Genomic DNA, 72,089 nt, shown 5'->3' on the forward strand with positions numbered 1-72,089 from the left:
CATTCTCAAAGAGAATGTTACACCCCTGCACCACGGTGAGGTTACAGCACGCGCAGGGGACACTAATAGAGCATATTGCTTAATTAATCGGTTATGGATGTCAGACATTAGGTAATTCCAAGGAAACCAGCTACAGTTGTCTAATAGTAACAAGACATTTTTCACATGTTCTTTTCAACAGACAGAACAGCACATACCGTCGACTTTGAAATACCGGTCTTGGGGTTAGGTATCTCAATTTGTAAGGAAGGAAGGAAATATTTTATTTACCGAACACACTTTATTTATGGATATATGGCGTCGGACATATGGTTAAGGACCACACAGATATTGAGAGAGGAAATCCGCTGTCACCACTTCATGGGTTACTCTTTTCGATTAGCAGCAAGGGATCTTTTATGTGCACCTCAATTTGTAATGTCTACCCAGCGTTTAGTCACTGTGTCCAAAACTACTACAGCTGAGTTTGTCCAGTAAATTGTCATTCCCGGAATAACCAATACCCCACAACTGGCATATTAAAGGTCACTGTACGCGCAGTCCTGTCTGTGGGGGAAGCGAATATTAAATATTTCATTGTTCAAATTGGTAAAACTAGACTATTTGGTGTAACAGGTTTATTATTTTATATTTTAGACCGAATGCAAACAAGATCAACACTTTACTATAAAGAGGTATTCCTGCTTTTGTAGCCATTTTAACATGTCTATGTCTAACTGAGCTTTTTAACGTTAAAAAACAAAAACAAACAAATTAAGTACTTTCTTACATAAAATATTAATGTGTTTCTGTTCATCCTAATATGTGTTGTAGCTGAACCTAGAGTTTACCTTCAAATACATACTGATGTCGAGTTGTGTAATACTGGTATGGATATTTAGTATGGCTGACAAGGTAAATAATACGTATTACGATACACCTGGCAAGTATCTATATACGACACACACACACATACATACATGCGCGCGCGCGAGCGAGCGCAAACACACACGCACATCACACACACACAAACACACTCACACACACACACACACAGATATATATATATATATATATATATATATATATATATATATAGAGAGAGAGAGAGAGAGAGAGAGAGAGAGAGAGAGAGAGAGAGAGAGAGAGACCGCTGTCGACACTTCATAGACTACTCTTTTCGATTAGCAGCAAGGGATCTTTTATATGCACCATCCCACAGACAGGATAGTACATACCACGGCCTTTGTTACACCAGTTGTGGAGCACTAGCTGGAACGAGAAATAGCCCAATGGGGCCACCTTCGGGGATCGATCCTAAACCGACCGCGCATCAAGCGAGCGCTTTACCACTGGACTACGTCCCGCCCCATATATTGAAGATTGCAGCGTTAAACATTAGAATGTTTAAGAAAACGTTTGCTTTGTTTGTTTTGTTTAACGACACCACTAGAGCTCATTGACTTATTAATCATCGGCTACTGGATGTCAAACATTTGGTAATTTTGACATGCAGTCTAAGAGAGGAAACCCGCTACATTTTTCCATTTGTAGCAAGGGATCTTTTATATGCACCATCCCACAGACAGAATAGCACATATTATGGCCTTTGATATACCAGTCGTGGTGCACTGCCGTAAGGTTCGAGGAATCCAAAATACAGCATGAATGTACGCATGTGCGTGTGCGTGTGCACATTGGTACGGTCGATTCTCATTTGGATTACAGTACTCTCAGTCGAAAAACGAAAATATATAATATAATAATCAGGTGGAAATGTTCAACTAACCCAAAATATAACTTGTGTGCATTTGTACGTATGTGTGTATTCGTGCGTGCGTCGTGCAACTGGTTTTATTTGGGTCGTATTGACGGTATATTGTGTACGTACACAGTCCGCGTTACATGAACTGCCTAAACTTTACTGTGTTGATCTGGCCTATTGATCCAAAGGCAAATACAAACAGGTGCATTGCTGCCAAATTTAGAATAACCTGTTCCACAGAAATGGAAACAGGCCAGAAAATATGTTGTCATTTCTTTGGTGCTTTGACCTTATCAGTGAATTAACTAATGTTGTTCTCTGTGGGTGCGAATGGATTATCGCAAAAATAACACATTGCAGAATTGCTGGGAGAAACAATTAATTTACCTCGATTCATTTACATCTAATTTGCAAAGCTATCAAATTCTTTACAAAAACACGTTGTATTAAGCTTAAGATTATACCATAAACAGATTATTACCCACGAGTGTATTTCTGTATCGTCAATATCATATATTTGGAATAAAAATAATGTATTATGCTCGCCAGAGACTCGCATAATACAATTTTGTTTTTCAATATCGTCAATATCATATATTAGGAATAAAAATTATATATATATATATATGTATTATATATGTATGTATGTATGTATGTATGTATGTATGTATGTATGTATGTATGTATGTATATACATATTAACTTTGATATTTCACGCCCTTTAATATTTGCCATCTTTAGTGAACATTTTACGCACATGGATCAAATATTATTAAAATAGCAACAGATTCAAATAACAAAATTTTAAAAACATAAAACAAGGGAAATAAGTGTAATGCGCGTTGCATTGTTTTTACTTACAAACATAATTGGACCATTTCATAACACGCTTTCCATTTTGTTCCGTTCGGATAGATAGATAGATAGATAGAGTAGAATAGATGTTTAACGACACCCCGAAACGAATAATACAGCGGCTATTGGGTGTCAAACGATGATAAATGCACACATTAAATGATGAACCACATCAATATCAAAATTCAAAAGTTAAGTTACAATAAATACAAATATCACAGAGAATTAAAATTAAGAATAAAAGTCAGTATCACGAAGAAATACTGCTTATTTCTCTGTTTAAAACTAAAACAAAGAATCGAACTGGTATCACTTAGTAATCATTTCGCGGCTCAGTACTGTGTATATACATACAATTTTTAGTCTTTATAAGATTCAGCATTTTAAAGGGACATTCCTGAATTTGCTGCATTGTAAGCTGTTTCCGACTAATAAAATATTTCTACGATTAAACTTACATATTAAATATATTTTCTTATTTAGAATATCAGTGTCTGTATATTCAATGTGTTTCTGGTCGTCTTAATATTTGTAAGAAGCCCAAACTGGATTTTTAGGAAATATAATTAAAAAAATAACATAGTACAAATATTAGAACGATCAGAAACACGTTTAATATACAGCCACTAATATTCTAAACAAGAAAATATATTTAATATGTAAGTTTTATCGTAGAAATATTTTATTAGTCGATAACATCTTAAAACATTGCAGCAAACTCAGGAATGTCCCTTTGAAACTATTTGCAATAATCAAAGTGTTATAGTATGCAGCACCCCATCCCCCAAAACACACACAAAAAACCCCACCAAACAACAACAGCAACAACAACAACAACAACAACAACGAACGAGCAAACAAACAAACAAAAACCCACACCAAAAACCCAAACAAACAAAACAAAACGAAAACAAAAAACCCCACAAAAAACCCAAACAAAACAAAACCTAACAACAAACAAACAAAACAAACAGAACAAAAAATAAAATAAAATAAAATAAAACAAAACAAAACAAAACAAAAACAAACAATTCCCTACTTTATACGACACCGATGTCGACTTGTAGTTCCATATATGAACAATACACAGGATAGCATTTTAACTTACTATTATCACCGTTTAGTTCATTTAACTATAATGATTTTAATGGACTGAAAAGGTGATTATAAAACACGAAGACTTATCTTTTACTGATAAATGTCTCAACAGTTTTGGAAATAATTCAAACCATTGTTATTTGAGACGCAAAAGAACTGACAAAACATAAAACCTATCTTTATAGATTACAATAATAATCTGTCTGGATTAAGATAATGTTTTTCACGGATTAGGATAATCTGTCTATTCCCGTGATTTTCTCACATCTCGGAAGACAAAACAGGGCGTGTCGGCAATAAACAAACAACATGCACCATCTTTCAACACGTGCTCGGACAACCTTTCTGTCGCTACTCATTATCCCGGAAACACTGGAACAATTAACCATTGTTTGGGGGGAAAACGACAAATATACATGTGAAAAGAAAAAAATGACCACAAAGGTATTGTAACAAGTCACCATTTGTTTTGCAAATTGCGAAAAGAAAAATTACTGTCAACAGAAAAAAAATAGTTTTTTGTGTGACGAATCTGCTAATCTATCGATCCTGATAGTGTCGCGATAATGTTTGAGGCTTCGCACAAATAAAACAGTTCTTCCAAACAAACGTCTTGATGTTGGCCAAGAGCTTTGCCTGTTGCTTGCTCTCAAACAAGGGTGTTATTAGCGGTGTGTGATCGGACCACATGCACGATACATGTGAACAAAGACCTTCCGCCGAGTCGCCCCTGTTTGCCAGTTCGATGAGACGGCGATCGGCCAAGGATCTCTCAACAATTCTGAACATTCATTATTTAAGAGTGCGTCCTCGGGGAGACGGTCCACAAATTGCAAGAAAGTCGCAGAGGAACTTTTGAAAGCTGCGTGGTGCACCAGTTGGGCGACATACTGAACTGGTGGTACTGACGACTCCTACCATGTCGTCGTTAACGTTGTTGTTTCTTTTGGTTGCCTGTTTGGTTCTGGTTGGTGGGCAGAAAGGAAAGACTCGAAACTTTCCCAAGAGTCCTTTTCACAGAAGTGGTAAAGTAAGGGGGGTAATCGCGTCGGACAAAACATCTGCGGCTCAAAAGAGCCAGCCATCACAGCAACAGCATCGAGTTCAACGCCAACATCGAGCGAAACATAACAACAACTACAACGCCAACAACATCATTAATGGGCCTCACGGGCATCATAGAAAAATGCCGAAAAACAAAGGGAAAGCTGTTGGAGGTAAGAAACAAATTGTAATCTACACCGGCCTCGGTCGTGTCTTGGTTAAGCCATCGGACATAATGCTAGTAGTTACAGGGTTCGCAGCCCGGTACCGGCTCCCACCCAGAGCGAATTGTAATGACTAAATGGATAGGTGTAAGACCACTACACCCTCTTCTCTCTCACAAAACACTAACAACTAACCCACTGTCCCAGACAGCCAGCCAAGATAGCTGAGGTGTGTGCCCATGACAACGTGCTTGAACTGTAATTGGATATAAGCACGGAAATAAGTAAAAGAAAGAAAGAAAGACATTGTAATCTATAGTCTATAGTTTTTTAAATTGCACACATATTTTTATTTTTTATTATTATTATTTTTTAAAACACTTTTACTTTTCTTCTTATGTCAAACCAAACTGAAATTATTTACCAAAAAAAACAACAAAACAAAAACCCCAACGTTTTCGTAGGAGGATGAGACGGACTATAATGAGAAATGTAATAATATTCTTATGTAGTATACACTGATTTACAAAACCAATTTAAATATACGTTGTTTTCTGACCGATAGTTTCGGAACTTACATTGTATTATCCCTTATAAAACATCTTTGCTATCTTCATTTGTTTTTAAATAAATCATTATTTATAGGTGGGGGTTTTTTTCTTGCTAACTCAATTTTCTGAGAAACATTCTACTCTTTCGAATCCTTTACTTATGTATGTGTTCTGTACGTTTAACTTATGTGTAAATAAATTCTTACTGAAAATAATTGCATGTTAATGTTAATATTTTGCCTGTCCTGAGTCAGACCCCCGATCCTATCAGAAGCCGGCCTCGGGACAGGCGTGTTCGAAACCATAGAGGTATATGGGCACGTTAAATACTTAGCGAGTCAATAATATTAATAAAAATTTCTGCTTCAGTCAAATGCACTATATTTACTGAAACGTCGCTTCTACTGGCTTTATATATGGGAGAAGTTTGTTTTTCATCTATCAGTAATATGGCACAAACGATATACAGAGGCGGATCTAAGGAGGGGGGGGGGGGGGTTGCTACATTTTGTGAGTTTTATTATATATTAATTTAAATTTATTTTTACGATCCCTCTCCAAACCTCCCCTAAAGTTCCCTTGGCATTCCGCCTCATGTCATTGCCCCCCCCCCCCCCCCCCCCCAAAAAAAAGAGAGTATTTTCTAGATCCGCCACTGATATATAATACTGGAAATGTTAACACGCTGACAGTATTGTCGGCAACAGTATGTTATATAACTATAATGAATAATGAATAATTTAAAAGTGAATATTATAACTGAACGGTAAAGTCAGTACTTTATGATTTAGTATTTAAACTCATGAATATTAACTTCACATTTTATTTTAAATACAAAAATATGTTTTTAAAAGAGAGTGATTTTATTTTATTTTAATTTAATTTACTACAAAAACCTTTTTTTCAAAAATAATAAATTAGCATTTAAAATTTTAAAAGCTGACATACATAGGTATACTTAGTTAATTGTTTTACTTTTCACTCTTGGCAAATGAGTCATATATCACTCAATGAAATAACAGATCTTTGTGAGGTAAAAATTAAAAATTAACATTTATGGTTCGTTTCCTCTACTAGTATCTTGTACAAATTGATCGAACAATTCTGAAATTGGACAGCCCTTTTCACTATGACACTGCAGTTTAGTGTACGATTTGCGATGACGTGTTCATCTGGGATGTATGTTTTATGTATGACCCAATGTAACGTATGTTTAAAAAACCCCAAAACAATACGTTTTGATTACGTCTCAACTTATGTACACCACGTAAACATAAATTAAACAAACTTAAAAGTATACAAGGAATTGAAACGGACACATGGCTAAACTAATACAAGTATATACACAAGAAAATGTCACTACGGTGTGTACGTGTAGTATCTTCATTGTAAAACGACGAAACACGCGCACACACACACACACACACACACAGAGAGAAAGAGAGAGAGAGAGAGAGAGAGAGAGAGAGAGAGAGAGAGAGAGAGAGAGAGAGAGAGAGAGAGAGAGAGAGTGGAAGAGCGAGTTAAAGTTGTTGTTTTTCTTAACGACACCACTAGGGTACATTGCATTATTAATCATCGGCTACTGGATGTCAAATATTTGGTAATTCTGACATATAGTCTTAGAAAGGAAACCCGCTACAGTTTTCCATTAGTACCAAGGGATCGTTTAAATGCGCCATCCCACAGACAGGACAGTAGATGCCACAGCCATTGACGTACCAGTCGTGGTGCACTGGCTGGAACGAGAAATAGCCCAAATGGGCCTACATACGGGGATCGATCCTAAAGCGACCGCGCATCCGACGAGCGCTTTACCTCTGGGCTACATCCCGCCCCTGAAAGACACACACACACACCACACACACACACACACACACACACACACACACACACACATATCCATATAACCAAAACAACATCGATATTTCACCTGTGTAATATATATTCTATGAGTAGATGTCACTCGAACTATTAAATTGATATTAAATTCAATCAGGATTTTTAATTATAAACGTGTCATGTGTTATAATGAATGTGCTAGTATATAAAATTCGTAACTGTTATTACAATGCAGGTGTTGTCACAAACATATTTTTACATTGTACGTGTTACAGTGTAAACGTATACTGTAGATGTTATGACAAAACATATTTTACATTGTAGGTGTTACAATGTAAACATATACTGCAGATGTTATGACAAAACATAGTTTACATTGTAGGTGTTACAATGTAAACATATACTGCAGATGTTATGACAAAACATATTTTACATTGTAGGTGTTACAATGTAAACTTGTACTGTAGATGTTATGAGAAAACACATTTTATTACACGTGTTACAAAGTAAACACAAATTTTTTTCTGGTAGAAAATGTATTACAATTTAAAATAGTTGTTATACCGCATGTCTTAAGTCGTATTTATTTTGCAACTACACGTCAAGGAATGTGTTAAAATGTAAAATGTTTCATGCTGAAGGCATTATTACTTATTTAATTTTCATGATGTAAACATGCCACATGATATTATTTTATCTTGCAGGTACTTGTCAGGGAAAACAATACCAGCCCAGAACACACATCTGTTGCTCAGGTGTTCTGCAACGTCGTCAAGGAATGCGGCCTGCGTGTTGTAACACTGACGTCTACGACTACGTCTTCGACCTCTGCTGCAACGGAAAGGTCACCAAGCGAACGCTGGCACAACCTGTATGCTAACGCAATCTACACCGGACTTTGGCTAACACAATACCAGAATTCTGAGCACGGTTTCTTGACTGTAGACACTCAAAGAATGTCAAAATGGTGATTGTTACGCCAGTATGTCAACATATGACATCGTTGTTGTTTGTTGGATCGTCTCGTATTAAATCTTTGGATCATACATTTCTGTTCAAATGTTTGCTCTTTATGTTTTGTGATGATTACCTAAGTACATACTATTCAGAACTAAAAATCGAAGAAATTATTCAAATACATCGATATTTCAATTTTGTTAAATTTTGAAAGAAAGAAAGAAACAGTGAAACCAATCTTCGATATTGTTCACGAAACACTGCATTATTTTCTCAAAGTTCAATTTTGTTAAAACGTGTTACAAATTGTTTCCACTAAAACCACATTAAAGTTAAACTTGTATAAAAAAAAATTGAAATATTCAACGTTTCGTTAGTGTTAACTAGCAACAAACATCAGGATAATAACTTTAGTTTTGATCGAAAACTTTGCTAAACAAACATCAAAACATATAACACACACACACACACACACACACACACACACACACACACACAGACATATTATATATTATATATATACTGAACAAAATAAGAAACTTCCGCTAACTTTGCTTGAACATAACTTGATGAAAACAAACCGGGGGAATAATTGTTATATATGCGTTTAAAGAGTGTTCCATGGTGCATCGTTTGGTGCAAAAATCATGGCCATAGGTTAACAGAAACTGGGAGAAATTTTGACCAAGTGTGGTAGGGGTTAAAAAAAAACCCCACCCACTTAATAACGGGTATGACCACCTCTTGAATTGACCACTGCAGTGCATCGCAGGCGCATAGAATTGACTAAAGTGTTCATTTCTGCCTGTGGAATATTGTTCCATTCCTGAATGAGCGCTTGACCAAGTTCGTTGACGTTAGCGGGTGGGTTGGGACGACGCCTCAATCGTCTGTCCAGACTATTCCAGACATGTTCGATGGGGTTGAGATCAGGACTTTTAGCGGACCAGTCATCAATGAAATCAATGTTATTTGTCCTAGCTGTATGAGAGGTGGCATTATCATGGTGAAAAATCGAGATGTTGGCGTTGTTATGGAACAAAGGAATGACGTGATGAGCGAGAATATCATCGCGGAAACGTTGAGCATTTAAATTGCCATCATTGACGACTAGTGGTGAACGATAACCATGGGCAATGGCTGCCCAGACCATGACAGAACCCCCACCCCCGAAACGATCTCGTTCAAGAACACAACAGTCAGCATAGCGTTCATTTCTTCTACGGTAGACGCGCACCCTGCCATCACCACGTTGTAAAGAAAATCTGGATTCATCCGAAAAAAGAACGGTATTCCAGCGTCGCCGTATCCAACGAGTGTGTACACGTGCCCAATTAAGACGATTTAGACGATGACGTTGCGTTAAAACGCATCCGACGTAAGGACGTCGTGCATGTAATCCGTTCTCCCGCAGACGATTACGAACAGTTTGCCCACTGATTCGGTTATTATGAAGCCCAGGTGTGTTAGCAGCAGTAGCAGTGGCAGTTTGGAATCGATTGCGCAAATGCGTGTTCATGATATAGCGGTCTTGACCACGCGTTGTAACACGCGGACGTCCACGACGTGGCAAGTCGTTGGTGCTTCCTGTCGTTCGAAATCTTACGCGAAGATTTCGTATCGCTCGACTAGAACTCCCAACATGCCTTGCAACGTCTTCTGTCGACATGCCAGCATCAAGCATGCCAATCGCCCGTTCGCGTAAATTATTGGGTATTCTTGGCATACTAAAAATGCTACAATGTGAAAAACGTTAATTGTTTTACAAATTTTGAAGCGTTTTCGTTCACTGGACAACAATGTCAGTAAGACAAGTAAAACAAATTGACCGAATACTACACGGGACATGTCGAACCATGCATGCACGTGCAAATTGAATTTCACGTTGTCGACGATTAACAGAGCTAAAATAATCCATAAAATTCATGAATCCTGATAATACAGCTCAAGGCTAATACTACCTATATAATTTCATTACACAATGAATTCTTTAACACAACAAATACTATATGTAAAAATCGGAAGTTTCTTTTTTTGTTCAGTATATATATATATATATATATATATATATATATATATATCTTTACAAAAACATGTATTAAGTTAATGTTCATTTATAACAACCTTTTCCTACTATTTGTTTTACACAATTACTTGAAACTCAGGAAGTGTTGGTCGTGCAATGCTAACTCTATATAAAGTAGGAGGATGTTTAGGTTTATTTTGTTATCGACCTGAGCTTAAGGGCTGTGCATTGTCCTCTCCGCGGTCTCCATGTGTACATTGCGTTATTGTTAGACGGACATTTCAGTCCACGTTACACAAACCAGAAACACAAGTGTGGTGGTGATGACCGGGCCCCTCCCTGTGTCAACACAACCATCCAGGAAATAAACGAGATGTTTTTCTTCAACAACACCTCCACAGCTGACAAAAAAGATAAAGTTTGTTTTGCTAACGTCACAACGCACTCAACACATTTTATTTACGGTTATATGGCGTCAGACATATGGTTAAGGACCATACATATATTAAGAGAGGAAACCCACTGTCGCCACTTCATGGGCTACTCTTTTCGATTAACAGCAAGGGATCTTTTATATGCACCATCCTACAGACAGGGTAGTATATATCACGGTCTTTGATATACCAGTCGTGGTGCACTGGCTGGAACGAGAAATAGCCCATTGAGCCCACCAACGGGGATCGATCCCAGACCGGGTTGTTTAAATAATGACAGGTTCATTATTTTAGGTAGTACTAAACCAAATAACTTCCGGCTGGGTCAAAGTTCGAGGTGCAGCGAACTTTTGATAGAGAAGTTAACACCACAAGTCCTGTGATTGGTGATAAACATGAGCGTTGGGGGGAAAAAAGTTTCATCTGGGCGCAAAATGTATGCAATTTTATTTCATCTAGTACCACTGTGTAAAGTAGCCTTGTGCTTGGAACATGTATAGGGTACCTGCAATAAAAAAACAACTCACATTTTATGCGGGACTAGGGTAATTATAGACGCTACCTGTTATCTCCTAAATGAGCAGCTGACCCCCGTTTGTTTCTGATTCACTTTAAGGGTGAGGGGTGGTAATATTTATATTCGTGGTGTTTATGTCGATTGATACGCTAAAGGTAGGAGTTTTAGCCACATATGTTACTATTGTCGTCTATGTGATTTGATTTGGTAGTATACACCCTTTAGCAAAAGATATATATACATGTGTATATCTATGATCAATTTATTTTTAAAATACAAATTGTCTTCAAAACAATCCTTAAAGGGACAGACCCTAGTTTTTAAACACTATAGGCATATTTTTCACTATTAGAGCCGTTTATGATCACTGAAATCAAACATTACTTATATTTTATTCTTTAGATTATCCATTTCTGTAGAACTGAAGTCTTTCTGGTCAACCTTATGTTTCTAATACAAAAAAGTGCATTTTTCATATTTTTAAAAACGCACGTGCGTATGAAAAGTAGCGGTTTATTGATTAGAGTTCTAGTCTATTTTTAAGGATATTTCTCATTTTAACGTCATAGACTCTTCTGTCACGTTGTTGTAACTTTATCCAAATGAGTTACGGCTTTGTAAATTAACTAAACTTAGTGTCCGTTTTTAACAGGTTAAAACTAGGGTCTGCGTCTTTAAAATACAAACCATCAACTGGAAGTAAAAGACTAGGTAACTTAGAGCAATACAACATTTATAGATATATATATATATATATATATATGATAGATAGATAGATAGATAGATAGATTACAGGATAAGTACATGTATGGCCCCTGTCAGTGTCATCAGTTTAGCATTCCTTCCATCGGTCGTACACACACCGACCCACGAACATTGACACATACACTCACGAGGATGACTCAAACCGCCCTTTGCCATTGTTCTAATGTTGTTTCAATAAACTTTGTCACTGGGTTTGAATGAAATGCAAACTCCATTCTCGTGATCGCCCGAGTACAGCGTGACATCGTACGATCATGTGATGCAGATGATAATGAGTTCATACCTCGGCCGTTCTCAATTACAAACAAGTACAATACCAATACGTTGTTGACAAAAGTAATTTAAATGAATTCATATCGACATGCTATTTTGTTATTTAAAAAAAGAGAGAAGTTTACTTTCTTTAACGACATCACTACAGCCCATTGATTTAGTAATATTCGGCTATTGGATGTCAGAGTTCAGACATATCTAAAGAACATGCACGACGGAAGCAGCTGAACACTGGGGGCGGAGTTGGGGGTGGGAAGGTGCTGACTAACAGATCGAGTTGCTAAAGGGGTACGTTACACACCCTGACGATGTAGAGATCTAGGTAAATAAACTGCTTTTTAAAAGTGGTTCAACAGACACCTAAATTATAGCGATTGCTGAATGGCTGAATCAGGGCTTCTCGAATTTTTATAAAATTCACTAGCCATGGGATCAGTAATTTAAAATTTTTTACTAGCCACGATTAAAAATTCTCTAGGCCTACTTTACTTTAGTAATAATCAGATATTTCACCTGAAGAGGAAGATAGAGCTTTAAAAACACTGACATTTGGGGTTTGGGGTGGGGGCAGAATATTCATATTTACAAAATATATTTAACTGCAACATTTGACCCCAAAAACAATTCACTAGCCATCGGGCATGGCAATGGTAGTTATTTACAAGCCCAACATTGAATACCACTAGCCATGGGAGTGGGGCTACCATAATCTAGAAGCCCTGGGCTGAATAAAGTTAGCATACAGGTAACATATAGTTCAGCCGGACGTAAATTAGAACATTGTTTTAAAAAGTAACACTTTCACAAACATTAGTAATACAAAGTTAAATATAAATCTGTAAAAATAAAATAATTATTTTCTTTTACAAAAAAAAACCCCAAACAAACTACAATATTATTAAATAGTTTCGCTTAATTTTTTTTCATTACATTACTCATCTGAAGCAACATTTAAAAAGGGCACCTCCAGTATTGAGGGAGTTAGCATAGTTAAAATGGACACTTACAACAAGGGCTGCAGAACGGGTCGCAGTGGTCAAGGCACACCACCCATTTTCCCCTGTTACTCTGTTCAGAAAGCTTGAAGTATCATAGTTTAACATCTGAAATTCAAAATGTTCTCGGGGAAGCATGACACCCCTCCCCCTCGAACTGACAAATATTTGTTTTCATCCATAGACATTCGCCCCACCCACGCTCCCATTTTAAAATACACTCCTCGTACCCTATGCAAGTCTTGAAAAGTACACGCCCTCCCCACCATCCCAACTACCTGATATATGTCTGGGATAGTCTGGACAGACAATTGAGGCGTCGTCCCAACCCACCCGCTAACGTCAACGAACTTCGTCAAGCGCTCATTCAGGAATGGAACAATATTCCACAGGCAGAAATGAACACTTTAGTCAATTCTATGCGCCTGCGATGCACTACAGTGGTCAATTCAAGAGGTGGTCATACCCGTTATTAAGTGGGGTTTTTTGGGGTTTTTTAACCCCTACCACACTTGGTCAAAATTTCTCCCAGTTTCTGTTAACCTATGGCCATAATTTTTGCACCAAACGATGCATCATGGAACACTCTTTAAACACATATATAACAATTATTCCCCCGATTTGTTTTCATCAAGTTATGTTCAAGTAAAGTTAGCGGAAGTTTCTTATTTTGTTCAGTATATATATATATATATATATATATATATATATATATATATATATATATATATATATATATATATTCGTCTGTCGCTTTATAACGCGACTCAAAGCAGTGTGGGTGCCCTCCCCACGTATGGGTACCCCTCAATATCAAATCATGGCCAAGCGAGTGCAAAAGTTCACCAACATATTGTGACAAAATCCCCACGTCGTTGTTACGCAACTGTGGTGATATACGTGGTGTTGTGCGATTCGTGTCGAGCGGTGGCCACTGTAACTTATAAACTCTTTCCCCAATATTTGTACTCTCTTTATTCTGTATTGTTTGTCTCTTTCCTGTACTATATATCTTTAATCAGTATCTCTTTCCTGTACGTTACTCTTCTCTAATCTGTATTTCTTTCCTGTACTATATCTCTTTAATCTGTAATCTATATCTCTTTCCTGCACATTATCTCTCTACACTAATCTATATTTCTTTCCTGTACTATATCTCTTTAATCCGTACTATGTATTTCTTTCCTGTACATTACTTTTCTACTCTTAATATTTATATTTATTTCATGTACTATATCTCTTTAATCTGTTTACAGTGGCCTCAATTCACAACACAAGTTGTCAACAGAAAATAATTTACTAAATTTGAGAAATGTACTCTCAAGTTGGTAGACGGGAGGCACACTAAGTGCAAGATAAATAAAGAGTAATTATTACAGTAACTGTTCTGCAACATGAAGAAATTAAATGAAAGAACTAAGTCAGGTAGAGTTAAACTCAAGAAATGTATTCTTGTAAATAATTAATAATATTAACAACAGAAGTATAATAGTCACAATATATTAACTACACTAAATGCATCAATTTAGTATTTAGAATTAAATTATGATTTCATTAATGAACTTTCTAATACCGTATATAGTTCATTTATTTATACTTATTTACACAATTCTAACTTTTATCCTACCCCATCACTCAGTTCGTCAACCGTCACTACGTCAAGGAGAGGGACGTAACTTTAACGTAAACCTAACGCTGTGAAAATCGGTAATCTATGTCTGTAATCTTTAAATACGTTTTCTTTCTTTTGTTCTGTGTATATGTGCTGTATCTGTGTGATAATATATTTCTGTATTTCTTTATTTTCTGTTACCTTTGGAGCTCTAGTTTTTATTTCTTTATAATCTGTATGGACCCGAGAAACTGAACGCCAAATGTCATGACGTCGCGCTTTTTATACCCCGTACCAACCCCTTATTTAGGCAAAAAGGTCGGATAAAAATAGGAATATTCCATATACGGTAAAGAAGGTCATGTTATAAATAGCGCATACTATATAACGTAAATAATGTCAAATTAAAAATAGCACCAAGTCGTAAATGCCGGAAATTAGAAAATTAATAAATTCAATAAACAATTATTTAAGGAATCCACTATTTTTCTAATAACTACTATACACTAGCATATTTAAATAATATTCTAAATTATCTAAACAATAGTTCGTTTACAACCTAATTAATATAGCAACAGGCTGAAAATCGTTCATATGTAAAGTTCAAACATGGCGGCTTCCATGCAAATAAAATTGTGCTATTTTCACAGCTTCAACTGGCTAGAAATGGTAAACACGGTAACGACAGGTAGTGACTGATACATCATTCAATTACAGAACAATTTTATACCATTTCTTAAATAGTAAGAGTAATAATGAAAAAGAATATTTCAATATTTTCCCTGAAAAACAATTTCTGAACCGTTAGTCTGCGGTCCGTCAAATAACCGTGAAGGCCCGTAATGGAGACTTCGTCATCAAACAACAACATTAATAACTATTAAACGTCCACATTTTGTTACAATATATATTATCTATATGGTAATTATCAATCAGTGCAAAATATTACGTGGGGGCGGGACATAACCCCGTGGTAAAGCGCTCGCCTGATGCGCGGTTGGTCTGAGATCAATCCCTGTCGATGAGCCCATTGGGCTCCTTCTCTCTCTTTCATTCCAGCCAGTGCACCACGACTGGTATATTAAAGGCTGTGGTATGTGCTATCCAATCTGCAGGATGGTGCGTATAAAAGATCCCTTGCTACTAATCAAAACATGTAGCGGGTTTCCTCTCTAAGACTTTATGTCAAATTACCAAATGTTTGACATCCAATAACCGATGATTAATAAATCAATGTGCTCCAGTGGTGTCGTTAAACAAAACAACCGTTAAATTTGTTCAACTATCTTGGAGCACAAGTAACAAACCGGACATTGGAAGTCTAATGTATGGTAATGGGTTTCTAACAACAATGAAAATACATTAACATATCTGAACAGAAATAATGAAAACATATTAACATGTCCAGACCAAAAAAAAACCTCACCCTAAATCCTGTTAATACCTTTTTTAACAGCCCTGTTCGCACGTTTTATTGTGAAAATAGCGACACCTAAAATGCATCATCTAGAGACCCGCCCAGTCAATTGTTGCAAACACTCATGTTACGGGTATAATATATAAGAAAAATACCAGTCACAGATCAGTCATCTTAATTCAAACATAACTACAAAAATAGTGAAAATCAACTATTCACTGAACAATACTAGTAAGTCATATAATTTAGTTTTAGGGAAATGCAAATTTATACATGTAACAGGGATGTCATTAATGGTTGATTTTTCGCCGGCTATCGAACTTCCAGTAAATAATGCTTGTCGACATTTTGTTGATTAATGGCCGCCTATAATTTGATTTTCACCTGCTATTTTTATTTTTAATCATTTTAATGACTGTGTAATGCTGTTTAATGCATCAACTAAATAATCTTTTTTATCATTAATTTCTTGTTAGTAAATATTTGAAAATTCACACTAATAATAAACAAACAAATGTAAATTAACTGCAAAACATTTTATTCTATAACAACTTAAAATATTAACAAGTTTAACAACAACAACAACAAAAAAGTTAACAATTTATTATGACCACCTCAAAACTACAACAGCTGGATTGGCTTGATTAATTTTTAAAAGTTATGTTTGTGATTTTATCCAGTTAAGATTCAAGCATGCTGCCATGGACATTCACATCAGTCACCTACGTAAACTCTCTGCCCAGGCCAAAGGTTAATGATTCTTAGTGTAATGGACAACTGCATATTGAACATTGCACTGTGACTTTAGGCCGACAATGATACTAAATCATGATCTTCCGGCCGTACAACACGATGGTCTAACCACCATGGACAACACGGTCCACGACCCTATGACATACCAGCTGTGGAGTACTGGTTGGAACGAAAAAAAGGTCTAACGGTCCACCGAGGGGAGTCGATCCTCCGATCCATCGCACCTCAGTCGAGTACTCTAGCCACTGAGCAAGATCCAGTTCCAAATCATCTGACTGACCGACTCCGTGTCACTTCCGCTCCCTTCACAGGATTCTGAATAGACTTCCTATCAGCTCATTCTGGACACATACCTTGAAGCTGCGGCATCTGCCCATCGACAGATGTGCTAAAAGCCGACTCCTGCTAGCCATGACCAATTTGATGGTTGTGTTACATACAATTCCCTGGGTCTAGTTGTTCAAAGAATAGTTAAATTAACCCTGGGTTTGTGCAATGTTTTCATTTTCAGATTTATTTATTTTTGGCATAAATACAAACTAAATGTTAGATTGGATTGTGTATGGATACATCATTACTTGTATTCAGTCGTTGGTTTTGAAAACTTCCTGTTTAAAACCACTGGTTAAGATAACAACCAATTGAACAACTGGGCCCTGGTGATCAGTAATATGTTTTAACCATTCCCGATATACTAGTCCTACAAATCGGACACTGTTCCATAACCAGTCCGCACTGTCCACAACAAACAAGATGGCCACACGGGACGAATGTCACCTGGATTTGGTTCTCCATGCACACTTTACACAGATACCTCTCTTGCAGTTCGGACATTTCAGAATGTTCCATCTTTGACACACTAGTTCTCACTTGGTTTGTCTCACTACCTCCTGCCTCGGAATTACTAGCAGTCCTCGCACTGGCTGTGGCAGTCTGATTTTCTCGTTCTAAAAGAACTGATGCTAAGTCGATAGACGATGTGAATCCAGTCCCAGTCTCTCTAATCTTGGATTCCACGACACACCGGACCAAATCTCTTGAATATCCCATTTCTAGCACCGCTTGTACCTGGTGACTTTTCATGGCTTCTTCGACTTCATTCCTTACCGTTTCGTTAATGGAAGTTTGTTGTTCAGTAATACTCTGGGTTACCACATTCCTCGATTCTGTGGATGGCTCGTTGCTTCTAGCGAGAACCTCTGGACTGCTGTAATACAAATATCAATACAATAGATTGGCATTTATGATAAACAGCTTACTTTCGTTATGGATGAGTTACCATATGAATATTATACAACAGTATGAAATGACCTCAGATGATTTACCAATTCGTCCAGCATATGTCATATGAATATATCAATGAGGAAATATATATTATATATGTATGTGTATATGTGTATATATACATGTATGTATATGTATATATATGTATATCATATGTATGTATATGTATGTATATGTATATATATGTATTATTATAATTATTATTATTACACTATACAATATACAGATAATCTAAGTTGCCATTTCCAGAAAAAACCCATCTGCTGATCAACGGTCAGTTATTATATCTACATCCCGTAGGCAGCTATATAAAACATTATGAAAAAAAAAAAAAAAAAAAGGTAGAAAATGGAACTTAGTAAGTTACTTACGTTTGTTTTGATTTGCTTGCTACTACTTGTTCTTGCACTTGGATATCATGAACAAAGTTTTGACCCAGACATAATTTTATGTACGGACATCTTGGAAAACATCGCGCATGCTCCACCCATGGGTCATCCCTAGGCTGCCAGTCGTATAACCGACCCTGGCAATACGCACACTTCACCCTGTCCGGTTTTTGGCTGTCTCCCACGTGATAGAAACCGGCACGCGCAAGACTGTCCGGCGTTTGTGACAGACCCGAGGGCCACGCAAAGAACGAGTTCAATCGATTATTCTCTACAGTCATATCCCCGGGTTTCTTTGTCACTTGTTGAGTTGGTTCAAGGGGGTATTCTGAAGGAAGGGGGCGTTCTTTAGGAATATTACCTACATCTTCACCCAGGACGAACAGACACCGCGGAAAATGGACCTTATGAGCTAACATCGGTTCGTCGTAAGACTCCCAGTTCTTTAACACGCCCCTACAAAATGCACACTGTACTCTGTCGGACTCCCCAGTGTAGAATAACCCCGCTCTGGCGAGCGCCTGTGGTCGCTGACACGACGCAGAAGGCCAGTTCCAGTAGGTTTCCAGTCTCCTCTTTTCGGATTTCATTAGCCGAAGATTTTCTATTTCACTAAATACTTTGTCATTTCCGCAGTCCATGACAAATGTATCAGTATTTTGTAGTGTCGGATTGTGGACGATATTTCGTTGAACACAAGTCATTATGTTAAAGTATATAAGCAAACTATGACAATTTGTTTGTTGAATTCAGCTAAGCCATCTCTCTCTCTCGCTCTCTTTATATATGTATCCGACCGGTTGGTTCACTGATCGCCAGAAAAATTCGGTCAAGTCAACAACTAATAATAGCATACCGTACATTCTGCAATAAAGCACGTCAAATTAAAATACGGAGGTCTCAAGTTGGTAGCCCTGTTTAGAAGATTCCCTGCTCACATCTTACAGGACATTGGCTCGAAGGGACCTGAATTAATGAGTGATGTCTAAATATAAATGTTTCATAACAAATGGGAAAGTAGCTTTTGATTTTTTTAAAATTATTGTTATTTAAGAAGTAGTCTGAAAAGGCACAGCTTCTAGCTTAGGATGTTTGGTATTTGTCGGGATTTTTCGGGATTTTCTCGAACATTCCCGAATCACTGCTAACGGATTACATTGCAGTCAACAACATAGTTATGCAAGGGTCATATTTGGGAGTGTCTTTCGGTGATTAATGGGCTTGTGAGTTAGTTGTGTCATTTCGTAAGGTAATTAACCTAATTAGGCCTAACATTGTCAAAACCGTTTTGGAAGAAAGGTAAATGTAACTATGCTGTACAGAAACTAATGTTTCAAGTAATTTGGTAATTCCAATATATTGCATGAAAAACCAAAACAAAAGTAAAAAAAAAAAAAAAAAAAAAAAAAAAAAAAAAATCCAGCCTGATGTAATCTACTAAACATCCAAGTCTGATAATGGTACTGATATTATGCAGACTAGGCCTTATCCATTTATAAACGATGCTATAACATAATTTGTAACAAAATAGTCCTGAAAATAAACAATAAAGTAGGCTACCATAAACGAAACTTGAGGGAATTTCAACATATACTGTTGACCCCCCACCAAAAATAAAAAATAATAGTAGTAATAGTAATAATAATAATTATTATTATAATAAATAATAATAATAATAAAGATATAAATTAAATTAAATAAATACTATAGACAGGTTCATCGAAAATGTTTTGAACTGGCGTGGACGAATTTAGAACTGGGAATGGTGAGGTATGTTATAGAAGTTAAAGTTTGTTTTGGTTAACGACACCACTAAAGCACATTGATTTATTAATCATCAGCCTTTGGATGTCAAACATTTGGTAATTTTTACATACAGTCTTAGAAAGGAAACCCGCTACATTTTTCCATTAGTAGCAAGGAATATTTTATATGCACCATCCCACAGACAGAATAGCACATACCACGGCCTTTGATATATAAGTCATGGTGCACTGGCTGGAGCAAGAAATAGCCAAGTGGGCCCACCGACGGGGATCGATCCTAGACCGACCGCGAATCGGGCGAGCGCTTTACCTCGGGGCTACGTACTGCCCCCAACGTCAGATTAAGAATCAACCATAATTACGTCTGTCGTAGGTAACCATTAAACCAGTGGCGCTAATTAATCTTTTTAAAGATAACTGCAAACAAATTTCGAGGCAGGAGGCGGTGAAACAAATAAAAGTTAATGAAATAATTTCTACATGCGGACAGTACAATAGAAAATGGAAATGCAATGTTCTCCAAAAATGAGAGTTGCTAAAAAATTTGTTTTAAACCCTAAAACATCCTTTAAATTTCTTAAAATCCATTTTTATACAGATGGATTAAATGTGATGCGACACACGTATATATCAATTTTATTGGCAAATGTTAACATTATCGGCAATGGGAATGTATTTGGCTCAGCAGGACCTGGAACATGTATGGACAAGGGCACCTTATCACAGTACTTGTCCATTGTGTAAACGCAGTCAAGGTTAGTCAATAACCTTTTTATCGACTATTATTTCACGTACATAATTACGCTTCATGCACTGACTCACCTCAACCGATACCCGGTCAACTGGTACCCACTTGTACAAGTATGTAGAATCTACTTACGCAATAAACCACTCCTATGTTGAAGTTGGAAAATGTTGCGGGTTTCCTCTCTTTGACTATATGAAAATTACCAAATGTTTGACATCCAATAGCCGATGATTAATAAATTAATGTGCTCTAGTGGTGTCGTTAAACAAAACAAACTATAACTTTAACTTTAATGTCTTTAAATATCTGACAACACACGGCCGTAGCTAGGAATATATATATATATATATATATATATGTTTTTATTATTATTATTATTATTTTTTTTTTTTGGGGGGGGGGGGGGGGGGGACGGAGGGGAGGCAACTGAGTAGTTAATAGTCTAAAACTCCTTAAACAGTTAAGAAGAGAATTTTCTTTAAGTTTCTATAATTTTTTCCGGATGCAACAAAACACCTTCTGATATATATATATATATATACAGTCAAACCTATCCTAGCGGCCACCTGTACTCAGCGGTCACCTGCCTTAAGCGGCCACTTTTTTCCTCCCAAACGATTTATAATGTAATGCACCTGTAATAAGCGGTCACCTGTCTAACGCGGCCAGCGGCCATCTAAATCTGATCCCAAATCGCTAAAATACCTGCATTAAGCGGCCACAGTAAAGTTTTACTCTTATATAAAAGGGATATTTTAACAACAGCGATAGGTGCAGCAAATAACCGATCTTCACACCTTCAGGAATAATAGTACCCATTCAGTCCCGACATCTCCACTGTGTATCAATTAAGGAAGTATGAATCTGACATGCATCTAATTGCCTCTGGGCAGGCTACGCTTGACATTTGTAGATTCACTTACTATAACAATACATCGCATGAAGTAGGAATTAAATAATTAAATGGAAAAAGAAAACAAACTTGTGGAGAACGGAAAATATAATATATTCTATTTGCATTATTTTTGAAGGAAACAACATGTCAAAAGTTGATTTATAGTCAACTATGAAGCACACATCCGTTAATTAGCAGTACAGACGGTAAAACAAGAAACAACAACAAATGTTTTAAAGACTATATATGTGGCAACCTGCACTCAGCGGCCACCTGTCTTTAGCGGCCACGTTTATCTACTCCCTTGTGTGGCCGCTTAAGACAGGTTTGACTGTATATATATATATATATATATATGTGTGTGTGTGTGTGTATGTGTATATATATACTCTCTCTATCTCTCTATCTCTCCCTCTCTCTCTCTCTCTCAATCAAATATATATATCGATCGATGCCATAACCTGTCGTTGCCATAACCTATGGAATCTGTCAAATGTTTTGTTTATACTTTTTACGAGATAGTCTTTTAATCTGGCATTATCAAAACCCTCGGATACAAGTCGCAGAGACTTTGTCCAAGTTGTTGCACTGCTTTTTAATTTGAACCATTCCGCTGTAAATTTCAGCGGACCGTTTTCTACGGCCATTATACCATCTAATTCGAAATATGTACATGTTAGTTGCCAAAGTTTAAAAGTCTCCTACGAAGCTACTCAAGTCGCCCATAACAACCTGTCTGTCACGCCCCCCAATTTGTAAATAGACTAGTTTCACTTTATTTTGTCAAGGGACGTTACTCTTCGCGCGCATGCGCAATAGGAATGTGAAATACCTCTATTGCCCCTGAGCCCATCCCCATTGTAATTATTTCTAAAATGTCTTTCGTTATAACAGTATGTATGTATGTATGTATGTATGAATATCTATATATTGTATGTATGTCGAGGTTGACTATTACATATATAGATATTAACGCACTGGCGCAGGGGATAATTAAATCCTTTCTGGCCTCACAAAATGTTCCATGCCGTTGCTGGGACTCGAACCTGTGGCACCGATGGGCCCGCAAATTGCAAGACTAACCACGATACGCTCTGAGCTATCGAAGCTTCCATAAAAAGGAAGTTCTTTTACTCAACCATATGCATGGGGCCTACAATCTACGCGGTCAATCCCGCTTATGTGCATGAAACAGTGGGCAGACCTGGCACTGGCTAGTATGTATTGATGTATGAATATCTATATATTGTATGTATGTCAAGGTTGACTATTACATACATAGATATTAATGCACTGGCGCAGGGGATAATTAAATCCTTTCTGGCCTCACAAATTGTTCCATGCCGTTGCTGGGACTCGAACCTGTGGCACCGATGGGCCCGCAAATTGCAAGACTAACCACGATACGCTCTGAACTATCGAAGCTTCCATAAAAAGGAAGTTCTTTAACTCAACCATATGCATGGGGCCTACAATCTACGCGGTCGATCCCGCTTACGTGTATGTATGTATGTATGTCTTTCACTCTCTCTCTCTGTCTCTCTCTCTCTCTCTCTCTCTGTCTCTGTCTCTGTCTGTGTCTGTGTGTGTGTGTGTGTATTTCATTCTTCTCTACACTGTAAGCCTACATTATGAGAATAAAGTTCATTGTCATTGTCTTTATGATAGTCTCAAAGAATTACCACTTGGGTGTGCAAAATTTGACACATAGTTGTTATCTATGGATTCTGGCACTGTTGGGTGTTCACATCGATCCAAGATGGCGGCCAAGATGGTGACCAAATCAGAGAACGAAGAACAACAATTTTTATATCTACCCCATGGTTTTAGGAGCCAGAAAAGACACTGGTGCCATCATAGTTCAGGAGGGCGGGACATAGCCCAGTGGTAAATTCGTTTGCTTGATGCGCAGTAAGTCTAGGATCAATCCCCGTCAGTGGACCCATTAGGCTGTTTCTCGTTCTAGCCAGTGCTCCACAACTGGTGTAACAAAGGCCATGGTATGTACTATCCTGTCTGTGGGATGGTGCACATAAAAGATTCCTTTCTGCCAATCGAAAAGAGTAGCCCATGAAGTGGCGACAGCGGGTTTCCTCTCTCAGTATCTGTGTGGTCCTTAACCATATGTCTGATGCAATATAACCATAAATAAAATGTGTTGAGTGTGTCATTAAGTAAAACATTTCCTTCCTTCCTAATTCAGATTTCATAAATGGATCACATGAATACAAGATGGTTGCCAATATGGTGGTTCAAATGGAGAAAATGGCAATAAATTGCTTATTGTTTGATACAGAAAAGTAATTCTTGCATTTAACCCATTGTTTTAGGCATCAATGAACACAATGAAAGTAGTTCAGTTCTTCTATACCTGTTAATTTTAATTTATTCAAGATAGCCACCAATATAAGTAATGAACCTAGGAAGATGGAACTGTTAAAAGTAACAGTCACACAAAAGACTTGTTGGTTTAAAGAGGATTACCTACATGTAATAATGAAATACTATATTAAAGTGACCCTTTATTGGTTCTTTTTTTTTCTCTCGGGTACTGTTTGTGTTGTTTAGTGAGCATGATAGAGCTTTGCCAGTTTGCAATGGAATTCAGTTTTAGCTGGTCTATTTTTTTTTTTTTTTTTCACAATAATGGTATTTAACACTGGGAATGAAAAGCAAGTACTAGGCCACCTAAAATAATATTACACTGCAAATTAACAAAATTACATCATGGATACCACACCACGCACAACACTATCAGAGATCTTACATTCTATTGGCCAAGAAAAGATCACTGTAAAATAATGTTACAATGCATTTCAACTGATTGGGTTCTTTCTCGTTTCAACCAGTGCACCACAACTGGTCAAAGTCCATGGTATGTGCTTTCCTGTCTGTGGGAAAGTGCATGTAAAAGATCCCTTGCTGCATTAAGAAAAATGTAGCGGGTTTCCTTTGATGACTATAGGAGTGAGAATTACCAAATGTTTGACATCCAGTAGCCTATGATTCATTAATCAATGTGCTCTAGTGGTGTCGTTAAACAAAACAAACTTCTTTACATTTGTCAAATTATTTTATTATTAATTGATTATCTTAAACCCACAAGTTTTTTTTAATGACTGTGTTAATCATTTTACAAATATACAGTGGCACTTTATTTTTAACAGTTCCATCTCCTTAGGTACATTGCCTGTATTGATTAGCATCTTGAATTAATTAAAATTAACTTGTATAGAAGAACTGAACTACTTTCATCGTATTCCATGACCCCTAAAACCATGGGTTAGATGCAAGAATTACATTATGGTACCCAATAATAAGGAAGTTATTGTCATTTTCTCAATTTGAATCACCACCATATTACATGGCCCATTTATTTAAATCTGAATTTTTATAGTACCAGTGCTCTACTTGGCTCCTAAAACCATAGGGTAGATGCAATAATTGTTGTTTATCTGTCAATTTATAAGCAAGCTATAGGCATTTTCCTGATTTGGCCATCATTTTGTCCGCCATGTTGGATTTTTCTTCAAGGGTGCCTGGGTGGCACCTGGTAGATTATTGATGTGCACCAAATTGTGCAAACTTTGAACCCAAATTGGCTATTCACATTTAAAAAAAATAAAATAATAACAACAATTTCTTATAATATGGAAATCTACCCTGATCATTTAGATAATGGATTAATCCATCATATACTTATTTAATTGTTAGTGTCTATATAAGAAGGTGTTTACTTAGCTGAAATATATATATTAGCTAACAAATAAGTAAATTAATATACCATATTTTGGGAAAAGTACCCTCGGTGGATCTTGTACCCCCGGTAGTTAGGTACTATAAAATCCACCCTATTGAAATCTTAAGTGTCTCATTTTCCTAGAACTATCCCTAACACTGATAGTAAACATACAATAAGGTTATTTACATATATTTAAAAAAAAAATATATATATATATATAATTTGGAAATATACCCTTATCATTTGGATATTGGATTAATCCACTATATACATATTTAATTATTAGTGTCTACATAAGAAGGTGTTTACTTAGATAAAATATACAATAGCTAACAAAGAAAGGAAATGTTTTATTTAATGATGCACTCAACACATTTTATTTACGGTTATATGGCATCAGACATGGTTAAGGACCACACAGATATATAGAGAGAGGAAATCCACTGTCGCCACTTCATGGGTTACTCTTTTCGATTAGCAGCAAGGGATCTTTTATATGCACCATCCCACAGACAGGGTAGTACATACCACAGCCTTTGATATGCCAGTCGTGCTGGAACGAGAAATCAATAGCTAACAAATACATAAATTAATATACCATATTAAGGAAAAAGTACACTCTGTGGATGATATTGTACCATCGGTACCGGTAGTTAGGTATTGTAAAATCCACCCTATTGAAATCTTAAGTGTCTCAATTTCCTAAAACTATCCCTAGCACTGATAGTAAACATACAGTAAGGTTATTTACATATATTTAAAAAAAATAATAATAATAAAAAATTAATTATAATTTCTTATAATTTTGAAATCTACCCTGATCATTTAGATAATGGATCAATCCATCATATACATATTTAATTGTTAGTGTTTATATAAGAAGGTGTTTACTTAGCTGAAATATATATTAGCTAACAAACAAGTAAATTAATATACCATATTTTGGGAAAAGTACCCTCGGTAGATGATACTGTACCCTCAGTAGTTCGGTACCATAAAATCCACCCTATTGAAATCTTAAGTGTCTCATTTTCCTAGAACTATCTCTAGTACTGCTAGTAAACATATTATAGTACAGTTATTCACAAATATTAAAAAATAAGAATAAAAATAGAGAACAAAATTTCTTATAATTTCTTAAAATCTACCCTTATTAGTTAGATAATGGAGATACATATTTAATTATTAGTGTCTACATAAGAAGGTGTTTACGTAGCTGAAATATACAATAGCTAACAAATAAAAAAATTAATATACCATATTAAGGAAAAAGTACCCTCAGTGGATGATCTTGTACCGTCGGTGGTTAAGATACTTTAAAATCCAGCCTATTAAATTCTTAAGTGTCTCATTTTCCTACAACTATTCCTAGCATGGATAGGAAACATATAGTAAGGTTATTCACATACCCGGTATATTTTTACAAAAATAAAGGAAGGAAGGAAATGTTTTATTTAACATTGCACTCAACACATTTTATTTACGGTTATATGGCATCAGACATATGGTTAAGGACCACACAGATATATAGAGAGACGAAACCTGTTGTCGCCACTTCATGGGCTACTCTTTTCGATTAGCAGCAAGGGATCTTTTATATGTACCATCCCACAGACAGGGTAGTACATACCACAGCCTTTGATATGCCAGTCGTGGTGCACTGGCTGGAACGATAAATCAATAGCTAACAAATATGTAAATTAATACACCATATTAAGGAAAAAGTTTTTGATTTTCCTACATACAGTAAGGTTATTCACATACCTGGTATATTTTTACAAAAATAAAGGATGGAAGGAAATGTTTTATTTAATGATGCACTCAACACGTTTTTGTTTCTGGCTATATGGCGTCAGACATATGGTTAAGGACCACACAGATATAGAGAAAGGAAACCCGATGGGCTACTCTTTTCGATTAGCAGGAAGGGATCTTTTATATGCACCATCCCACAGGCAGAATAGTACATACCACAGCCTTTGTGGAGCACTGGCTGGAACGAGAAATAGCCCAATGGGTCCACCGACGGAGATTGACCCCAGACCGACCTCACATCAAGCGAATGCTTAATCCACTGGGCTATGTCCCGCCCCACTTTTACAAAAATAGAAAAATTACAAATAACAAATTATAAATAAACCCTAATCATTTATATAATGGATTAATCCATCATATTCATATTTAATTTTCAGTGTCTGCATAAGAAGGCATTTATTTAGCTGAAATTAACATTACATATAAAATGTGAAAATCTACCCTGATAAAATTTAAATCTGAAGTTTATCATTTTTGCAAAAACTACCCCCAGCATATATAGTATATGTGCAACTTTGGTGCAATCTAAAGCCCTGACATTAGCCAAATATCATGTACCACATTGTTAGGTCAGTTAGGTCATTTAACCCCATTCCCTCACCTTAACTGTAGTTGGTAGATAATGAAGTAACCCACGATTTATATATATATATATATATATTTAAAAAAAAAAAATAATTTGATATTATATACCATAAAAACAAAAACAACATAAAGTTCAAATTATTTAATATGACCAGATGTTAGACAACTGGGTCGTTTAATTAACAATATCAATTGCAAGACCATTATATTGTACAATCTACTAAAAGCACTCTTAAATGTTATGTGATGAGCAATAACGTAAAATAATAATACAACTACCGTATCATGTACTTAAAGACATAAGGTCGCGATTTTAAATGTTCCCATTGTTTTAACTCAATTTACACATAAAAAAGGTTTGTAAGATGGTGTTTTATTTTATGTATTTGGGAATGATTTTTTACTACAAAAGAAAATAAGTGAGCAGAGGAGATTTTTATTAATAGGTCAAATTTACTGAAGAAACAATATTTTTAAAACGCCTCATTCTTCTACATGTTTTTGTTTTTTCTACATATTAATTACCTAAAGGTTTGATTTTGTCTGTTTGCAGAATATCCATTATAGAAATGTTTGATTAAATATGTCAAAATGTTAGTGTCTAGAATAAAAAAAGGAGTAAATATTAAATTCTTAATCGAAATTATTCTCAACCTTTTTTGTTTTAACCATTACTCTTTTGAGGAAAATCGCTGAAATGAAAACTTAAAAACTGATTTTGTATTATTATTACCGATTATTACTATATAAACAACCTATTATATAATAAACAATAAGAATTTCATTTTTATAGATGAAACAAATTATATTTATAAAAACAAAACGTTGAAACATACTGTAACCCTTATCATTATATCTCCCCTGCGTGTGCTGTAACCTCACCGTGGTGCAGGGGTGTAACATTCTCTTTGAGAATGGCCAATACAGCAAAAATTGAAGTTTTGAGTAAAATTCAGTATCCGTAAAATTCTGTGATATTTGTGTTTTTGCACAGTTCTTTACACTGTTTTTGTTTAAGTCTTGAATTTTTATATTGATGTTGATCATCACTTTATTTATTTGCATTACCATAGTTTGACACCCAATAGCCGATGTATTTTTCGTGCTGGGGTGTCGTTAAACATTCATTCATTCATTCATTATATCTGGATGGATGTAATAACAATAGTCAAGTGTATATACTAATTACATTCTTGTTGTAGTCTCTTTCAAATTTTTTGTGTTTCCTTGGTAGTTTCATCTTAAGAGGCAACCTTTTAACGTTTATTATCATTATGTCTGTTGGGCTTTTTTTCGGTATGCAGTAATACGTTGTAATAATGTTAATTCAATGTTCACGCTTTCATTCCAGAAAGTTGCATGAATCTAATTTAATCAGCAATAAAAATGGGTAAATATAGTTTTGATTAGCAATTTATTACTTTGTTTCATTGTATATAGGTAGGCAAACTGGAAAAAAATGGGGTGCCCGGCTTGTCAAGTGGTGTCCGAAATATGACAAAAATCTACTTTGTTTCATAAAGTTACCCTCCACAATGAAAGTCTAGGCCGTGTCACAGAAATAGTACGAGGGAGGTGATAACAAAGAGTACACATATTTCGGCGAACTTCTTCTTGATTCTATCAGCTTTGTTATTGCCCAGTCCGTAATTCTTCCCGGCTTTTGTTTCGTCTGAACCACAGTTTGTCACGCAGTTCGCCTTTTCAGGCAAAACTGAAAACAAAAATATACACAACGAATGATTTCCAATGATGGTCGGTAACTAAAAAAATATTTTGAGTATATTTTTCTGTTAATAAATGGAATTGTTTGGCTGTAATATTTCATGAGCATCTAATTCAAAGCATAATTTATACAGTTCCAAACAAAACAATATATACTTAACATGCAACTTTGATATATCTCCTTTAACGTTTCTATCTTACCCTTGGCATCGACATCACAACGGCTGCCATAACTCTCCAATGCGCAAGTCCCTGGACATGATCCTGTCACGTGATCACATGGTACATCATCACCGCAACGACCGCATTTAGATAAGCAGTTTCGTCCGTATGTTCCGCCCCTGCATTCTAAAGAGAAACCTTCATGAAGAAAACATGTTCGCATAGCTACAATCAAGCTGATACATCTAAATACAACTGTTTCCATATCTACGTGATTCTCTTCTCATATTATTGCTTTTTATTATAACATCAATCCTAGATTTTCACCCGAGCTCGTCACGAGAAGATAGACCCGCCTTCCTTTTTTGTTGGCAAATTTGTTTTTTGCACGATGCGCGCTATTTCCAACGATTTGAAAATAATTTGATATAAAATGAAAAATAAAACTCCACCCTTAAAGGTTCTTTTTTTGTATTAGAATACTTTATGGTATTTCTGTCTAAAACTTTCATACAGTTGTAATTTGATCACATCTAGATTTATATTTTGAGTGTATAATCGTCTGCAAATTTATCAAGCATTTATCAACTTAAAATGTTTATTTTCTTTAACGACACCATTAGAGCACATTGATTTATTAATCATCGGCTATTGTATGTCAAACATTTGATAATTATAAGACATAATCTTAGAAAAACCCGTTGCATTTTTTTTTTCATTAACAGCAAATAATTTTTATATGGACTTTAATATACCAGTCATGGGGCACCGGTTGGAACAACAAAAAAAACTAAATCGGAGAAAGCGTCCACTGAGGTGGTTCGATCCTACGACCCAGGCACTTCAGCCGATCGCTCTACCTACTGACCTACAACCTCATCATGTTACCGATATCTTAGGGGAATGGCTGTCCTCCTTCTAAGGACGTGCACCTGATCATGGAAGCAATGACTACTTTGCCTAACGTCCTTTCGACTGTACCTTGTACAGAGATACGATTTTGACAATGGAGTACGGTTTTGTCGTTCTAATTTTGACAAGAGCAACTGCTCATCTTCGTGATCAACTGAGATTTTCCTTCGCAGATTTTCACGATTCAATAGAATCTATTTATAAAAGTTATTTATAAAAAAAACTCATGTTCATCAAACTGTCACATCAAGAAAATGCTTTCAGGTATTATAAAATGGTATACGGTCAAAACGGCCTCATGATGAAACGGTCCTGAACATGTAAGTCAAAACGGCCAAAGAAAAAGTCAAAACGGCCAAAGAAAAAAGTCAAAAAGGCCAAAAGAAATGGTCAGAACGGCCAATACTATCACGTTAAATTAATTCCCATTAGTAATAATTAGTAATCAATATAGCCTATATCACAGGCAGTTCAAAAATATGTATAAAAACAACCAAAACAAAGGAATCACTGGTAACAATTTATTAGCCTACACAACGCAATTTACTATTGTAATTAAGACCACCAATTAACAGTTTATTTAACAACACTGATAGACCGACCCGGCCGTGCCCCCCGGCCGAGTTCCATGTGGCGCTACTCGTCGGGGTGTCGTGCGTGCCCGCCCTGTAATTCATTATTTTAATAATTCAATCACAGAAAGGGAAGGGGTGTGTGTGTGTGTGGGGGGGGGGGGGGGGGTTTGTAGTGGACCATCTAGGCTTTTCGGGTGAGTGCGTATCGTCTGAACGAGTTCCTAGTGGCGCTGCTCACCCGGGGGCCACAACAGGCCTGTTCCCCAATTTACTAATATAATTAAGACCACCAATTGACCTTGTATTTGAAAAGACCGATAGACCGATCTTTGATACCGTCATGATCAACACACATCCTTATTTTGAAGGACGCATCAAGACTCTCCTGCATTTCTCGACACTTGTGTAGATGAAATACATTTTTAAAGTATTATATCTAAGGCCGTCTTGACTTTTTTCAAGGGCCGTTATGACTTTTTAACTTTGGCCGTTTTGACTTTTGTTAAGGGCCGTTTTGACTTTTTCACTTTGGCCGTTTTGACTTTTTTAGGGCCGTCATGACAAATTATTGTTAAGGCCGTTTAGTACTGGGGCCGTTATGACTACGATCCTTATAAAATTCGTCACAACACAAACACCACAACAAATGTACAGAAACGAATATTCTAAGCAAGTAGGGTGTAGGTTACATAGATGATTTCAAGCATTCCGGTACATTGGTTTTTAAACAATAGAACCAAATATGATTTCTTAAAAAACGTCAAGATAATTTCAAGATAGACTTCACGATTGCTAGCTAGATCATCAGTTTTATCAATAACTGAACCAGACGCAATAACTTAAACACACGTAAATATGAATGTCAAGCTATTTTCATGATAGATTTCTCAGTAAAATACACGTAAGCCAAGCATGTTAAAATGTTACCCATTTTACAGTCCGGTCCCGTGAATCCTGGCTGACATCCTGAGTGACATATTCCAGATATCTTGTCACAGGGTTGTCCTCTGTCACATCTTCCACAAGTCTGTCTACAGTTCTCGCCGAACCAGCCGCCCACACAAGCTGGAGCAGAAAGAATATTATATGATTGTAGTGAAATGTATTTTAATTCCCTTACCTAGAGTGTATTTTCTATAAGTAAGTATTCAGAATAAACTGTTTTGCTTTTCTTCTTCCTCAAATCATTCATTCGCTGTAATCAGGACATTGTGAACATTTGTTTTCACCATATGGACGCTCTGAACGAGGGATAATGCTGCTTTATTAAATTTTAGTGGCATATACCGATATAGAATTTATGTTGCACGAAGTTGACGAAATATGGGATTATTAGTTGTGTTTGTCTTTTTGCATTAGTAAAACATTATAAATTAAATGATAGTATTGCAAGATCAGAGATATAGTTTAATTTTTAAATCTAAACATGACTCTTTTTTTGTGTCATCATAACATTATAGATTAGGTCATGAAGAGGAGGATCATGGGATAAAAAAACAGAACGTTATGGTTATAGCGTTATGTATCCTAATGATTGTTACGATTTACCAAATGTTTTCAAAATAATGTCTTATTTATATTTCTAAACAAAACAGTTAGCTCTGGCAAATTTCTCACTCGTTCCATCCAGGGATGTGACGTAGGATAGCGGTAAATCGATCGCTTGAATACGCAGTCGGTCTGGGATCGATCCCCGTCGGTGGGGGTTCATTAGGCTATTTCTCGATCCAGCCAATACAACCAGACTGGTATATCAAATGCCGTGGTAGCCCAGTGCTATCGTGTCTTTGAGATAGTATCTCTTTCCAGCCAGTACACCATGACTGGTATATCAAAGTCCTTGAGATAGGATAGTGCATATAAAAGATCCCTTGCTACTAATGGAAAAATGTAGCGGGTTTCCTCTCTAAGACTATGTCAAAGTTACCAAATGTTCGACATCCAATAGCTGATGATTAATAAATCAATATGATCTAGTGGTGTCGTTAAACAATACAAACTGACGTTCCATCCAATGCTAATATTAAACTAACTTTAATTCTCGAACACTCGGAAACTCCAACCAAGTTCTAAATTCCCGTGACTGACCGGTTCCTTTGTTTTTACCTCGATCACAGTTTTGCCCAACCCAACCAGCCTGACAGCGTCCAGGACACGCCCCGCTGACCACTTCACAGGAAACTCCTTGTTTACAGTGACCGCACACAGACGAGCAGTCTTTGCCGAATGTTCCGTTCTCACACCCTGAAACATCAATAACGTGGAATTGTGGACATGTAGAAGAAAACAAAAGTGTAGTCGGGTACTTACGTAAAAACAACATCAACAATCATCCAATAACAACAAAACATCAAATAATAAGAACAAACACACAAATAAAAAACAAACTCAAGAAGCTAAACGCTAAACTCCCAAGTAAGGAAATGTAAGCTTCATACAAAGTGGCGGGTGGGGGGGGGGGTAGGGGGAGCCCAGTAGTAAAGTGCTCGTTCGATATGCAGTCGGTCTGGATCGATCTCTGTCGGTGGGCCCATTGGACTCTTTCGTTCCAGTCAGTGCACCACGACTGGTATATTAAAGGCCGTGGTATGTGCTATCCAATCTGTAGGATGGTGCATATAAAAGATCCCTTGGTACTAATTAAAAAAATATAGCGGGCTTCCTCTCTAAGACTATATGTAAAAAAAAAAGGGCTATTTCTCGTTCCAGCCACTGCACCAGGACTGGTATATCAAAGCCGGGGTATGTACCGCCCTGTCTGTGGAATGGTGCATATAAAATATCGCTTGCTGCTACTCGAAAAGAGTAGCCCAAGAAGTGGCGACAGAGGGTTACCTCTCAATATCTATGTGGTCCTTAACTATATATCTGACGCCATATAAGCGTATATAAAATGTGTTGAGTGCTTCGTTAAATAAAACATTTCTTTTTCTTTTTTTTCATACAAAGATACTGTGGAATGCTTTTAGAGGATTTGTATTATTAAGACAATCGTTAACAGAAGAAACAAAAACCCGCACCCAAACACACAACATGTACAGAGTTCAAAGCAAAACATTTATAGTCCGTCCCACAGGGAACGCCTTTTTTCATACTATACTATGGAAATTACTACACGTTATTTATTTATGAGCAGATTGATTTTTAAATTTCACACAAAAATAGTTGGGTTTTGTTTTTTGTTTTGTGGGGTTTTTTTTAGGTGTTTTGTTTCTTTTTTTGCTATTTCCAAAACACGTTTACTTTTTCTTTATACGTCAAACCAAACCAAAAACATATTTATAGAATGATGGGACGGACTATAAGCAAGAAACTGTAAGCTTTATACAAAGATATCGTGCAATGCTTTTAGAGAACTTTGTGTCTTTAAGTGAAGAGTTAACAAAGAGAAATTATGCACGAATAATTCATATAAGGGGGATGGGGAAAGATGAGGACATATATGCTGGGCTACCAAAAAAAACCCAAAACTGGCGCACTGCCGTTTAGCAAAACATTTCATTTCATTCCAGCTTAGTTTCGTGCTTATATCCAATTACAGTTGAAGCACGCTGTCCTGGGCACACACACCTGTCTGTATGTCTGGGCTGTCTGTCCAGGACGGTGGGTTAGTTGTTAGTTGTTAGTAGTTAGTGAGAAAGAAGAAGGTGTAGTGGCCTTACACCTATCTATTGAGTCGTTAAAATTCGCTCTGGGTGGGAGCCAGTACCGGGCTGCGAACCCAGAACTTACCAGCCTTATGTCCGATGGCTTATCCGCGACAACACCGAGGGCGGTTAGCAAAACAAAACCCCCCAAAACCAATGGCTTTGTCAGCATCAGGCAGACGAGTCGCTTGCCTCGTCTGGAATTTCCCCAAATTTATTTTATTTTTAACCATGTGGTCAGGTCAGGTCATAGGGTTATACGTGCACATCCAGAGTAAGCTGTTGTAGCGCATGCCTGTCCAGGACAGGATAAAACATTTAACCATGGCACTGATATTTATTTTATAGGTCTGGGTTTGCTTCGGCATGTTTTCCTCTCTGGCTACGCCCCAGAAAACAACTAATTAAATTTTGTTTAAGTAGGAAGCATCTGAGCTAATTAGTTCATTACTTTTATCAGTAATTGAACCAGACGCAATAACTTAAACACACGTAAATATGAATGTCAAGCTATTTTCATGATAGATTTCTCAGTAAAATACACGTAAGCCAAGCATGTTAAAATGTTACCCATTTTACAGTCCGGTCCCGTGAATCCTGGCTGACATCCTGAGTGACATATTCCAGATATCTTGTCACAGGGTTGTCCTCTGTCACATCTTCCACAACTCTGTCTACAGTTCTCGCCGAACCAGCCGCCCACACAAGCTGGAGCAGAAAGAATGTCATATGACTGTAGTGAAATGTATTTTAAATCCCTTACCTAGAGTGTATTTTCTATAAGTAAGTATTCAGAATAAACTGTTTTGCTTTCTTCCTCAAATCCTTCATTCGCTGTAATCATGACATTGTGAACATTTCATGTCTATGTGTAATTATGACAATGTGAAATACGGCTTTGTTCTTACCTTCATCACAGTTTTGCCCCACCCAGCCAGCCTGACAAACTCCAGGACACGCCCCGCTGACCACATCACAGTAATCTCCTCCTTCTTTACAGTGACCGCACAGAGACGAGCAGTCTTCACCAAATGTACCATTCTCACACCCTGAAACGTTAACAATGGAATTCTGGATTTGGAGAAGAAGAAAAAACTGTTGTAGTATATTTTCTTTCTCACACCTCTACCCATAGGCGTAGGGGACGGTTGTGTGTGTGTGTGTGTGTGTGTGAGGGGGGGGGGGGTGAAACCCCTCAGTGCTTGGGTGAATCGTAATACAAACCCGGGGAAAAGTGGTCTGAAACCTTTTCAACATGTATTTCCATCATTCTAACAAAACCCTATTGATCTGTTTGCCAGTATTGTTAATATGAATAAACGTTGTTATCTAGATTAGAGCATTTTCGTTTAATTCTGCCAAAAATAAATCTGCTCCCCTAGAAAAGAAAAAAAAAAGTAGCCCATATGCCTATGCCCAAACCCAAATCAAATGGCTTCCGGCATCCTGTATTCAGCATTAATCATTATTTATATTTACAGCAATCCCCAGTCCACATTTCTCTCCGACTAGATGGTCCGATCTTTTGGAATTCTTGAAAATACAAAATTAATAAATTAAACTTTTTTTTCTCAGTGCATGTCATTATGTTATAAAGAAATGTATATAACATAAACAATTCTTCAAGTACAAAGTAATCATTGTATATCTACGTGTAATTTAGCTGAAGGAATGTTCTTTACAAAGCAGTGATTGCATGCTACAACCTATAAAACCGACTATAACCACGCCAGATTTCTCTTTGTGCACATATGAATTTTGTAATATGACGACCAGTTTGTCGTTGAGATTCAGTGCAACTAGTCAATAAAATCCACAACTTTCACTTCAGGGTTTGACCAGCTCCAATTATATAAATAATACTTCACGGGTGGCCATAGGCGTACGGACTCCCATTTTTGTAGTGGGGATGCGGTGGGGTGGGGTGGGGCAGGTTCATATTTTCTCGAATTAAACGAAAATGCCCGAATCTGGACAACATTACTTATTCATATTAGAATGACTGCCTAACAGATATATAGGGTTGCAAATTAATAACTACTTATTATTACATGGTTTACATCTAATATCGTGTAAAGAATGGCGGAAATACAGGGTGAACAGATTTTTGGCCAGCTAATTTTGCCCGAATATCTTTCGTTTTTGCCCGAATTTGAGGATTTCCTTCTGCCCCTGTCTCATACGCTTATGCGAGTGGCCGTTAAATACCATTTATCTTACAGCTGGTAGTTTCAAAACGTAATGAACGACTGAAAGCTAAACGGTATCTAACGGACGCGAGTTTAGTTATATTGTTCCTCAAAAACCAGGACTTCGGTGTAGCTGCTACCTCATCTGATAAAGATTATTTTATAACATCGCATACGACGAACTTGCAAATCTTGTTTCTAAGAATCCAATTATCAACAATATGCATCCATGTGCCTTTGATGTATGGAGTCCGTAAATTTAACATGGTATTTGATGCATGTAAATATAACTTCAAGACGCATGTAACGAGCGAAAACTAGTTGTACACGTTTTTAAAGAACGACTTGTAAGATAAATAGTATCTAACGGACACGAATATAGAACTCTCTTCGTTACATATCCTTAAAAAAACAGGTTTAAAATAAATTTAAACGTTTTGTTTTAAGGATTGTTTGGGTAGGTATTTTTTTTACGTTCACCGGGGTATGAAAAAAAAAAAATCTGCTAACTGTGAATCCGATCTCACATAATTTTTATGATTTTTTTTTCATACCCAGATTAACGTATAAGAAATAACAGTATCTAATTATCAACAATATGCATCCATGTGCCTTTGATGAATGGAGTCCGTAAATTTCACATAGTATTTGATGCATGTAAATAGAGAATACTATATGAATGGCCGTTAGATACCATATAACTTCAAGACGTATCTAACGAGTGAAACCTAGTTGTACATGTTTTTAAAGAACGAGTTGTAAGATAAATGGTATCTAACAGACACGAATATAGTACTCTATTCGTTACATATCCTTAAAAAAACAGGTTTAAACTAAATTTAAACGTTTTGTTTTAAGGATTGTCGGGGGGGGGGGGGGGGGGGGGGTTACGTTCATCGGGGTATGAAAAAAAATCATCTGCAAACTGTGAATCCGATCTCACATAAGTCTGATGATGATTTTTTTTTTCATACCCAAATTAACGTAAAAGAAATAACAGACAGTACTTATAATTAAATTTGAAACATACTTACTAATAATAACACTAAAAGTTCATATTTTATTTTGAATTATTTTTTTGCTTTAAAAACAATAACGCTCAATAAGACAACATACCAATATAAAATGACGTCATCCGATATGACTTCCCCTGACGTCGTAATTTTTACATTAATCGAGAAATGAACAAAGTCCCGTTGCTACGGCTGGACCAATTGGATGACGTAATATTGTAATGAATGTAACGGAAATTTTATTATTTCGAACATAAAACGTAATTACGTCGTTTCAAGTAAACCTACACGTCACAGAGTAATCAATTTGGATCGTGCTTATTTCATTGGATGATATCATATGGCTGTTGTGACCGAGTCATCACCTAGGAGCAGCCAATTGTATCGTTTTAATTTGATGAGACATATGTGTGTTACCGGTGGGTGATAACATAAATAACACATGATGTTCTCACCAATACGAGCGTAAGAAAAACCGTCTCTGATAATTTAATTGATTTGATGGTATGAATCTTATGAACAACCTAAATATAGCACAGCTGCTTACTTTCTGTACAGTTCAATCCTCCCCATCCCGGTGCGCACCCCATCGTACAAGAGCCATTCCGCTGATCACACGTGGTACCACACTTGCAATGTCCGCATTTTAGGTAACAGTCTAGGCCGTATGTTCCTGGTCTGCAATCTAGCAAAATATTTAAGTATGCATGAATGAATGAATGAATGAATGAATGTTTCACGACATCCCAGCACAAAAATACACATCAGCTACAAAAATACACATCACCAGTGTAAGAGACCGCTCATGTCATAACAATCAGTCAATATCTAACTAGTGTAATATTGGCGTGACGTGAGCGTAACGTAGATCACTGGCCGACCCAATTCGTAGAAAAATAGCATGTAGTAGGTCTCAACATCTGCTTACTTCTGCGTTGCGACTTGTTTGTAGTTGGTTTGTAATAAATAAAATACTAAACGAGCTTGTCTATCATACCATTTTTATAAAACTCGTGTACATTGTTGGTATCTGACTCGCTTTCGCTCGTCACATACCAAAACTGTTCACTCGTTTCATAAAAATGGTATGACAGACAAGTTCGTTTAGTATTCTATATGTATTGTATTGTATTGTATTGTATTGTATTGTATTTACAAAATAAGATAAGGAAAGTAAAAAAACTAAAAAAAACCACGCACAAAATAAATTACTTTCAGCTAGGCTTTGTGCTCTTATTGTTTTGGTTTTTTTCATAAAAGAAAATTCAGGTAGTTGATGGTGAATTTCTCTGTTCAGACTTCACCGTGACAAAATTGAGAAGATTAATTCCTCCCATATTGAGAATTGATATTTAATCATTTTGTAGTACTGTTTTATTATTATTCCCATGATAAGTGGAGCTAAAAATTACTTTCCTTCAACTAAAGTTTGTTTGTTTGTTTAAAATTTGTTTTGTTTAACGACACTACTAGAGCACATTGATTTATTAATCATCAGCTATTGGATGTCAAACATTTGGTAATTTTGACGTAGGGATATAGTCTTTTCCATTAGTAGCAAGAGATTCTTTGATATGCACCATCCCGCAGACAAGATAACATATACCACATATGCCAGTCGTGGTGCACTTGCTGGAACGAGATATAGCCTGATGGGCCCACCGATGGCTATCGATCCCAGACCGAACGCGCATCAAGCGAACGCTTTAGCCCCTGTCTTGAACTAGTCTCAGGGGAGTGGTAGGAGAGCCAGAGTGAAAACTCCCTTTAAACGGCCAGGTTCGTATTTTTCAGGAACTTACATACAAGACTAAATCAAATATGACCATACTAACCTGATATGACTTTCCACTGTACTTTATACTTGGACGACAGCAGGTTCAGGTAGTTGATGTAAAACGAGGTATTCCCCGTGTACTCTAACAACGGCCTGTCGGTGATATCCGTTCCACGGCCAACTTTGATGTTTCCTTTGTCGTTCCACGTCACCCAGAACTTGACGAATCTCTTACAGTCCAACAGTTTCTCGTATTTCGTAGCCTTAAGCTGTTTACACGAAAAACAGCTCTCTTTAATTCCGTTTATTTTACCGTTGTTGCCACTTCCCAGCAAAACGACAAAATATGTGCCACCTTTGTCGCTGAACTTGGCGCTCTTAGTCAAGATGAAGAAAGCATTTCCACAGCCTTTAATTTGCAGGTAGACTTTGCCTTCGCCAGTTATTGGTATACCCTTGTCATTCACAAGCTGAACCGACATTTTACCATCAGTTTCAAAGTCGGCTTCACGCCCTGTGTTTATCCATAAATAAATAAATAAATAAATATATATATATATATATAAATTAAAAATGTATCCATAGCTAACATTCGTGCGTATATATATTTATATTTTACGGTTTTGGGCTGAACAACTTTGCCTGTGGAATATGTTACAGACAATCTGTTAAGCTAAAGTCGTCCACAAACAAATCTGATTGCCACAGATCACAATTAATTACGCTACATGTGTTATATTATCGCTATATATTTTTATTATTATCAGCAGGGCCATGAATTTTTGTAATCTTTGCCTGTTGGAATATATTACAGACAATCTGTTACAGCTAAAGTCGTTTAACAAACACAAATCTGATTGCCACAGAACACAATTTTAATTACTTCTACTTGTTTCTATATAAGCGTTTCAGTCAACAAAAAAAAGAAATTTTTTTTATTTATCGACGCAGGTCAATGGATTTTTGTATGTATATGGCCTGCCTGGGGGACACACAGATTTTAAAAAGAAACCCGCTGTCGTACAGCTACTTTTCTCCCAGGATATTGGTTTTTGCTTCCCTCAAACACACAAACCATGGCCTAAACCTGGCCGGAGTACACCCATTTTACACAAAAACACTTCTGTACTTTTTCCATTTGCACTGGGCCGGAATTAACAGTAAAAAGTCTTCAATGTCAACAAGTTACACGTTTGCAAACTACATGCTCTCCCCTGTCAACTTCAGTCTAATAGTTGCCACTTTATTTCATTTCATTTCAACTTATTTTCGTGCTTATATCCAATTAAGGTTCAAGCATGCTGTCCTGGGCACACACCTCAGCTATCTGGGCTGTCTGTCCAGGACAGTGGGTTAGTTGTTAGTTGGTTAGTGGTTAGTGAGAGAGAAGAGGGTGTAGTGGCCTTACACCTACCCACTGAACCCTTAAGAACTCGCTCTAGGTTGGAGCCAGTACCGGGCTGCGAACACTGAACCTACCAGCCTGTAGTCCGATGGTTGAACCACTGCGCCACCGAGGCCACTTTAGAGCTGTCTGCTATGAAATAATCACAGTCAAACAGCAGACTACTTGTGCGGATATATTTCCTGATTTTGGTCAACCATACGGGAAGATAGCTGTGATCTGAGGCCTTATCATGCTTGGAATCGTCGATCCTTTCATATTGAGGTTTGTTTATTTTTACTTTTACTTTTTATTGGTCTACATTTAAAACAGATCCGCATTTGTAAATGTGATTTGAAAAAAAAAAAAAAAAAAATAAAAATAAAAACATTATTAAAACAAAAGAAGCAAGGAAAGAGAGAATGAAAGAAAGAAACCAAAATAAAGAAAGAAGCAAGAAAGAGAATAAAACAGATGAGGCAGACTAGAGAGAGAGAGAGAGAGAGAGAGAGAGAGAGAGAGAGAGAGAGAGAGAGAGAGAGAGAGAGAGAGAGAGAGAGAGAGACAGAGAGACTAAATCTATAGAGGAAAACAAAAACATATCTAGAAATGAGGAAACCACGGACAAAACAAGGAGACAAGATCTCAAAGAATACCTGTTAGAAATCGAGGGACGAAGCCAATGAACCATAACAGCAAAATCCAACGACACGTGTAACCCGCGGTTCCAGGTAACTTGCAGGCCATTCCTTAGTTGATATTCTTTCTTAAAACTCTGTGACAGGAATGTTTATTTTTAGGCACTTTCAGAATGGATAGCACATACCTTTTATATATCAGGCGAAGAGCATTGATTGATGGCAAACTGAAAAGTGAGTTGTTATTGGCGTTTTTAGTGTGCGTGCTATCTGACGCGGCGCGAGCTTAGCACGGGCGCGTAACACAGAAAATGGTTATCAATAGGGTTATTCCACGGTACCTCATACATATTTCAAGCACAAGGCTACTTGACACAGTGGTACTAGATGAAATAGAATTGCATACATTTTAAGCCCAGATAAAACATTTTATCACCAATCACAGGATTTGTGGTGTTCATTTCTCTATCAAACGTTGGGTGCACATCGAACTTTGACCCAGCCGGAAGTTATCTGGCGTAGTACTACCTAAATTACCCGAACAATTTTGAAATTCAGAACATGTAATCACTATTTACCCATAGAAACAGAACGCTGTAATAGCACCCCAGTCGAAAACAGATTATGTACTTTGTGCGAAGCAAAAAAGATAGTTGAGATGAGTATCACTACTTATTTAAATATAATTAGTTCATGAACACACGCAAAAGGCTTATAAAGCCATATAATTTTTTTTTAAAAAAACTAACATACTTAAATTCAAAGAACTGTTTAATTATAATACCATAAGCAACTTCAGTAAAATATCAAAATTCATATTCGAAATTGCAAGTAAAGTCAGTAAACCATAGAGACATCTCAAATATTATTTGATAGTTATAAAAATATTGACTTGTAAAAATCTTTCTGCTATATTTGATTGTCTTGTCACCATGTGTCTTCATTTTTGAAAATGTGTACATAGCTGTTTTGAATTATGTATATATTCTATAAAGGACTCCTGTTGTCATCTTGTCACTATAAATACCCATAGTACAATAATTCCTCATAGTGCTGTTGTTTGGCGGCCTGAGTGTACCGAAATAAAATTTCAAAGTTTTAAAGTTAATTAAATGTCCACTAGTCTATGAATTTTAGTAGCCTAGTAAGTGGCTTATAGTCATCTGATACGAACCTAACAGCAAGCAATGCTTGTATGCAATAGTAACGAAAATACAGGTATTTAGAATTCTAAAAATTGACTAAAAATGTAACATCATTTACTAAGGAATTTCCCAAATAGCAGAGTTTCTATATGGGCATGGCAGTTTATGGTAACCGCACACGCACCGCGTCAAAAAATACGCTAATGGTAAACAACACTTAGTCTATCCTACAGGCGTGGTATGTGTTGTCCTGCCTAAACGTTAATAGGAGAAAATATTGTCTTGCCCAATATTACAATTTCGTACAGTATATTAAGCTAGAAAACCTGACGCATATTTTTGTGTCTATAATGAAGTTTTAATGGAAATATGTATGCCTAAATTTGTATAATTCGATCTGTATAATACATAAACTACATGTAATTTGTTCTTATAATAATTCTTAACACTGGAGCCTTAAAACAAAATAATGATAGGTCTAATTTATTGTATGTTTCCCTTATGTACGTGCATACGTCTGATTGAAAAATCTGCAGTAGAAAATAAAATGGTCTTACCTGCTAGAAGAAAAGTTGCAAAACAGTGTAACAACTTGTCTCAGAGATCGTAAATGTCAAATATTAGCAAGAACTTATTATTTCTTGGCACGCTAAGTTTGTGAAATAGCTTTGAAAAGTGCAGTGATATGAAGATTTACGTTCCTATGTAGTTTTAAAATGTAAAATACAATAGGGCGCCAACTGGCATATTACATTAAACCCTGTTTTAATAGTCACTTTACTACGAAACGAAAAAGAAGAAAAGAGAATAGTGTGTACCCGTAAAACTCGAAGTTACGCCTACCTGTTATTATACGAACTTGTATTAGCATTGAAAAACAATTCTGCAACGAAAACCGAAAATGACTTTTTAAATCTGTTTATTAATTTTTTGGGGGTAACTTAATCCAATGATATAAGTTTATTTGGTGCTGCCTAAAAAGTCCCGTTTTCCAAATATATTTTTAAGAAAGAAAAACAAAAGACAGGAAGAAAGAAAAAAGAAAGAAAAAAAGAAGGAACGAAAGAAAACAAAAAGAAAGAAAGTAAAGAATAAATAAAGAGAAAGAAAGAAACAAACAAAAAGAAAGAAAAAAAAAAAAGAGAAAAAAAAAAAGAGAGAAAGAAATGGCCTTTGTTATTGTAATCTTATCCTTTGACACATTGACTACCATATATTACAGGCGATGATCAACAAAAGACAAATATAGGATATTATAAATGGGGGCGGGACGTAGCCCAGTGGTAAAGCGCTCGATTGATGTGTGGTCGGTCTGGGATCGATCCCCATCGGTGGGCCCATTGGGCTATATCTCGTTCCAGCCAGTACACCACGACTGGTATACCAAAGGCCGTAGTATGTGCTATCCTGTCTGTGGGGTCCTTCTTCAAGATTAATGAATGGGGGTCAAGTATGTATGACCGATGCGAGCACGACACAAGACTATTTCATCCTTCCTGCACTGCCACTATCCCAACACTGGCTTGATAGCATGAAGCGAGTTCGCAACCGCACCGTCCCCATCAATTTGCCAAGTCGAAAAGGGGAATTGGTGTTTAAAATCAGTATAAGGCACACCAACCCTAGCATGAGGTAAATCCAAAGCAGACTTGGCAGTTGAATCTGCCTTTCCATTACCCGTGATGATACTGCATACTGAACCAATAACACGAATGGCCTGTTCATCTAGTCCATTACATGATGTTTAATTGTTTTTTCATTAGCCCTCACGCCTCTTTGATTCACAAATGCCTTTAAGACAATCGAATTTTGGTAATGTATCTATTTTGGTACGATAATCTCGTCAAATAGGTTTCGAAGTAAAAATTAACTTTAAATAATGTATAAAATTGGCACCTAGGAAAGTTTATAATATCCGAATGCTTATAGGATTTGGAATCGACATATTGATTAGTGTAGATGAACCCCATACGTTTATGAATTTCAGCCACCCGCATGACGTCACTACTAACACTCTATTATGAAACTTAACATGTTTTATGTTCCAGACTGAAGAAAGGAAGGAAGGCAATGCTTTATTCAACGACACACTCAACACATTGTATTTACCGTTATATGGTGTCGGACATCTCTCTCTCTCTCTCTCTCTCTCTCTCTCTCTCTCTCTCTCTCTCTCTCTCTCTCTCTCTCTCAGTCTGCCTTTCTCTCTCTTTCCTTTCTTCTTTTGTTTTAATAATGGTTCTTTTGTTGTGAGTTGAGATTGTGGATTTTTCAAATCACATTTTAAAATGCTAATCTTTTTTGTAAATGTAGACCAATAAAAATTAAAATTAAAAATAAAGAAACATCAATATCATTTAGGATCCATGATCCTAAGGATTATCAGATTTGCTTATTAGCTTAACAGTATTTTATTAATATAATTCAACAGACAAAGTTGTTCACCCAAAAACCGTAAGATATAAATATACATGTATACACCACGAATGTTATCTATGGATACATATTTTATTTATATTTCATTTATATTTTATATATATATATATATATATATATTATTTATTTATTTATATTTTTATTTATCTATTTATTTATTTATTTATATAACTATGTTTTTTTAAAATTTATTTATCTAAGTTTTATTTATTTTCTTATTCCTTCATTTATTCATTCGTCCATTCATTCATCCATGCCTTCTTTCCTTCCTTTTTATGGATAAACACAGAGCGTGAAGTCGACTTTGAAACTGATGGTAAAATGTCGGTTCAGCTTGTGAATAATAAGGGTATACCAATAACTGGAGAAGGCAAGGTCTACCTGCAAATTAAAGGCTGTGGAAATGCTTTCCTCGTCTTGACTAAGAGCGCCAAGTTCATCGCCAAACCATATTTTGTCGTTTTGCTGGGAAGTTGCAATAACGGTAAAATGAACGGAATTAATGAGAACTGTGTCTCGTGCAACCAGTTCCAGGTTACGATAGACGAGAAACTGTTGGACTGTAACAGATTCGTCAAGTTCTGGGTGACGTGGAACGACAAAGGAAACATCAAGTTTGGTCCTGGAACGGATATCACCAACAGGCCTTTATTAGAGTACCTCGTTTTATATCAACTATCTGAGCCTGATATCGTCCATTTACAAAGTACAGTGGAAAATTATATCAGGTTTAGCATGATCATGTTTCATTTAGCTTTCAACAATGTACTCCTAAACAGTACGAACCTCGCCATTTAAAGGGAGTTTTCACTCTGGCACCCCCACCACTCCCCTGAGACTAGTTCAAGGAGTGTCATTTTAGCTGCCCTTAGCATGTGAATTTTAAATATATATATGTATACATATACTACAAAAGGATTAAATATCAATTCTCAATACAATAAATGGCTCCCGATATTCTAAATTAAGGGAGGAATTAATCTTCTAATTATTAAAAACAATTTTCCACGGCGAGGTCTGAACGGTGAACTTCATCATCAACTACCTGAATCTTCTTTTATATAAAAATATATATAAATAAAACAATGAAAAGCATAGGTCGATCCCAGACGGACCGCGCAGCAAGCGAGCGCTTTACCACCGGGCTACGTCACGCCCCTTAAGTATTACAAAAGGCTCTGTAAATTCGGCCCATTATGATCAGCTATCGGTATTCGTAACCGTAATTGTGTGGTTGCAAAACCTCTCTATTATACCTAACGACCACTCATGTCTTATTCTCCATTTATTATCTGCATTAAAAACTTTATTAAATCTACTGATTTATTAATAGATTTTAAAAGTTCCTAGTTGCATAGTGCTGATAATTAGATACATGGATACACGACTTGCAAGTTCGTCGTATACTAGTATATAAAATAATCCATAGCTAAATTTTAAAAGGTTTTGGGTGGTTTTTTTTTTTTTATCGACACCACTGGAGCACATTGAATGATTAATCATCGGTTATTGGATGTCTAACATTTGGTAATTCTGACACACCGCTACCGTGGAACTACAAACACCAGGATGACCAGAAACACTTCAGTTCTGCGGAAATGGATAATCTGAAGAATAAAATATCAGTAACGGCTCTAATAGTGAAAAATATGTTATTTTAAACCTGGTTTTAGAGGATATGTCAGAAACAATATAACAACACTCGAGTCCGTTAGATACCGTTTAGCTTTCGGTGGTTCATTATGTTTTAAGATAAATGGTATTTAACGGTGACTCGCTTAAGCGTATGCCATGCTTAAGTCATAATTGGATATAAGCACGAAAATAAGTTGAAATAAATGAAATAAGCGTATGAGGCAGGGGGCTAGAAATCCTCAAATTCGGGCAAACACAATAGAGATATTCGGGCAAAATAAGCTGTCCGGAAACCTATTTCCATCATTCTACCCACAATACCAGATTAATTCATGTAAAAATTGAATAGTGATTGATTTGCTACCATTTTGATATACCTGTTTGACAGTAATTCTAAGACGAATAAATATTAATTTTGGGCATTTTCATTCGTAAAAATCAGCCTGAATAGTATATATGATTGATTTGACCTACGTTCAAAATTTTAATATTTGGATTTTATAATATTAACTGGTTTTGAATCTGACAGTACCGTCTAACACGAAATATTCGGCGTAGCAGTCATTCATTTTATTTTAGTTTGTAACCAGATTAATTTCTTTTACTAATTGCTACTTGTATTTTCGTTCAATTCGGGCAAAGATCAGCCTGTAAGAGACCGATCCTATTGAAGAGACAATTTTGGACTGAGGAGTGCTGTAAATATAAATAATGATTAATGCTGAAAATAAGAAGTCGGAACCTCTTTAATTTTGGTGGGGTTCCCATATTTGTAAGGGAGCAGGGTACTTTTTGCTCGAATTAAACGAAAATGCCCGAATCTAGAAAACAACGTTTATTCATATTAACAATACTGCCAAACGGCTACGTACACGAATCAAAATGGATTACAACTAATATTGTGGATAGAATAATGGAAATGCATGTTAAAAAGGATTCAGGCAAGCCAATTGTGCCCGAATATATCTTTCGCTTTTTCCGAAATTTTAGGATTTGCACCAGCACTTTTTACGCTTATGCGTAGGGTGCGAGAACAAAACATATACGACAATAGTTTTTTTCTTCTTCTGCAATTATCCAGAATTCCATTGTTAACATTTCAGAATGTGAGAATGATACATTTGGAGACATTCTACTTCAGGCAGCCGAACTGTGAAGTTGTGTTCACAGCTCGTGCAGGAGCGGCCCAGGGGGTTCAAAAGCTGTCAGTTCCACTGACAGTGGCGGTCCCTTCTGTTCCAGCACCCACGCAAATGGAGACCAGCCATATGATCATTACTGATCCACCTTCCAGTCCATCGGCGCCTCCAGTTGTTGCTGTTGCCACGGCAGATGTCCAACATGAACACAAGAGGAGGAAAGTGTCTACGGCCACCGATCACTCCCCTGGGACAATCGTGTGACAAGCTACCGGCGAAATACCGTGGAGCTATCGAGGGCGACTTTACCGAGAAGTCACAGATCAACGGGCCGTGGAGCGATTTATCGTGGCTCCAACTTCCATCTCGCCAAGGGAAGTACCAGATCCATGGAGCCAAGCTCTCGGCCAAGTTGATTAATCATCGGTTATTGGATGTCTAACATTTGGTAATTCTGACACGTGGTCATCAAAGGAAACCCGCAACATTTTTTTTCCTAATGCAGCAAGGAATCTGTTATGTGCCCATTTATTTCCCACAGACAGGAAAGCAAATATATATATATATCATATTATATACCATAAAAACAAAAACGACAAAGTTAAAATTATTTAATATGACCAGATGTTAGACAGCTGTGTCGTTTAATGAACAGTATCAATTGCAAGACCATTATATACTCAAAACAATACTAAATAATGACCACCATTCTTAAATGTTAGGTGACGAGCAATAACGCAAAATAATAATATAACTACCATATCATGTATTAGAAGATAATAGTTCATAAGGCTGCGTTTTTAAATGTTCGCATGTTCACATTGTTTTAACTCAATTCACATATATAAAAAGGTTGGTAGTATGGTGTTTTATTTTATGTATTTGGAAATAATTGTTTCGTACAAACAAAACAAAAAACCTCACAAAAAACAAACTAGAGCTGAAGAAGAAAATAAGTGAGCAGCAGAGGAGATTTTTATGAATTCACAGAAGAAACAATATTTTAAAAAAGCCTCATTCTTCTACATTTTTTTGTTTTTTCTACATATTAATTACCTAAAAGTTTGATTTTGCTTCTTTGCAGAATGGCCATTATAGAAATGTTTGATTAAATATGTCAACATGTTAGTGTCTAGAATGCAAAAAGAGTAAGTATTATTAAATTCTTAATCAAAATTATTCTCAACCTTTTTTGTTTTAACCATTACACTTTTGAGGAAAATCGCTGGAATGAAAACTTAAAAACTGATTTTGTATTATTATGACCGATTACTATATAAACAACATATATAATAAACAATAAGAAGTTCCTTTTTATAGATGAAACAAATTATATCTATAAAAATATTAACTTACAAACACAAAAACTTTGAAACATACTGTAACCCTTATCATTATACCTGGATGGATGTAATAACAATAGTCAAGTGTATATACTAATTACATTCTTGTTGTAGTCTCTTTCAAATTTTTTGTGTTTGCTTGGTAGTTTCATCGAAAAACCAAACTATTTCTTCTTAAGAGGCAACCTTTTAACGTTTATTATCATTATGTCTGTTGGTGGGGTTTTTCGGTATGCAGTAATACGTTGTAATAATGCTAATTCAGTGTTCACGGTTTCATTCCAAAAGGTTTCATGAATCTAATGTAATAATAATTTCAAAAAATGGCTGAATATACTTTTGATTAGCAATTTATTACTTTGTTTCATTGTATATAGGTAGGCAAACTGGAAATAAATGAGGCACCCGGCATGTCAGGTGGTGCCCGAAATATGGAAAAAAATCTACTTTGTTTCATACGGTAACATATTATGAGAAAACGAAAAGTGTTTCCTTCTTTGTAGCATGCAGAACCACCTGTTACCCTCCACAATGAAAGTCCAGGCCGTGTCACAGAAATAGTACGAGGGAGGTGATAACAAAGAGTACACATATTTCGGCGAACGTCTTCTTGAATCCATCAGCTTTGTTATTGCCCAGTCCGTAATTCTTCCCGGCTTTTGTTTCGTCTGAACCACAGTTTATCACGCAGTTCGCCTTTTCAGGCAAAACTGAAAACAAAAATATACACAACGAATGATTTCCAATGATGGTTGGTAACTAAAAAATATTTTGAGTATATTTTTCTATTAATAAATGGAATTGTTTGGCTGTAATATTTCATAAGCATCTAATTCAAAGAATAATTTATACAGTTCCAAACAAAACAATATATACTTAACATGCAACTTTGATATATCTCCTTTAACGTTTTCATCTTACCCTTGGCATCGACATCACAACGGCTGCCATAACTCTCCAATGCGCAAGTCCCTGGACATGATCCTGTCACGTGATCACATGGTACGTCTTCACTGCAACGACCGCATTTAGATGAGCAGTTTCGTCCGTATGTTCCGCCCCTGCATTCTAAAGAGAAACCATCATGAAGAAAACATGTTCGTATAGCTACAATCAAGCTGATACATCTAAATACAACTGTTTCCATATCTACGTGATTCTCTTCTCATATATCTAACATTGGTTGTTGCAAGTTATTGCTTTTTATTATAACATCAATCCTAGATTTTCACCCGAGCCCGTCACGAGAAGATAGACCCGCCTTCCTTTTTTGTTGGCAAATTTGTTTTTTGCACGATGCGCGCTATTTCCAACGATTTGAAAATAATTTGATATAAAATGAAAAATAAAACTCCACCCTTAAAAGTTCTTTTTTGTATTAGAATACTTTATGGTATTTCTGTGTAAAACTTTATACAGTTGTAATTTGTTCACATCTAGATTTATATTTCGAGTGTATAATCGTCTGCAAATTTATCAAGCATTTCACAACTTAAAATGTTTGTTTTCTTTAACGACACCATTAGAGCACATTGATTTATTAATCATCGACTATTGGATGTCAAACATTTGATAATTCTAAGACAATCTTAGAAAAACCCGTTGCATTTTGTTTCATTAAAAGCAAATAGTTTGTATATGGACTTTCATTAAATTTCATTGTCAGCAAATAATTTGTATATGGACTTTAATATACCAGTCATGCGGCACCGGTTGGAACAGAAAAAAACACACAATCAGAGAAAGCGTCCACTGAGGTGGTTCGATCCTACGACCCAAGCACCTCAGGCGATCACCCTACCTACTGAGCTACATCCTCATCATGTTACGGATATCTTAAGGGAATGGCTGTCGACCTTCTGAGGACGTGCACCTGATCATGGAAGAAATGACGACTTTGCCTAACGTTCTTTCGACTGCCTTGTGCAGAGATACGATTTTGACAATGGAGTACGGTTTTGTCGTTCTAATTTTGACAAGAGCAACTGCTCATCTTCGTGATCAACTGAGATTTTCAACTTCGCAGATTTTCACGATTTAATAGAATCTATTTATAAAAGTTATTTAAAAAAAAAACTCATGTTCATCAAACTGTCACATCAAGAAACTGGTATTATAAAATTCGTGATAACAAAAACACCACAACAAATGTACAGAAACGAATATTCTAAGCAAGTAGGGTGTAGGTTACATAGATGATTTCAAGCATTCCGGTACATTGGTTTTTAAACAATAAAACCAAACGTGATTTCTTCAGCACATGTCAAGATAATTTCAAGATAGATTTCATGATTGCTAACTAGTTCATTAGTTTTATCAATAACTGAACCAGACACAATAACTTAAACACACGTAAATATGAATGTCAAGCTATTTTCATGATAGATTTTTCAGTAAAATACACATAAGCCAAGCATGTTAAAATGTTACCCATTTTACAGTCCGGTCCCGTGAATCCTGGCTGACATCCTGAGTGACATATTCCAGATATCTTGTCACAGGGTTGTCCTCTGTCACATCTTCCACAAGTCTGTCTACAGTTCTCACCGAACCAGCCGCCCACACAAGCTGGAGCAGAAAGAATATTATATGATTGTAGTAAAATGTATTTTAAATCCCTTACCTAGAGTGTATTTTCTATATAAGTAAGTATTTACAATAAACTGTTTTGCTTTTCTTTCTTCCTCAAATCCTTCATTCGCTGTAAACAGGACATTGTGAACATTTGTTTTCACCATATGAACGCTCGGAACGAGGGATAATGCTGCTTTATTAAATTTTAGTGGTATATACCGATATAGAATTTATGTTGCACGAAGTTCACTGACGAAATAAGGGATTATTAGATGTGTTTGTCTTTTTGCATTAGTAAAACATTACAAATTAAATATATCCCAATGATTGAACGCAAGGGCTTTTGGGTCCAGGTTGGAGTTTCTGGGGTACACTACAAACAATACAGCATAGGCGTTCGACTCGTTCCATCCAGGGAGGGACGTAGCCCAGTGGTAAATCGATCGCTTAATGTGCGGTGGTCTGTGATCCATGACGGTCGGTGGGCCCATTAAGCTATTTGTGATTCCAGCCAGTACACAGTGACTGGTATATGAAAGGCCGTGGTATGTGCTATCCTATCTGTTGGATAGCGCATATAAAAGATCCCTTGCTACTAATGAAAAAAATATAGCGGGTTTCCTCTCTAAGACTATATGTCAAACATACCAAATGTTCGACATTCAATAGCCGATGATTAATAAATCAATATGATCTAGTGGTGTCGTTAAACAATACAAACTAACGTTCCATCCAATGCTAATACTAAACTAACTTTAATTGTCGAACACTCGGAAACTCCAACTAAGTTCTAAATTCCCGTGACTGAACGGTTCCTTTGTTTTTACCTCGATCACAGTTTTGCCCAACCCAACCAGCCTGACAGCTTCCAGGACACGCCCCGCTGACCACATCACAGGAAACTCCTTGTTTACAGTGACCGCACACAGACGAGCAGTTTTTGCCGAATGTTCCGTTCGCACACCCTGAAACATCAATAACGTGGAACTGTGGACTTCAATTGAAAACAAAAGTGTAGTCGGGTATTGACGTAAAAACAACACCAACAATCATACAATAACAACAAAAACAAAACATCAAACAACAACAAACACACAAATAAAAAAACAAACACAAGAAGCAAAAATCCTAAGCAAGTAACTGTATGCTTCATACGAAGGGGCAGGACGTAGCCCAGTGGTAAAGCTCGATTCGCGGTCGGTGTGGGATCGATCCCTGTCAGTGAGCCAATTGGGGTATCTCTCTCTCTCTCTCTCTCTCTCTCTCTCTCTCTCTCTCTCTCTCTCTCTCTCTCTCTCTCTCTCTCTCGTTCCAGTCAGTGCACCATGGCTGGTATATTAAATGCCGTGGTATGTGCTATCCAATCTGTGTGATGGTACATATAAAAGATCCCTTGCTACTAATTAAAAAATGTAGCAGGTTTCCTCTCTAAAACTATATGTCAAAAATGGGCTATTTCTCGTTACAGCCAGTCCACCGCGACTGGCATATCAAAGGCCGTGGTATGTACTACCTTGCCTGTGGGATGGTGCATATAAAAGATCGTTTGCTGCTACTCGAAAAGAGTAGCCCATGAAGTGGTAACAGCGGTTTTCCTCTCTCAATATCTATGTGGTCCTTAACCATATGTCTGACGCCATTTAACCGTATAGAAAATGTGTTGACTTAGTCGTTAAATAAAACATTTCTTTTTTTTTCATACAAAGATACGGTGCAATGGTTTTAGAGGATTTGTATCTTTAACATAATCGTTAACAGAAGGGGAAAAAAAACCCCGCACCCAATCACACAACATGTACAGAAGTGAAATCGAAACATTTATAGTCCGTCCCACAGGGAACGTCTTTTTTCATACTATACTATGGAATTTACAACAAGTTATTTATTTATGAGCAGATTGATTTGTAAATTTCACACAAAAATAGTTGTTTGGGGGGTTTTTTGTTGCTATTTCCAAAACACCTTTACTTTTCTTTTTACGTCAAACGAAACCAAAATCATATATATTATAAAAATGATGGGACGGACTATAAGCAAGACACTGTAAGCTTTATACAAAGATATCGTGCAATACGTTTAGAGGACTTTGTGTCTTTAAGTGAAGTGTTAATAAATTATGCACGAATAATTCATAAAAGGGGATGGGGAAAGATGAGGACATATATCATGGGCTACAAAAAAAATGGCACACTGTCGTTTTGCAAAACATTTAATTTCATTTCAGCTTAGTTTCGTGCTTATATCCAATTACGGTTGAAGCACGCTGTCCTGGGTACACACACCCCTGTCTGTATGTCTGGGCTGTCTGTCAAGTTGATAGTTGTTAGTAGTTAGTGAGAAAGAATAAGGTGGAGTGGCCTTTCCCCAGATTTATTTTAGTTTTAACCATGACACTGATATTTATTTTATTCGCCTCTGCGTGGTTTCCTCTCTGGCTACGCCCCAGAAAACAACTAATTAAATTATATAAATAATTAATTCTCTACCTTCCAATAAAGCATGTGGTCCCGATGACATTAGCCATAAACGTTTAAATCAAGTAGTAAATTCTATAGGATTACCACTACAGTTATTATTCAATAAATGACTTCATGTATCGACATTTCCTACGATCTGAAAAATAGCTACTGTAAAACCACTATTTAAAAACGGAGACAGAAGTTGTCCCACAAACTACAATGATCAGTTGTGCTGGGAAAATATTTGAAAGAATAGTTTTTAAACATCTTTATAAATGTTTCATATCTAACAATCTCTTTTACGAGTTTCAGTGTGCTTACCGCCCTAAGCATAGCGCTTTATATCAATCAATTGAATTATATACAAACATATGTGAATCTCTCGATAACAAGGAACATTTTTATGCAATGTTCTGTGATATTCCTGAAACTTTTGACAGTCTGGCACAAAGGTTCAATTTACAAACTAGAGCGTTACGGTATTATAGGACGTTTACTTAGTTGAATAAACAATTACATATCAAATAGGTCGCAAAGGGTTCTAGTAAATGGCTCCTATGGTACTTTAATGGCTGGTATACCCCAAGGGTCAGAACTCAGTCCATTCCTGTTTTTAGTTTATATAAATGATATAGCTGATGAGTTAAACTGTGTTACTAGATTGTTCGCTGATGATACTAGTTTATCGAAATCATCAAATGAGTTATATGCTATAGAATCTAATCTTAACGAAAACTTACACAAACTTTATAATTGGTCTAATCAATGGTTGGTGACGTTCAACCCCGAAAAAACACACATAATATAAAAAAAAAAAAAAAACCCCACATGCTATTAACCTACATTTTGGTATTACGGATATTAACATAACTGAGACACATAAATATTTAGGTTTAACATTTACAAACAATGCAGAATGGACAAACCATATTCATAATATATGTAAATCAGCTTCGTCTATGATTTCTGCATTGAGAAAATACAAGTATACTCTAAATCGACAAATACTAATACAAATATATGTAACGTTCATACGTCCAGTACTAGAATATGCGTCTGAAGTTTGGGATGGATGTTCTGAACTAGATGAAGAAAAGTTAGAAACAAATCCAACTTGAAGCAGCAATAATAATAACGGGTCTACCACTGTTCGTATTAAGATACGCGCTATACTCAGAAACATGATAACCACACGTTTAGAATGCCGAAAGGCAAAACATTTATGTACTATGTATAGAATACTCAATGGTATGGCTCCTGACTTCTTAGTAAATTGTATACCGCCCAGGGTTGATTATAGATTAGGAATCAAAATGACATATCAATTCCTTTTGCAAGAACTAATTTACTTAAAATGTAAGTTTTACATTCAACAATAGACCTGTGGAATGCCTTGCCATTAGAAATTCGAAACAGTGAAGGAATTTTCACTTTCAAAAAAGCAGTAGCACCCCAGAGCTGCAAGGTAATTTCATTATATTCATATGGAAATCGAAAGGAAAATATATCCCACACTAGATTAAGACATGGTTGCAGTACTTTAAATGCCAACTTATATCGTTGTGGACTTATACCAGATCTCTCTTGTAATTGTGGATACCACCCTGAAAACTGCTATAATTATTTCTTTAAATGTAATCTTTTTACCAAACAGAGACAACTTCTTTTAGATTCTTTGAAAACGTTTGCACTGGTTAATTGTGTGCGTCGTTAAATAAACCATTTCCTTCCTTCCTTGTTAATCTGCAACTAGTATTGTATGGCAGTACTGTTGTAAATGATATTATTAACAAATAAATATTCTATATTGTACATAAATATATTAAACAAACACAGCGTTTTGAATAATAATAATAATAATAATAATAATAATAATGACTAGTTAATTCTAAATCAGTTACGCAGGAACCTGTCTGCTAAGAATATTGGAAAATAAATCACCTTCGTTTGTTTTCCTTCATGTTTTTCATTCATTTTTTCATTCACTATTTATTTATTTATTTATTTATTATTATGTATTTTTTCTGTGTTTTGTTTTTCTCTCATGTATATACTTGTCTTTGAATATTTAATTTTTGTACATTCTTGTAATAGTTGTAGTCGCCGTTATTGTCATATTGTCATTATTGCATGTTATTAGTAGAGGGCCTCTAAGTTGAATAACTTGTGCTCCATCCATTTGTACCGTATATGCAATAAAATATATTTCAATCAATTAAATAATGTTTACGTAGGAAGCGTCTGAACTAACTAGTTTATTACTTTGTTCAATAACTGAACCAGACGCAACAACTTAAACAGACGTAAATATGAATGTCAAGCCATTTTCATGATAGATTTCTCAGTAAAATACACTTAAGCCAAGCATGTTAAAATGTTACCCATTTTACAGTCCGGTCCCGTGAATCCTGGCTGACATCCTGAGTGACATATTCCAGATATCTTGTCACAGGGTTGTCCTCTACAACATCTTCCACACTTCTGCCTGCAGTTTTCGCCAAACCAGCCGCCCTCACAAGCTGGAGCAGAAATAATATTATATGATTTTAGTGAAGAAATATTTCCTGAACCCACCGCGTTTTGGGTGTATTTTTAATATGTAAATACTTAGAAAAGCCTATTTTCTTAAAGCTTTTTCTTTCATATCTATGTGTAATAATGACAATGTGAAATACGGCTTTGTTCTTACCTTGATGACAGTTTTGCCCCACCCAGCCAGCCTGACAAACCCCAGGACACGCCCCGCTGACCACATCACAGTAAACTCCTCCTTCTTTACAGTGACCGCACAGAGACGAGCAATCTTCACCAAATGTGCCATTCTCACACCCTGAAACGTTAACAATGGAATTCTGGATTTCAAGAAGAAGAAACAACTGTCGTAGTATATTATCTTTCTCACACCTCTACCCATAGGCGTATGAGACGGGTCTCTCTCTCTCTCTCTCTCTCTCTCTCTCTCTCTCTCTCTCTCTCTCTCTCTCTCTCTCTCTCTCTCTCTCTCTCTCTCTGTGTGTGTGGGGGGGGGGGGGGGGAATGGTCTGAAACCTTTTCAACATGTATTTCCATCATTCTACCAAAACGCTATTAATCTGTTTGCCAGTATTGTTAATAGGAATAAACGTTGTTTGATCATTTTGGTTTAATTCTTTTGCTTTAATTCTGCCAAAAATAAATCTGTTCCCCTAAAAAAAAGAAAAAAAGAAGAGAGCCCACATGCCTATGCCCAAACCGCCATTCTCTTCAGGCCCTATCTGCAGACGCTGCCTCCACGTGTTCTTGAAGTGGTTTTTTAGAAGGGTCTTGACTTCACAGTATGATATCTGGTGGGCAGTTTGCTCCTGTATGCTGCCCAGCTTGGAAAGTCTGTCAGCTTTTTCATTTCTCATAACACCACAGTGGGAGGGTATCCACTGTAACACCAGTTTTGTTTTGGAGCCCAATGTTTGGAGTTCCCTTCTGGTATCCTGGAGGATCTTGTCTATCTGTGTGGACTGAAGACTGGAGAAGGGCTCGGCAATCAGTGAGGAAGACTGTGTGAGAAAATGGGTCGTCTCTTCCATTCAGGATCTGAGCAGCATGAAGTAAGGCGCAGGTTTCAGCTCTGAAGTTGGTGGAGAACTGACCAGTGGCGACAGACTTGGTGTCAGAGCTGCCGTCAGGATACTGTATGTAGACACCACCTCCCCCATTTCGCACAGCATTTACTGCAGAGCCATCTGTAAAGACTCGGGTCCAGGTGGTGGGTGGGTTAGTCCCTGTCCAGCATTTCAAGGGTCAGGGATTCAAGTGCTACTGCTGCATGGTCTTCTTTTGCTCCAACTCCATGAACGTCAAGGATGGCAGGTGGGATATCCACTGACCATTCCTCGTAGTCTTGGAGCACTTCCTGTTGTTGGTTTTTGAGCGGGAGATGTTCACCATGTTTTTTCTGAAGAGCCTTAATCAGGTGATTTGGACTGTGCCATTTGATGCGGTTCTTGGTCAGCGACTGGAGCTTGGAGTGCAGTGGGTGAGATGGAAGCCTCTTCATTGTTTTACTTTGTCTCAGGAGCTTCTCGTCTCTTCTCTCTTTGAGTGAGAGTAGGCCGGCCATCTTCTCCATTGCAGCTATGGGGGTGGTCTCCATGCCACCTGTGATGACTCGGAGGCTGGCATTCAGCGACTTGTCCAAATGGTCTGTGTTGCTTTTTTTTTTACTGCTGTAGACCAGGAGTGGAGGCGTATACCATGTGGGGTTCGACAGATCCTGTGTATACTTGGGTCAGGATCTTCATGTTGGCACCCCACTTTGTGCCAGCCAGTTATCTTCATCACGGCCATCTTCTTGGTGAATCACATTGATGTGAGGAGACCATGTGAGCCTCCTGTCCAGTGTTACCACAAGGTAGGTTGGGTTGTCATGCTGCGGAATGTCCTGGTTATCAATCTGCAGGCTGAACTTTTCTTTCTTGGGGGACAGGGAAAAACATGTGGCCTCAGTTTTTGTTCTATTTATCGTGACCATCCACTCTTTGGCCCAGTCTGAGATCGAGTTCATTGTTATCTGCATCCTATGTGCTGCTGCGTTAGTCTGTTCTGCTTTGGTCCACACTGCTAGGTCATCAGCATGAAGTGCTCTGGAGATTTGGGTGGATAGCTGGTCAGCGATGTCATCTAATGAAGACCACGAAGAGTGTTGGCGACATTACTCTCCCTTGTGGTATACCCTCTCGGATCTTCACTAGCTTGCTCATCTGACCATCCAGTTTTACGCGGGCTGACCTTTGAAACAGGTAGCTGTGGATCCATTGGTGCATTCTGCCACAGACTTTCTTTTTGAGGAGCTTCAGAAGGGGCCCACACTTTGTCAAAGGCCTTGGTCAGGTCGACAAAGACGGCAATGGTTTTCATCTTCTGTTGGAAATCATCTTCAATGTCCTGAGTTAGGAGCGCTATCTGGTCTTCCGTGCTTCTGTTTCTGCGGAAACCTGACTGTGTGGAGCTTAAGAGGCCATTCTTCTCTGGTGTTGGAGGCACCTGTTGACCATGTGTTCCATGGGTTTGCTAAGACAGCTGAGGAGGCTGATGGGGCGATAGCTAGTCTTTTTGTACTTGTCCTTTTTCTTCTTCAAGATGGGTGTTATGATGGCTTCCATCCAACAACTTGGGAATTCACCAGAGTTCCAGGACTGGTTGAATATGTCTAATAACTTCTGCTTGATGTTCTTGCCAAGATGTTTGATCATTTTGTTGGTGATCCCATCTTTTCCCGGTGCCTTTTTGTTTTTTTTAGCTGTCTGATGGCACAGTTCAGCTCTTGGATAGTAAAATCTGAAGTCATTGCAGCTGATGGCGTTTGCTTTCTAAGCTCCTCTTTTATTTTGCTTCTGACTTCAGTTTTTTTTTCTCAGGGGAACATCTAGGAGACTGTCATCTCTGAAGTTTTTTGCCAAAAAAGACGCAGTCTTCTTCCCTGTGTACATCTCTTCAGTTTCCTTCAGGCGCGTTGCCATTAGTAAATGTTGATGGTCGTCATTTAGTGTCTCTGTTAGTCTCCAGAGCTTTGTGGTGTCCCTCTCCATGTTTAGAGAACTGGTTTTCTCATACCACGATTTTCTTATTTCTTTGTTCTTTTCTTCGTCGAAAGCTGCTCTGGCTATATTGTATGCGATTCGGGCGATTGGTTCTGTCGTGACGGAAGACTTCATATCCTCTTACGGAGAATCGGTGGGTATCTGCCAGGTGTGTCTCCTGAATGCAGATGATATCTATTTGCTCCTTTCTGAGAAAGTCTTGAAGTTCAGGCTTCTTCTTGCGAAAGGCTCTCAGCATTCCATTGCGCAAAGACAACTGGTGTCTTCGACTGCGATTGTCGTAGTTGCCATTTGATGCATGTAAAGGTAGTACTAAACCAAATAACTTCCAGCTGGGTCAAAGTTCGAGGTGCACCCAACTTTTGATAGAGAAGTGAACACCACAAGTCTTGTGATTGGTTATAAATGTGAGTGTGTTGGTTGTAAAAAAACATTAGTTTCATCTGGGCTAAAAATGTATGCAATTTTATTTCATCTAGTACCACTGTATCAAGTAGCCTTGTGCTTGGAACATGTATGGGGTACCTGTGAAAAAAAGTACTCAAATTTTGTGCGGAACTACGGTAGTCATAGACGCTACCCGTTATCTCAGAAATGAGCAGCTTGACACCCACTTTTTTGTGATTCACTTTAAGGGTGAGGGGTGGTAGTATTTATATCCGTGGCGTCTATGTCGATTGATACGTTGCAGGTAGGAGTTTTAGCCACATATGTTATTGTTGTCGTCTATGGGATTTGATTTGGTAGTATACACCCTATATAGAGAATACTACATGAATGGCCGTTAGATACCATATAACTTCAAGACGTATCTAACGAGCGAAAGCTAGTTGTACACGTTTTCAAAGAACGAGTTGTAAGAGAAATGGTATCTAACGAACCCGAATATAGTACTCTATTCGTTACATATCCTCAAAATCCAGGTTTAAAATAAATTTAAACTTTTTTGTTTTAAGGATTGTCTGGGTTTGTTGGGGGGTTTTCCGTTCATCTGGGTATGAAAAAAAAATCATCCACAAATTGTGTGAAACGGCGAAGTCGGTCTCACATAAGTTTGCGGATGATTTTTGTTGTTGTAGTTCATACCCAGATGAACGTAAAAGAAATAACAGACAATACTTATAATTAAATTTGAAACATACTTACTAATAATAACACTAAAAGTTCATATTTTATTTTGAATATTTTTTTTGCTTTAAAAACAATAACGCTCAATAAGACAGATTACCAATATAAAATGACGTCATTAGATATGAAGTTCCCTGACGACGTAAGTTTTACATTCATCGAGAAATGAACAAACTCCCGTTACTACGGCTGGATGACGTAATATTGTAATGAATGTAACAGAAATTAAATGTAATTCTAACATAATACGTAATTACGTCGCTAGCGCTTAGTTAACTTAAGCCTCACAAAGCAAACCGTTTCAAGTAAACCTACACGTCACAGAGTAAGCAATTTGGATCGTGCTTATTTCATTGGATGTTACGGCTGTTGTGACCGAGTCATCACCTAGGAGGAGCCAATCGTATGTTTTTAATTCGATGACACATATGTGTGTTACTGGTGGGTGATAACATAAATAACACATGATGCTCTCACGAACACGCGTGTAAGAAAAGCCGTCTCTGATAATTTAATTGATTTGATGGTATGGATCGTATGAACAACCTAGAAATAGTACAGCTGCTTACTTTCTGTACAGTTCATTCCTCCCCATCCCGGTGCGCACCCCATCGTACAAGAGCCATTTCGCTGATCACACGTGGTACCACACTTGCAATGTCCGCATTTAGGTAACAGTCTCGACCGTATGTTCCTGGTCTGCAATCTAGCAAAATATTTAAGTATGCATGAATGAATGAATGAATGAATGTTTCACGACATTCCAGCACAAAAATACACATCAGCTATAGGGTGACAAACTAACAAAAATATAGGCAAGCACATGTGCAGGAATTTTAGCAATGATCGTCCAGAATATAGCGAGCATAGTTTATAGGGGATCGAGTGATGGTTTCTCGGAAAATATATTGAATTTAAAATAAAAAAATCTGCGACCCCAAAACCCTGCTCCTTCATACGCAGAATAAATAGTAGTGAGAAAAAGGTACAACAGTACAATACAACATAAACATCAAGGTAAGTGTATTAAAAAAAAATTATAGGTAAAAATCTTTAAATGATTAGGTTTTTTTCTCGTTCCAACCGGTGTACAACAACTGGTCAAAGGCCGTGGTATGTGCTTTCCTGTATGCGGTAAAGTGCATATAAAAGATCCCTTGCTGCGTTAGGAAAAATGTACCAGGTTTCCTCTGCTGACTACGTGTGAAAATTAGCAAATGTTTGTTTAATCCATATTATTATAATAAACCAAGTACGCTGAAATTTAAACAACTAATAACGAGCTATTTATTTATTTCTATGGTCATTTGGGTCACTGAACACGCATCCGGTGGTCTACAGCCACGTTTTATATCTGGAACTGTTTATTTATTCAAAATGGCGGCCAAATTCTGTCATTTGCCATCAATTTAAATGTTTTTAGAGCAAATAATCGTTGTAATATACCAATATATAGGTTTCGGGCGTTGTAAAACATGAATATGGCATTTATAAGTAGCTTTGACCTCATACAGAGTTTCTTTATGCATTGATGCACTTAAAATAAGGTATTCCACTGGACTTGTAATCGGTAGTAATTGGTTCATGTGTTCACCACATTTAATACAAGATGTTGGAAAAGCATGCCACAATCCTATGAACCATTTTGTTTTATCTGCACAGTGTAGAGAGAACAACAAAAATAACTTATCTCCTCACCCTGACGACTATTCACAGGTTTTTGTTGTTGTTTGTTTGTTGTTGGGTGTTGTTTTGTTTTGGTGTTGTTGTTTTTTTTGGTTCTTTTTGGGGGGGGGGTTGTATATTCTATCCACAGGTTTACAAATACATGGGTATCAACCAAAAATGAAAACTGGCGGCTGTCTAATCAGCAGAATGCTTTCTGTGTGCATTCTGTCCCGGACCAGATCACTGGCTGTCCAGAGGTCGGGCCCGGGATGGACATGGCATTGCCCGAACCCTTAGTGGTATAAGGGCATGTCTCTCTCTCTCTCTCTCTCTCTCTCTCTCTCTCTCTCTCTCTCTCTCTCTCTCTCTCTCTCTCTCTCTCTCTCTCTCTCTGTATGCAATGTACAAGAAAAAGGCTTCAAGCACCTAAAAAGGGCAGTGCAAGTGAAATTGTATGTAAGGAAGTTTGTATTGGATTGGATCATAAAAATGTTTACCACAAGACAGAAAGAGCAGTGGTTAAACAAATATTGGTTAACTGTGAAACATTTCGAAAAAATTAAGAAGTATGAGAATAGTTCAAAGCCAAAATTAACAAAATATTTTAAAATGTCAACGACTGATTAATAATGCGTACACTATCTGAACCAGAAACAGTTACCAGAAACAGAGTTAGAATCTGAAAATGGAGTACATGTAGGTATAATTTAACAGGATGTTTCAAAATGAGATTTCAAAAACTACCTTTAATAATATAATGCATTATGTACACCTTGTGTATGAAGGATCTACAAAACGGCAAGAATTGGACAGAGAAAACAGGCAAATGAATTCTGAAAAGGAGCTACATGATTTACTAAACCTTTTCTGCGATATTCTGAAGTTTCTCAGTCAACCAGAATTTGTCCTTTTTTACTGCTCATTCTGTCTTGGGAGTAAACCTGTATATTTAACCACGCAATGCAATCTTTTTACCTACAATTTGTTTTTGGTTTTTCTGGGGGGTTTTTGGTACAGAAAGCATGCTACTTATAAGTTAGGCACCCGTTAAACAGTTATCGTTTTGGTTGGTATTCGTGAGCCTGTTGATAGGAAGGAAGGACATGTTTTATTTAACGACGCACTCAACACATGTTATTTACGGTTATATGGCGTCAGACACAAATATTGAGAGAGGAAACCCGCTGTCGCCACTTCATGGGCTACTCTTTTCGATTAGCAGCAAGGGATCTTTTATATTCACCATCCCACAGACAGGATAATACATACCTCTACCTTTGTTACACCAGATGTAGAGCACTGGCTGGAACGATAAATAGCCCAATGGGTCCACTGACGAGGATTGATCCTAGACCGACCGCGCATCAAGAGCACGCTTTAGCACTGGGCTACGTCCCCACTCCCCCGTTGATAGGATTCAACGAACAAGTTTTGCGTTCTGTCCACACTGTATACCAGGATGGTGCGGAACATTTATGCCGTCCCTTTTCAACAATAAAGATACAGACCAATGTTTTGGTATTAAATATCGTGAAGACATGACCCACTTATAAATTGTTGACTCAAGCTGCTAATAAAACAGTGAAATTCCATATCCTGTAGAAAAAAGTTATATATTTAGTGAAAAAAAGGCAGGAAAGACCTCTTTATGAAGTCTATGATATTTAAAAGTATCATGTTTGTGTTCTGTGACATATACCACGACCTTTGATATTTCAGTCGTGGTGAACTGACTGGAACGAGAAATAGCCCGATGGGCCCACCGATGACTATCGATCCCAGACCGATCGCGCATCAAGCGAACGCTTTACCACTGGGCTACATCCAGCCCCTGTCTTGAACTAGTCTCAGAGGAGTGGTAGGAGAGTGAAAAAACCCCTCTAAACGGCCAGGTTTGTACTTTTCAGGAACTTACATACAAGTCTAAATAAAATATGACCATACTAACCTGATATGATTTTCCACTGTACTTTGTACTTGGACGACACCAGGTTCATATAGTTGATGTAAAACGGGGTATTCCCCGTGTATTCTAACAACGGCCTGTCGGTGATATCTGTTCCACGACCAAACTTGATATTTCCTCTGTCGTTCCACGTCACCCAGAACTTGATGAATCTGTTACAGTCCAACAGTTTCTCGTATTTCGAAGCCTTAAGCTGTTTACACACAAAACAGCCCTCTTTAATGCCGTTGACGTTACCGTTATTGCCACTTCCCAGCAAAACGATAAAATATGTGCCACCTTTGTCGCTGAACTTGGTGCTCTTAGACAAGATGAAGAAAGCATTTCCACAGCCTTTAATTTGCAGGTAGACTTTGCCTTCTCCTGTTATTGGTATACTCTTTTCATTCACAACCTGCGTCGTCATTTTACCATCAGTTTCAAAGTCGGCTTCACGCCCTGTGTTTATCCATAAATAAATAAATAAATAACAATTTATGTTGTGCCTGTTTTTTGACTTAAAATATAAATTAAAAATGTATCCATAGATAACATTCGTGCGTATATATATTTATATTTTACGGTTTTTGTGCTGAACAACTTTGCCTGTGGAATATATTACAGACAATCTGTTACGCTAAAGTCGTTCACAAACAAATCTGATTGCCACAGAACACAATTAATTACGCTACATGTTTCTATATAGCGTTAGTCGCTATAACATTTTTATTATTATCAGCAGGTCCATGGGTTTTTTTATATACCTTGCCTGCCTGAGGGAAACATACCCTGAAAAGGACAACCCCTGTTGTACAGCTCTTTCTCCCAGGATATTGGTTTAAACAAACACACTCACTAAACCTGGCCGGAGTACACCAATTTTACACAAAAACACTTCGGTACTTTTGCATGGGCCGGAATTAACAGTAAAAAGTCTTCAATGTCAACACGTTACACGTTTGCAAACTACATGCTCTCCCCTGTCAACTTCAGTCTAATAGTTGCCACTTTATTTCATTTCATTTCGGCTTATTTTCATGCTTATATCCAATTAAGGTTCAAGCATGCTGTCCTGGGCACACACCTCAGCTTTCTGGGCTGTCTGTCCAGGACAGTGGGTTAGTTGTTAGTTGGGTAGTGGTTTGTGAGAGTGAAGAGGGTGTAGTGGCCTTACACCTACCCATTGAGCCCTTAAGAATTCGCTCTGGGTTGGAGCCGGTACCGGGCTGCGAACACTGAACCTACCAGCCTGTAGTCCGATGGTTGAACCACTGCGACACCGAGGCCACTTTAAAGCTGTCTGCTGTGAAATAATCACAGTCAAACAGCAGACTATTTGTGCGGATATATTTCCTGATTTTGGTCAACCAAATGGGAAGATGACTGTGATCTGAGGCCTTATCATGCTTGGAATCGTGGATCCTTTCATATTGATGTTTATTTGTATTTACTTTTAATTTTTATTGGTCTACATTTACAAAAAGATCCGCATTTTTAAATGTGATTTAATAAAATAAAATAAAATAAAATAAAAACATTATTAAAACAAAAGAAGCAAGGAAAGAGAGAATGAAAGAAAGAAACCAAAATAAAGAAAGAAGCAAGAAAGAGAATAAAACAGATGAGGCAGACTAAGAGAGAGAGAGAGAGAGAGAGAGAGAGAGAGAGAGAGAGAGAGAGAGAGAGAGAGAGAGAGAGAGAGAGAGAGAGAGAGAGAGATTTTCAAAGAATACCTGTTAGAAAATGCGGGACGACGCCAATGAACCACAACAACAAAATCCAACGACACGTGTAACCCGCGGTTCCAGGTAACTTGTAGGCCATTCCTTAGTTGATATTCTTTCTTAAACCTCTGTGACAGGAATGGGTTTTATAGGCACTTTCAGAATTGATAGCACATACCTCGAGCTTTTATAGATCAGTTGAAGCGCATTGATTGATGGCAAACTGAAAAGTGAGTTGTTAGTGGCGTTTTTAGTGTGCGTGCTATCTGATGCGGCGCGAGCTTAGCACGGGCGTGTAACACAGAAAATGGTTATCAATAGGGTTATTCCACGGTACCCCATACATGTTTCAAGCACAAGGCTACTTGACACAGTGGTACTAGATGAAATAAAATTGCATACATTTTTTGCCCAGATAAAACTTCTTTTTTTTTACAACCAACACACTCACATTTATCACCAATCACAGGACTTGTGGTGTTCATTTCTCTATCAAAAGTTGGGTGCACTTCCATCCGGAAGTTACTTGGTGTAGTACTACCTAACTTATCCGAACAATTTTGAAATCCAGAACATATAATCACTGTTTACCCATAGAAATAGAACGCTGTAATAGCACCTCAGTCGAAAACAGATTATGCGAAAAAAAAGATAATTCAGATGAGTATCCCTACTTATTTAAATATAATTATTTCATGAACACACGCAAAAGGTTTATAAAGCCATATAATTATTTAAACAAAAAACTAACACACTTAAATTCAAAGAACTGTTTAATTGTTATAACATAAGCAAATATCAAAATTCATATCCGAAATTACAAGTAAATTCAGTAAACCATAGAGACATCTCCAATATCATTTGATACTTATAAAAATATTGACTTGTAAAAATATTTCTGCCATGTGTCTTAATTTTAAAAATGTGTACATAGCTGTTTTGAATTATGTATATATTCTATAAAGGTCTCCTGTTGTGATCGTGTCACTATAAATACCCATAGTTCAATAATTCCTCATATTGCTGTCGTTTGGCGGCCTGAGTGTACCGAAATAAAATTTCAAAGTTTTAAAGTTAATTAAATGACCACTAGTCTATGAATTTTCATTTTACTAGCTTAGTAAGTGGCTTATAGTCATCTGATACTAACCTAACGGCAAGCAATGCCTGTGTATGCAATAGTAAAGAAAATACAGGTATTTGAAATTCCAAAAATTGACTAAAAATGTAACATCAGTCACTAAGGAATTACCCAAATAACAGAGTTTCTATATGGGCATGGCAGTTTATGGTAACCGCACACGCACTGTGTCAAAAAATACGCGCATGGAAAACGACCCTCAGTCTATCCTACAGGCGTGGTGTGTGTTGTCCTGTGTAAACGTTAATAAGAAAAAATATTGTCTTGCCCAATATTACAATTTCGTACAATATATTAAACTAGAAAACCTGACACATATTTTTGTGTCTATTATGAAGTTATTATTACAAATATGTATGCCTAAATTTGTATAATTCGATCTTTATAATATGTACAGTACATGTAATTTGTTCTTAAAATAATTATTAACTCCGGAGCCTTAAAACAAAATAATGATATGTCTAATTTATTGTATGTTTCCATTATGTACGTGCATACGCCTGACTGAAAAGCTGCAGTAGAAAATAACATGGTCTTACCTGCTATAAGAAAAGTTGCAAAACAATGTAACAACTTGACTCAGAGATCGTAAATGTCAAATATTGGAAAGAATTTATTATTTCTTGACACGCTAAGTTTGAGAAATAGCTGTGAAAACTCCAGTGACATGACGATTTACATTCCTATGTAGTTCTAAATGTAAAATACAATAGGGCGCCAACTGGCACATTACATTAAACCCAGTTTTAATAGTCATTTTGTGCTTCATACTTTACTACCAAAAGAAAAAGAAAGAATAAAAGAGAAATAGTTTCTACCTGTGAAACTCGAAGTTAGGTCAGCCTGTTATTATACGAACTTACATTCTGCAACGAAATTCTGCAAATGACCTGTTAATTTATTTATTTGTTTTGGCAAATTAATCCAATGATATAAGATTATTTGTGCTGCAAAAAAATTCCCCTTTTCCAAAAAAAATATTTTTAAAAAAGAAAGAAAGAAAAAAGATAGGAAGTCTCGCCCGATATTTTTAGAATTTGTATGCTCCCGAATAACGCTATTAACGGCGAAGTGTAATTGGTCGATATTTAAATTGTTATTTACAGATGAAATGTCACCTGGACATTGGAGTCCGCTCAATGCTGTTAGATCTACTGGTAGACCAGTAGAGCTAATTTTAATCAGATTGACAAAATGAATTAAATATGTTATTATTTCTTGCCATATTCTTTTTACTCTACACGTCTGACTAGTGCGTTTTAAATGGAGTTCAGTATATGTTCAAACTAAGAGGAACAGCATAAAGACTTTGAATTGACAAAGCCTGTTTATGTCTTATACGTGTGTAACTACATACATTTACAATGCTTAAACACCTGCGTTTAAGAAAAACAGGCTTCGTAAATTCGGCTCGATACTTTCAGAACTCATGATGGCCTCATGCTTACACAATACACTGCGAAATAGATGTTATATTCCTTGTCTATTAAAGACGAAATATGATTAGTGGAAACTCTAAGATTATTCACAGACGAAAGGCCACATGGACCTGACATTGGAGAAAATATTGTGTGAAACATGTGATCGCACAGCGATATTACACGTGTGAAGGGTCGATTTTAAGACATTTGATTAGCTGCTCCACGGTGATGAATCACACTGACCAATGAAATGAACACTAAAGAAACTGACTGTACTGTGACATGTTATTGTGCAATCTCAAATGCGCCATAATGTTTACTTTTTTAAACCTGGTTATGGAGGATATGGGGCCAGAAACAATATAACAACACTCGAGTCCGTTAGATACCGTTTAGATTTCGGTCGTGCATTATGTTGTAAGAAAAATGGTATTTAACGGTCACTCGCTTAAGCGTATACCGTGGTTGAGTCATAATTAGGTATAAGCACGAAAATAAGTTGAAATAAATGAAATAAGCGTATGAGGCAGGGGGCTGGAAATCTTCCAATTCGGGCAAAAACAATAGAGATATTCGGGCAAAATGAGCTGGCTGGAAACCTATTTCCATCATTCTACCCACAGTATCAGATATAATCTATATAAAAATTGAATAGTGATTAATTTGCAACCAGATATACCTGTTTGACAGTAATTCTAACACGAATAAATATTGTTATTCAGATTTGGGCATTTTCGTTCAATTCGAGCAAAGATCAGCCTGTAAACACCACCACCACCCCCTTCCAACCCCCATCCCCCACCACCAAACCCTACCTCACCCCACCCCCACTACAAAAATGGGAGCCCTTTCGCCTATGGCCACTCGTGAAGTATTCTCTTTGTAATTGGAGCTGGTCAAATTTTTAAGCGAAAGTTGTGGATTTTATTAACTGGTTGCACCGAATCTGAACGACAAACCGGTCATCATATTACAAAATTCATATCTGCATAAACAGAAAGCTGGCGTGGTTATATTCTGTTTTATAGGTTGTAGCATGCGATCACTGTTTTGTAAAGAACATTTCTTCAGCTAAATTACACGTAGGTATACAATGATTACTTTCTACATGAACAACCGTTTAAATATGCATGTACATGCTATACACTTGTTTAAAGTTACATTCTCTGGTTACCATATTATAACATCATGTACAAATGTGAAATACAAGCTCAAATGCATTTTTTAAAAAGTCGTGTGTGTTCGCTATGAACGGATATCGTCAAACGTATACGCTTGATTCGTCGCCTGTGCCGCCATAGCTCGGCAAAGCACAAACGACAGCCTGTTGTCACTTTCAGTTAACACCTGCGTTTGCCGATTTCAAATTGTAGGGTCGTCTCAAAAAATTAAAACAAAAATCTTGCGCTGTACGAAGAACGTTCGGTTGAGGATACGGTACTAGAGTCTTTAGTTAAAACCGGTTTGATCTTGACAACGTATTATCGACAGTCGTACCTTCCTATTTCAGAATTGATATTTTATAAAGTGTTAGTAGAACTCTCAAAGTTTAGTTTGTATACTAGTAACACATTAATCATGTATATATTTTTAAAATAAAATATACTAAAGTAGACAATGAACGTTTTCACTTCTTAATTTTACGTGTTAAAATCGACAAATTCAAATAAATATTATTTCGTTTGGAAAGGGTAAAGTTAGGAGGGGTTGTTTAACGACATTAAAGATAAAGCATATTAGTTTAATAATCATCCGACCCCATATAACCGTAAATAAAATGTGTTGAGTGCGTCATTAAATAAAACATATCCTATCCTTCCTTCCATTTGCTGTTGGATGTCTAACATTTGGTAATTTTGACATATAATCTTAGAGAGGAATCGGTTGCATGTACAGGGGGAAGATATTGGAGGTCGAAACCCTTACTTGCCCAAGCTTTAAAAAAATCGAAATGTATTTTTTGGGGGAGCATGACCCCATATAAACGTCGCTCAACACAGTCTATAACCCCAACCCCGCTGAAATCCCTGCACACGCGCCTTGGAAACCCGCTACATTTTTCTTAGCAAGGGATCGTTTACATGTACCATTCCACAGACAGGATATCACATACCATGGTCTTTTTGTATACCCGCCGATGGGGATCGATCCTAGACTGACTGCGCATTTCCAAAAAAAATACCTTTTTAGGTCTAAGTAATGAATAAAAATAGCATATAGTCTTGAAAATGTTACGTAAATCGAACACAGTACCCTCTTCCTCTACCCCTAGAGCGTTACGTAATTAGTAACACCCCGTTACATGTAACTCGTAAGTCAACAGCTGGCCACTGTCAAAATCTCAAGGCAAATCCCCCACCCACCGACCCCTGGAAAGGCGTTGTACTATACCTCTATGGATATAAATATGTTTTGGAGATATGAGACGACCCCTCAATCAAGACAGTTAAATTTGTACAAAA

At 36.9% G+C, this 72,089-nt stretch overlaps 4 protein-coding genes across 4 annotated transcripts; 1 reads left to right on the plus strand and 3 right to left on the minus strand.

The window, feature by feature from the left end:
- Nucleotides 1-4,359: 4,359 nt before the first annotated feature.
- On the plus strand, nucleotides 4,360-8,344 carry LOC121391819. Its single transcript, XM_041523311.1, has 2 exons — nucleotides 4,360-4,914; nucleotides 8,003-8,344. Exons 1-2 carry the CDS (start codon nucleotides 4,617-4,619, stop codon nucleotides 8,176-8,178), a joined length of 474 nt encoding a protein of 157 aa, XP_041379245.1. The 5' UTR covers nucleotides 4,360-4,616; the 3' UTR covers nucleotides 8,179-8,344.
- An 8,471-nt stretch (nucleotides 8,345-16,815) lies between these two features.
- LOC121391830 (E3 ubiquitin-protein ligase XIAP-like) lies at nucleotides 16,816-19,516 on the minus strand. The gene is made up of 2 exons (XM_041523318.1): nucleotides 18,703-19,516; nucleotides 16,816-18,254 (listed from the first exon to the last, which is right to left on the minus strand). The coding sequence occupies exons 1-2, from the start codon at nucleotides 19,422-19,424 to the stop codon at nucleotides 17,711-17,713; spliced, it is 1,266 nt and encodes a 421-aa protein (XP_041379252.1). The 5' UTR covers nucleotides 19,425-19,516; the 3' UTR covers nucleotides 16,816-17,710.
- A 10,150-nt stretch (nucleotides 19,517-29,666) lies between these two features.
- On the minus strand, nucleotides 29,667-38,683 carry LOC121368453 (multiple epidermal growth factor-like domains protein 6). The gene is made up of 7 exons (XM_041493188.1): nucleotides 38,598-38,683; nucleotides 36,201-36,341; nucleotides 35,863-36,000; nucleotides 33,752-33,889; nucleotides 32,573-32,710; nucleotides 30,198-30,344; nucleotides 29,667-29,985 (listed from the first exon to the last, which is right to left on the minus strand). Exons 1-7 carry the CDS (start codon nucleotides 38,614-38,616, stop codon nucleotides 29,825-29,827), a joined length of 882 nt encoding a protein of 293 aa, XP_041349122.1. The 5' UTR covers nucleotides 38,617-38,683; the 3' UTR covers nucleotides 29,667-29,824.
- Nucleotides 38,684-49,245: 10,562 nt separating this feature from the next.
- Nucleotides 49,246-57,514, minus strand: LOC121368454 (multiple epidermal growth factor-like domains protein 10). Its single transcript, XM_041493189.1, has 5 exons — nucleotides 57,406-57,514; nucleotides 53,393-53,530; nucleotides 52,422-52,559; nucleotides 50,913-51,059; nucleotides 49,246-50,701 (listed from the first exon to the last, which is right to left on the minus strand). Exons 1-5 carry the CDS (start codon nucleotides 57,407-57,409, stop codon nucleotides 50,541-50,543), a joined length of 588 nt encoding a protein of 195 aa, XP_041349123.1. The 5' UTR covers nucleotides 57,410-57,514; the 3' UTR covers nucleotides 49,246-50,540.
- Nucleotides 57,515-72,089: the final 14,575 nt, after the last annotated feature.

This window comes from Gigantopelta aegis, chromosome 3 (assembly GCF_016097555.1).
Source record: "Gigantopelta aegis isolate Gae_Host chromosome 3, Gae_host_genome, whole genome shotgun sequence".
In the NCBI taxonomy this organism is placed as follows: Eukaryota; Metazoa; Mollusca; class Gastropoda; order Neomphalida; family Peltospiridae; genus Gigantopelta; species Gigantopelta aegis.

Coding starts and splice junctions, on each gene's coding strand:
- LOC121391819 (XM_041523311.1), top strand. CDS start 4,617: ATGTCGTCGTTAACGTTGTTGTTTCTTTTGGTTGCCTGTTTGGTTCTG. Junction 4,915..8,002: donor CAAAGGGAAAGCTGTTGGAG/GTAAGAAACAAA, acceptor TTTATCTTGCAG/GTACTTGTCAGGGAAAACAA.
- LOC121391830 (XM_041523318.1), bottom strand. CDS start 19,424: ATGACTTGTGTTCAACGAAATATCGTCCACAATCCGACACTACAAAAT. Junction 18,255..18,702: donor GCAAGCAAATCAAAACAAAC/GTAAGTAACTTA, acceptor TTTGTATTACAG/CAGTCCAGAGGTTCTCGCTA.
- LOC121368453 (XM_041493188.1), bottom strand. Junction 32,711..33,751: donor TGGGCAAAACTGTGATCGAG/GTAAAAACAAAG, acceptor TTTCTGCTCCAG/CTTGTGTGGGCGGCTGGTTC. Junction 29,986..30,197: donor TTGTGATGTCGATGCCAAGG/GTAAGATAGAAA, acceptor TTTTGTTTTCAG/TTTTGCCTGAAAAGGCGAAC.
- LOC121368454 (XM_041493189.1), bottom strand. Junction 51,060..52,421: donor GGGACCGGACTGTAAAATGG/GTAACATTTTAA, acceptor GTTTCTCTTTAG/AATGCAGGGGCGGAACATAC. Junction 50,702..50,912: donor TTGTGATGTCGATGCCAAGG/GTAAGATGAAAA, acceptor TTTTGTTTTCAG/TTTTGCCTGAAAAGGCGAAC.